The sequence below is a fragment of the Heptranchias perlo genome, chromosome 35, assembly GCF_035084215.1.
Source record: "Heptranchias perlo isolate sHepPer1 chromosome 35, sHepPer1.hap1, whole genome shotgun sequence".
NCBI lineage: Eukaryota > Metazoa > Chordata > Chondrichthyes > Hexanchiformes > Hexanchidae > Heptranchias > Heptranchias perlo.
In genome coordinates, this window is record NC_090359.1 from 12,347,756 (window position 1) to 12,401,913 (window position 54,158).

General features: G+C 45.0%; 2 protein-coding genes, 2 long non-coding RNA genes and 2 other non-coding genes across 6 annotated transcripts; 3 read left to right on the forward strand and 3 right to left on the reverse strand.

Moving 5' to 3' along the window:
• Positions 1–4,879: 4,879 nt before the first annotated feature.
• LOC137302059 (uncharacterized) lies at positions 4,880–5,258 on the reverse strand. The gene is made up of 2 exons (XR_010958410.1): positions 5,129–5,258; positions 4,880–5,041 (listed from the first exon to the last, which is right to left on the reverse strand). It is a non-coding gene; the product is annotated as an uncharacterized lncRNA (long non-coding RNA).
• Positions 5,259–5,333: 75 nt separating this feature from the next.
• LOC137302240 (zona pellucida sperm-binding protein 3-like) lies at positions 5,334–5,916 on the reverse strand (the record flags this gene model as incomplete). Its single annotated transcript, XM_067971893.1, has 4 exons — positions 5,882–5,916; positions 5,701–5,827; positions 5,540–5,619; positions 5,334–5,457 (listed from the first exon to the last, which is right to left on the reverse strand). Coding segments are annotated over exons 1-4 (366 nt in total), but the record flags the coding sequence as incomplete, so codon positions are not given.
• Positions 5,917–17,913: 11,997 nt separating this feature from the next.
• On the forward strand, positions 17,914–17,985 carry trnad-auc (transfer RNA aspartic acid (anticodon AUC)). The gene has a single exon. It is a non-coding gene; the product is annotated as a tRNA-Asp (tRNA).
• Positions 17,986–21,621: 3,636 nt separating this feature from the next.
• Positions 21,622–21,703, forward strand: trnal-uag (transfer RNA leucine (anticodon UAG)). The gene has a single exon. It is a non-coding gene; the product is annotated as a tRNA-Leu (tRNA).
• Positions 21,704–32,769: 11,066 nt separating this feature from the next.
• On the forward strand, positions 32,770–35,030 carry LOC137302061 (uncharacterized). Its single transcript, XR_010958411.1, has 2 exons — positions 32,770–32,860; positions 34,378–35,030. It is a non-coding gene; the product is annotated as an uncharacterized lncRNA (long non-coding RNA).
• LOC137302060 (probable G-protein coupled receptor 139) lies at positions 33,748–37,534 on the reverse strand. Its single transcript, XM_067971752.1, has 2 exons — positions 37,465–37,534; positions 33,748–34,655 (listed from the first exon to the last, which is right to left on the reverse strand). Exons 1-2 carry the CDS (start codon positions 37,532–37,534, stop codon positions 33,748–33,750), a joined length of 978 nt encoding a protein of 325 aa, XP_067827853.1.
• Between the last annotated feature and the right edge of the window lie 16,624 nt (positions 37,535–54,158).

The following is a 54,158-nucleotide window of genomic DNA, read 5'->3' on the forward strand; positions in this document are numbered from 1 at the left end:
ATGAAGATGATTGTCAGCAACTTCAGGAGGAGGCAGACAGGTGAGCAGTTTGGGCAGGTAGATGTCAGATGGAATTTAATGGGGAGAGATGTGAGGTGAGGAGAACAAGGAGAGGAAATAGACACTATACTGTAAAACTATAAAAGGAGTAGAGGAGCAGAGAGATTTAGGGATTCAGATACACAAATCTTTAAAAGTGGGAGGACAAGTTGATAAAGCTGTTTTACAAAAACCCCCATGGGATCCTAGGATTTATAAATAGGAGCATAGAGTATAAAAGGAAAGAGTTAATGCTACACCTGGACAAATCATGGGTTAGGCCACAGTCAGAATATTGTGTCCAGTTTTTGGTGCATTACTTCAGTAAGAATGTCGCAGCCATGGAGAGGGGCAGAAGAGATTCACTAAGATGATCCCAAGGATGAGAGTCTTCACATAACTTTTCATGACAGCAGAGAAGTTTAAATAAGATCAGAGAGAGGGGATCAAAATTATGAGGGGGTTTTGATAAAGTAAATGAGGGCAATCTATTTCCACTAGTACGGGTACGAGAGCACAGTGGTTATGTTACTGGACTAGTAATCCTAGAGGCTTGGACTAATATTCCGGAGTCATGAGATCAAATCCATAGCAGCTGGGAAATTTAAATTCAATTAATTAAATAAAATTTGGAATAGAAAAAAAACTAGTATCAGTAATGGTGGCCATGAAACTACCGGATTGTCGTAAAAACCCATCTGGTTCACTGATGTCCTTTAGGGAAGGAAACCTGCCGTCCTTACCCGGTCTGGCCTATATGTGACTCCAGACCCACAGCAATGTGGCTGATTCTTAATCGCCCTCTGAAATGGCCCAGCAAGTCACTCAATTGTTCAAGATAGGTGGCACACCACCACCTTCTCAAGGGCAACTGGGAAGGGTAATAAATGCTGGCCTTGCCAGCGACGCCCACATCCCAGTTCGTGAGTCGGTAACTGGAGGGCATCAAATTAAGAGAGGTTGGTTTTCTTTTTGATGCAGAGGGTTGTTAGGACAATGGAATGTCCGACCAGAAACAATGAGGGAAGCAGAATTTAAAAGGGAAGTGAATCAATATCTGAAGAAGAAAATCTTGAAAGATCTTGAAAGGCCTTCGATAAGGTATCGCATTGCAGACTCATGACCAAGGTCAGAGCTTGTGGAGTCAGGGGACAGGTAGCAGAATGGATAGCAAGCTGATAACAAAACAGAAAACAGAGAGCAGGGGTTAATGAGAGTCACTCAGACTGACAAAAGGTGGGAAGTGGTGTTCCACAGGGATCGGTGCTGGGAACACTGTTGTTCACCATTTGCATCAACGGTTTGGACTTGGGAATCGGAAGAATTCGTCTTTTGCACGAGCCGTTAAACCAGTCCGGCCCCTCAGGTGGATGTAAAAGATCCCGTGACACTATTCGAAGAAGAGCAGGGGAGTTCTCCCCGGTGTCCTGGCCGATATTTAATCCTCCACCAACACCTATAAACAGATTATCTGGTCATTTATCACATTGCTGTTTGTGGGATCTTGCTGTGCACAAAATGGCTGCCCACATTACAACAGTGACCTCATTTCCAAAGCCCCCCATTGGCTGCGAGGCTTTGGGTGGTCCTGAGGATGTGACAGGCGCTGGAGAAATGCAAGTTCCCCCTCCCCGGGGCCGCCCTCCGCTCTAATCCCATTGCCCGTCTCTCGGTCCTGTCCCCGGGCTCGGGGACTCTCGGCCGGTCCAGGGCCCTTTAAGAGGGACGCGCCACACTGCGCATGTGCGCCGTTTATTTAAATCAAACCGCGCGATTCAAAGGAAAAGTGACGTCAGTTTCCGTCACAATAAAAACCGCTCGTTCTCAACCGAAAAAACGGAAAGTTTGTCTCGCGACACAACAGGAAGCGGCCGCTGATCCGGCGGGTGATGTGCGCATGTGCGAACATTCTCCCAGAGTGCAGCGCGGCCTGTCTCACAGATGGGGCCTTTTCTCCGCCGCTCTGCATTGTGGGAGATTCGGCCGCCATGACGGGCCCGGGGTCACCGAGTTCATCCAATCACAGGTGAAGCTTCCCGGATTGGTGGAACCGACAGAGTGCAGGTGGTCTGTGGAGCGAGAGAATCTCTGAGAAGAGGGGCAGCCAATTGGGGAAATCACAGGAGGTGGTGACCGGTCATAAACCCAATCGGTGAATGACGGATTGAACCAAGGAAAGGAATGAAGAAACTCGACTGGGACCTGTGGGAACAGGCGGACTAATAAATTTAACCCGTGTCCAGTTCAGGTCACCACATTACAGGAAAGATGGGATTGCACCAGAGAGGGTCCAGAGGAGATTTACAAGGATGGTCCAGGACTGGAGAATTTTAGCTATGAGGAAGGATTGGATCGGCTGGAGTTGTTTTCATTGGAACAGAGGAGGCTGAGGGGGGATTTAATTGAGGTGTATAAAATTATTGGGGATCACACAGGCTGCATCACTTCAAGAAGGCAGCTCACCACCACCTTCTCAAGGGCAATTAGGGATGGGCAATAAATGCTGCCCTGGCCAGCAACGCCCACATCCCATAAACAATTTTTTTTCAAAGGTATTAAGATCCTATTTCCCTCAGCAGACAGGCCAATAACCAGGGGGCATATATTTCAAGTAATTGGTAGAAGGATTAGAGGGGAACTGGGGATAAATTTTTTCACCCAGAGGGTGGTGTGGGTATGGACCTTACTGGCTGAAAGGGTGGTAGAGGCAGAAACCCACATCGCTTTTTAAAAGTACTTGGATGTGCACTTGAAGTGCCGTCACCGACCAGGCTGCGGACCATGACCAAGAGTGCGATTAGGCTGGAGAGCTCTTTTTCAGCTGGCACAGACACAATGGGCCGAATAGCCTCCTTCTGTGCTGTAAATTTCTATGATTCTATAACTTCTAGGGTCAAATGTGACATGGCAAAAGATACATGTTTATGGTTCCAAAAAAATCTTTACAGAGAGGGAAGAAACAATGTAGAGTTCTGCCTGAAAGTGTTGTTCAGACAGACTCCATGAATTATTTTAAATGGGAGTAGGAGAAGGACCTTGGAACAGAGGAACATTAAATTGGATGAGGGGAGAGAGGAAAGTCACCTGTTTCTGTCCTGTAAGATCCAAAGCTTCATTGAAAATGAATTCTTGAAGCATTTCTACATGGTATTTTTTTGCAACATTATAAAAATATCCCAAAGTAGTTCTCCTGGTGACCTCGCCAGTGTCTGCACTTTGTAAAGTCTCCCTGAAATGTTGACATGTAAATCAAACAGTCAGAAGAGGGTAGGATGGACGGACACTACACTTGAATGTATTGTCATCTATTGGGTTTAAAGTTTCCGAACACTATTTATCAATAGTGTGAGGAAGCTGAGAGTGAAAGTGAGGAGGGGCCGTCTGACTGCAGTTTCCACTGGAAGAAAAATCACCTTCAGTGTGTACAGTGAGCAGGAATGAATTGCTATTGTTAAAAGTTCCCACTAACTTATTGTTATTCTACTTTAACAGAACGAGCCGATAGCTCAAGTAAAATATTACCATGATTTGATTTAAATGGAGGCGTAGTTTCCACCTGCCAAAGAATGTTGTCTGAAGCGAGGGTGTTTACTGCTAACAGCTCCCATCCTGTTTAATAGAACCCCTGAATGTCTGATTTACCAAAAAGAAAAACCCAGCTCAGTAAAGATAAACAAATATGCTCTTATTAAATCTGAAGAACATTTTATGAACAAATTTCAGTATTTCAAAGGCAAGGTTGTCCCAGACATGGATTGTACCCAATTCACTGTAAAGTTATAAAAACACAGCCAGTTTAACGACCAGGGAACACAAACTAAAAATTAGAATCAGGACTTTCAGGAGTGAAGTTAAGAGACACTTCTACATGCAAAGAGTGGGAGAAGTTAAGAACACTCTTCCACAAAGGGCAGTTGATGCTAGCTCAATTGTTAAATCTATTATCTCAGCTTAAAATTTTGTTGTTATGCAAAGAAGGTAAGGGATATGACTAAGGCAGGTATATGGAGTTATGTCACCGATCAGCCATGATCTCATTGAATGGTGGACCAGGCTCGAGGGGCTAAATGACCTACTCCTGTTCCTATGACCACCCCTCAAATACAGTGAATGAAACAATGCAATCTGAAAATAGGACTAACGACTTACAGTACAATCCCGAGGGCCTATCGTGAGGAGAAGCTGAACATAAAGAAACTTCAGTCTTCTCAAAAGACAGGTGAAATTCAAATCCAACAGAGTTAAATCACAACCGCTGGGCTCCCTGTCCCTCGCACTCTCTGTGCCTGTACCCACTGGGCACATCATTGGCCCGTGTACATTAACCTTAACACTGGGCGTTTGAAATCTACCTGGAGTCCCAGCCCCACTAAAGAAGAATCTTTGCACCAGCGGCAGAGATCTTCAATCTTGGAAGAGAGTTCCAAGTCCACTGACTTTTAATCCTATTGGTGTTTGGACAATTAGCTCCAAACAGGAAAGTTTAACTGGAGTTTGGACCCTGTGTGGGGATTCGAGTGATCAATGGCCACAGAGCACCAAGGGAATGATTGGGCCATCAACCAGCTGGCACCAGTCCCTCAGGCCAGTCCCACTGTCCCTTCAAAGTTCATTGACTTGTACAATGAGGGCCTGGCAAGCCTTCACCCATTGCTGCAGCCATCCCTGGACTGGGTCTGGATACACTATTACCAACCATTCTGCAACTACTAACATGGACTCATTAAAACCTATTTCACGAACAGGAGGAACTGTGGAGGAGTGCGGAGTGTTACTAACAGTATTAAGCACCCATTGCATGCTGATTGGAGCCAGATAATGAAAAATGAGCAACCAGCCATTAGAAGATACAAGTAGTCACTGCTTTATTAGTCATTTGATAACTAGTTGAACTGGGTTTGCTTGTGTTTCCTGTGCAGGAACAAGGCAATCAAAGAAGCAGAGATCAGAGAGACAGCGGTCACTGTCAGGGCCAAAATCAGGACCACCTCAGACGCCACACCTTAAAAAAAAGGAACAAAAAAAACCAATGGTCAGTGAGTGAAGGAAATACGGAGGGAAAATGGAAACTAGCAGTCGGCCAACTCACCACCCGGAGACCTCTCCTGCATCCTTTGCTCAACCTCATTAAGGGGCTCAGTTGCCAGGTCTGTCACATCAGGATCCAGAATGACCAGGGGTCCAAGTGAGGCCTCACCCTCCCACTTCAATTCAGCATCACTCCCTGCAATATCAAACATTCCAGTTAGAGAGGGTAAAGGGTGACCTCCAACAATCAAGAGGATCAATGTCCTACCAGGTCCAGATACAAGATCCCTCCTTCCTCTGGAATCAAGTCGGAATTCCCTCGTGGCACTGCACTTGCCCAGATGACAACAGGCACAAACGTCATTGGTCGATTCTTCCAATGGGGTCCAGCTAAACCAGAGAATCAGTTTATCAACCAGGTTGTCCATCATCCTTTAATACAACACATCCCTGAGTAAGAGAGGGAACTTACATATTCTGGAAAGTACAAGCTTTGTTCATGGAATCTCTCCGATCCACTGCGGCAACTTTCAGGTGACAGGTGATGAAAATCTGAGGGACACATTCAATACAAGTTATTATTTCGTGACCTCCTCCCAACATGGGGAACCCCAATGTTTGGCGTCCTCTTACCAAGGAACGGTCATCTCCAAAGAAGCGGAACGCATCCAGGTCAAACTGGAGTTTGTCCAGCTCACGTTCACCTCTTGGCAACACAAAGGTCGAAAAGGAGTCCTCAGCTTTGCTGTCCAGGAGGCAACTGAAGAAAGATTAAAAAAAGGAAAAAAGGTGAATTAAGTGAACCTATTGAGACATAACCAGCTGGAGAACACAGAGCTCCTTACCCATGGTAGTCAATGATGTTGTATCTTGGGGTGGAATCCTTGTCTGGGCGCAATGTAGCTGCACAGCTGTCAATGTAGAGCTTCAAGGGCATGTGGTTGGTCATTGAAACAGAGGCCTCAATGTGAATGAGGTCACCCAGGTAGTAGACAGTCGAGGTGCGCTCTGAAAGCCAGTCATCTGAAGTACAAGAGGAAAAGGGTTGGAGACAGTGGGTGTAACTCCCAGTGGGAGACGACAGAAAAGCACTCCCCATCCACCAATCACATACCGTTCATAAGACGCAGTGAGAATGACAGAAGCCCTTCTCCAGACTTGGTCGAGCTGAATGGGATCCAGGTGGGCTTGATAGGGTCACTGCTCACATTGCCCTTCCTGGAAGGACAGGAGTGTAATTTCAGGACAACGTCAAAGAACTGCACCTGCTGAAGACCTTATTTGCCACAGAGTAAAGATTCTTACCTAAAATAGTGGCACTCAATGGGAATGACTGCTCCATTAGTTCTCACAATGACAGATCCACGAGCATTTGGGGTGTGGTTCAGGTGGGTGGTGTCGACCAGGAAATCTCCAGCCATCTGAAAGACATCAGGTTAAGGAATGAAGAGCTGGTTTCATTGGACAAAATCTTCTTCTGGTCATTTTCCTGCCCTGTTAAGCAGCAGTTTGAGGGGTTTCAGCTGCTCCTCAATGGCACATGATTGAAGCAGCTCCACCATTGGTGGAAGTTGCCCAGAGCAGCCTCTGTTACTCTGCTCGGTCCACCTTCTATTTTCGGGGACTTCAGGCCTGCAGTCAGAAACCCTGAAATGATTGGCACTGCCAGATTTGATGAGCATTCTTTCCCATATAGAATAGAGCTTTCACCTTAAGGGGCTTCAAGTTACCCCTGATATGGAGCACAAAACACAACATCACTTTTAAACCTCATCTGTGTCCATGGAATCAAGGGGATTGGCAGGTATAATAACCAAGTGGAGTTCCCCTTTAATACATTGTATCCCAATTATTATTCCACTTGTTTCATCTTTCAAGAGAAGTCTCAACAGGAACTTCCACACTGAACATTCATTGACCACAAGTTGAAGCAGCAGGCCTGAATATCCACAGGAAGGAACGGAAAAGATAAATCAATTGAGGCACAAAAGAACAGAGTGGTTTGGAGAAATGTCGGTGAAGGCTCAAGGTCAATAGAATTGAATCTCAGAGTTAGAGAGTAGTAATGACCCATTTAAGAAAGATGCAGTCCCTCAGTGACAAGTTGAAGTTCTTTAAAAGTAAAGCTAAGATAGACATGGCAAAATAAAGAAGTAGTTTCACACAGGGTGATATTTAACAGTGGGCAAGAATTTATACACAGATTTCATTCAGGGATCTCCTCAGTGGCTGGAGTTTCCCCCGATGTTAATGAGTTCAGAGTTGGCAGTAATCTGCACAGTGAAATTGGAGCAAGAGTTGAGGAATCACATTAACTGCAATCTGCTGCCACATTCATGGAGCCCATAGTCAAAGAGGACAGTGTGGTTCTGAGAGTAGATCCCAGTTGGCCGACAACCTGCTGTCCCCAGGGTCAGGTCAGCAGCTTTAATCAGGTGCCTGGTTCTAAATAAATCCATGTCTACCCTCACCAACAGGTTCGGCTCTCCACACTGCACCATCACAGTCTGCAGTGGAGACAGACTTCTCCCCTCAGACACACTGAAATGGGAACCAAAGGGAGGCACAGAGGGAGGGACTCTCTGGGGCACAGGGGTGGGTTTTACTCTTCTCCATGGAAATCTCTGGCCTCGAAACTGTTGCCAAATATCAGAGCAACAAACCACTCCAACTAACACCAGCACTGGGAACAAACCTCTCATTACAAAATCCCCCATGATACCAAACAACTCAACTATCACTTTACCCACCAACCAGCACCTTTTATACAAAACCTGCAGTCAGCTGACTCCAATTGTCCCAGATGAGGCTAAACGAGAAAACTGGACGAAACTGGAGTGCATCCTGGATATCCACAGGTCCAGGATGCTTGCGGTCCACGGGGGCGGTCGCTCGGACTGTCTGCCTCTCTTTCGCGGAATGCTCCGCGCCCGGGTGGCCCTGGAGATGGAGCACGCGGTGTCTGCCGGTACGCTTGAGGCTTTCCGCGACCGGTGGGCACCGCAGGGGCTGGAGTGCATCCTGGACGAGGCGAATAAAGTTTTAATTTGAAAAATTGGTTTTGGTTTCTTTGGGTTTTTAGTTTGTAAGCACACCCCACACCCCCCTTCTTATAAAAGGGGGGCCTAATTTGGAAGAAAACAAAAAAAAAGGATTGACCCCGTGGTCTGGACTCTCAACAAAAAAGAAAAAAAAAAGAAAAAAAATACCTTTTTGTCTTATCTTTTCCGTGCCTTCTCGTGGATATTCACCTGTTGCCTTAACTTGCGGTAAAAAAAAGGGGAAAAAAAAGAAAAAACAAGAAAAAAAAAGAAGAAATAAAAGAAAAAAAAACAGAGCGGATTGAGTGATAGAGAGAGTCACCAGCAGAGGGAGGTAGAGAGCGGTGTAACTGAGTACAGAGATACAGAGAGACACCAGCAGAGGGAGGTAGAGAGCGGTGTAACTGAGCACAGAGATACAGAGAGACACCAGCAGAGTGTCCAGGAAACAAACCTTTTAACTGAAGTCGGAGGCGAGATCTAAACTGCACAGATGTAAGGAATCTTACAACACCAGGTTATAGTCCAACAGTTTTATTTGAAAATCACAAGCTTTCGGAGCTTACCTCCTTCGTCAGGTGAGTGAAGGTTTCTTCGTGTTTTCAGAACCCTTCACTCACCTGACGAAGGAGGTAAGCTCCGAAAGCTTGTGATTTTCAAATAAAACTGTTGGACTATAACCTGGTGTTGTAAGATTCCTTACATTTGTCCACCCCAGTCCATCACCGGCATCTCCACATCATGGCTACGATAAACTGCACAGAGTACAGGAAGCATTACTGTTTTACCTGCCCTGTGAGTAAAACAGTAATGCTGGACTATAACTTGGTGTTGTAAAATTGTTTACAAGTGTTTCATTTGACAGTGTAGAGGGAGCTTCATTCTGCATATAACCCGTGCTGTCCCTTCCCTGGAAGTGTTTGATGTCAATGTAGAGGAAGTTTTGCTCTCTATCTAACCCGTGTTGTAACTGCCCTTCTGCAACTGGAAAGTTTCTCCCTTGCTCCATCAAAACACTTCATGATTTTAAACACCTCGATCAAATCTCCCCTTTACGTTCTCTGCTCCAAGGAGAACAGCCCCAGTTTCTCCAGTTTCTCCACATAACTGAAGTCCCTCATTTCTGATACAATTTTAGTAATTCTCTTCTGCACCCTCTCTAAGGCCTTGACATCCTTTCTAAAGTTTCGTGCCCAGAATTGAACACAATACTCCAGCTGAGGCCTAACCAGTATTTTATCAAGGTTTAGTATCAATTCTTTGCTTTTGTATTCAATGCCTCCATTAATAAAGGAAGGGCCCCATTTGCTTTCTTAACAGCCTTCTCAACTTGTCCTGCCACCTTCAAAGATTTGTGCAACTACACCCCCAGGTCTCTCTATTCCTCCACTCCATTTAAAATTGTTCCATTTAGTTTATATTGCCTCTCCTCATTCTTCCTACCAAAATGTATCAATTCACAATTCTCTGCATTAAATTTCATCTGCCATGTTTCTGCTCATTTCACCAGTCTGTCTATGTCCTCCTGAAGTCTGTTACTATCCTCAACATTGTTAATTACATTTCTGAGTTTCGTGTCATCTCCAAATTTTGAAATTATACCCTGTGCACCCAAGTCGCAGTCATTAATATATATCAAAAAGAGCAGTGGTCCTAATACCGAGCCCTGGGGGACACCACTGCCTCCAGTCTGAAAAACAACCGTTCACCACTACTCTCTGTTTTCTGCCGCTTTGCCAATTTTCTATCCACGCTGCCATTGTCCGTTTAATCCCATGGGCTTCAATTTTGCCAACAAGTCTATTATGTGATACTTTATCCTCCCTTAATCTCTCCCTGCATAGAAACTCCCCGACCCATATTCATGGCCACCCCCTCGACCTTGCCATCTCACGTGGCCTCTCTACTCCCGATCGTGTCAATCATGGATAAGGCCATCTCTGATCACTTCCTTGTATCCCTCTCCACCCACATGGAATCATAGAATCACAGAAAGGTTACAGCACGGAAGGAGGCCATTCGGCCCATCGAGTCCATACCAGCTCTATGCAAGAGCAATCCATGACGTCCCCAATGCACATCACAGAATGAACTCAGGAATCCCACGCCACTTTCTATGAGCGGTAACAGGCTGCGGTTATGGTGCAGACCGGGACCCAGGGCTGAGGCTGTGGTCATCAGTTACTCTGGGAATGGCACAGTCTGGTTCATGACTAGCCGGGGGTGAGAGTAACACCAGGAAGTCAGGCTGGTGTTTAGAAGGGTGTGGGTTCCAGCTCCCGTTCCAGGACTGGGACACATGATCCAGACTGACTGTGTCGTTCTGAGAGGGAGCTGCATCGTGAGAGGTGCTGTCCTTTGAATGAGGTGATTAATGGGGGTCCCTTCTTTCTGCTCCGAGGTGTAAAAGATCCCGTGACAATTTGTGAAGAGCCGTGTCTCGTTCCTTGTCTCACTGAGACTCTCAGTTAATTGGTCTGTTCTCTCCACAGATTCGGCCTGACTCGCTGAGTTTTTCCAGAATATTCTGAGTGTTTCACTGAGACTCGTGTTTTACAGTGAATGATAAAAGGATTGTAGTCAAACACTTGGCCATGAGCTGCTGAGTGACCTGTCGGGACATTGTTGCTTTTGGTGCACTGTCCCTTTAAGAGCTGTGGTCTGCCTCATTTCTCAGTGTGATTGTGGGTCTGACACAGAAGCGAGGGAGGAAGCAGCAGCCACAGCCCGGACTGCAGGCAAATTGCGAGGCTGGGACTAAAAATCTATTATGCCCACACCGGGAGTCGAACCCGGGACGCTTGGGTAAAAGCCAGAAATCCGAACCGCTAGACCACATGAGAACTGAAGGGATGATCAGCAGGAAGGGCACTGAGACTACACCCAGAAGGTTTAATGGCGGTTCACGATTATGACAGGTTTTGATACAGGAAATAAGGAGAAACTGTTTCCAGTGATGGAAGGGTTAATAACCAGAGGACACAGATTTAAGATCAATGGGCAAAAAAGCCACGGGCGGGGGAATGAGGAGAGATTTTTTTACGCAGCGAGTTTTTATGATCGGGAATGCATTGCCTGAAAGGGCGGTGGAAGTGGGTTCAATCGTAACTTTCAAAAGGGAATTGAGTGAATAGTTGACATGAAAAAATTTGGAGAGATATGGGGAAAGAGCAGGGGAGTGGGACTAACCCACTTCCTTCTGTGTTCATCCCTGGAAAAAACTCTCCCCCAGGTCACTTACAACAGCACTTTCAAATTCCTAACTGTCTGGACTTTGGCCCTCCATTCACCACGACATTTCTGCAGCTACCCATCTGCTCGATCAGACCCTCACCTCCATCTTTGATGCCCTTCTCCCCATTAAAACCATTACTCTTCTCTCACCCTGGTCGATCCTCCCAGTACTGCCCTCATTTCCACTCCTGTGAGCCGAAGGGACACAGACTTGAACATTTATGGTGGACAACTGGTTAACCATTCATCACCAGATCTGGCTGGACCACATAAAGCACTATCGGGTCCTGCTCTCCTCTGACAAAACTGCTCACTATTCCAGGATCATCCTGGAATGTAAAGATAACCCCCGGCTTCTCTTCTCCACTACAAACCGTCTTCTGACACTCCCCTCCCCCCTATCTTCTTAAACATCTCAATTAGTTCACCCCTTAACCTCCGAAACTCAAGGGAATAAAAGTCTCGTCTGCAAGACCTGTCCTCACAATTTAACCCTTTTAGCCCCGGTATCATTCTGGTGAATCTGTTCCACACCCAGTCAAGGCCAATATGTCCCTCCTGGGGTACGGTGCCCAGAACTGAACACAGTTCTCCAGATGTGGTCTAACCAGAGCTTTATGCATCTGCATCATAACTTCCACCCTTTGTATTCCAGCCCCTTCAGATGAAGGCTCACATTCCATTAATTATTTTCTGTACCTGTCCACTAGTTTTTAGTGATTTCTGGAGATGGACCCCTGGACCTCTCTGCTCCTCCATAGCTCCTAGTTTCTCGTCATTTAGAAAATACTCTGATTTATCTTTTTAAGGTTCTAAGTGGATTATATCTCACTTCCCTACATTGAACTCCATCTGCCACAGTTTTGCCCTCTCATTTAATCATCAATGTCCCTTCGCTACTTCCTGCTCCCATCTACACTATTTACTGCGCCACCTAACTTGCTGGTTTAAGGGTGAAAACTGCCCTCCGCTTCACTGTAAGTGCAAGAGACAACTTTGTCGATGCCGTGTCGTGTTGCAGACCGGCTCGTTGGACCTGCTCGTTTCATCTCATCTCATTTTCAGCAAACCGGAATATTCCTGAAATAGAGGATGGTGAATCACAGCTCGAGAAACCGATCCCCTCGACCAATGGGGACTGCGCCTTCCAACAAATAGGCATTGATGGGGCAAAGTGAGTCTGCTGCTCAGAAATAATACAGCACAGATCATCACTCGTGCAAGCTTCACACCCTTTAGTTTGGAAAAGTAAACTGATGGGAGACAGCTGTTGTCGTGAATGGGTTTCCAAAACTCAAATCAAATGGATTTGTCCTGTGTTGTGAATTACTATTTGTCTGATTCAGGTCATCAGAGCAGTGGGGACTGCATTTTGTACATTCCGAATACCAATGCCCTGTCACGTGAGCCTGTCGTTCTATTCCCGTTCCAAGTCCTCTTTTAAATTTCGATGACTTCCCCGAAATTTGCTTGGAGGACTGTTCGAATCGCAGTCCAGCCCTTCCCACTGTCGCATCCTCTAAATCTCCACCCAGGATTTTCACTGGTGCAACTTTCATCAACTTGAGCTACTTTTTAATTTCAAAAGTAAAGTGCTGCGGATGCTGGAAATCTGAACTATAAACAGAAAATGCCGGATACACTCAGCCGGTCAGGCAGCATCTGTGGAGCGAGTTCTGATGAAAGGTCACCGACCTGAAACGTTCCCTCTGTTTCTCTCTCCACAGACGCTGTCTGACCCGCTGAGAGTTCGCAACATTTTCTGTTTCTACTTTTTAATTTGTTCTTTGTATCAACTGTGCCGATCCGTGACTCGACCCGCTGCGCGGCATCTGGTGGTTCGGATTCGGGGCTCTCATCGCCGCGGTGTGGGTTCGATTCCCGATCAGGGAAATAATTCTCACAAAACAATTATGAACTTTCATAAATGAACGCATGAAACTCTGTGAAAGTTGAATAATTGTTGTAATCGCCATTAATGAAGCGATAACTTTCTGCAGACTGACTGACGGAAATACTAACATGGTTACCGAGTGACAGTGACACGTGGGGAAGTTATTGTGTTTTCCATTTGATGAACTTTTATCCGTTCTCATTTTAAAGACTGTATTTTAAGAGTCTGGTTAAAATGTTCAGTGTTTATGACACCAGGAATGTGGTACAGCCGTTGTTAAATTCAACAGGAAAAGCCAATTATCTCCCACTTTTCACAAGAGCAAATTCCCAAATAATATTCCCGCCTGGGAACCTTTCGCGTGTGAGGAAAACGCGATAACCGCAACACGATGGAAACCGCTGCTCATGTTAATTCAATTGTGTGACTCCTCCATGAAACAACATCACTTCTGTCCCACACTAAAAGCTCTCAATCCTTCCCTTTCACAAACATTTCACTGAACTAAACTTCACAAGTCACACAGGAAAAAGTTTTCATTTCAAAATCATTAAACTCCCGAAGGAGCTGCGGGGACAGACTGAGCAAACCTGCGTTCAGTCGTCAAAGGCGGTGTGTGAAGGGTGTGGGTGTGTTGTCATCCTGAGAGACAGCGACAGGCCCGTGACACAGAGCGAAGGCAGGAACTGAGAAATGTGGCCATTCAGGTCCAAAAATAGGCAGACACTCAGTCCCAGTCATTCATTCCGACACACGGTCCGGTAGTTAGTCAGTCAGTCGGGTCGGGAGGCCTGCAGACAGCAAACAAAGAGGCAGAGAATAAAGCAGAGACTCAATCAGACGGATAAACCGGGAGACAGACAGACAGACAGTGAAGCGGGCAGGGACTCAGCCCTGTAGATAAGCAGACTGAATCCTTTGCCTTTGACCCTGATTTGTCAGTAATAATTTAAAACCGCTTCTGGTTCGGTCCCTTCCTTTAATCCTGTACAGCAGCAGTGACAAAAACTTTGTGGATTTGAGGGTTGAGCCGAATCCGAGTCAGTTCCCCGGTCCCCGGGAGAAATTCCCTAATTCCTGGGCACTTTGTATCAAGCAGCAGTTAGCAGCAAAAAGTGTTATTAATGGGAGTAGAGGGACTGAGAAATACTGAAACAGCCGACACCCTGTAAAACAGAGCTCCAAGTATCGGTTTAAATAAAGTCCTGAACTGACAGAGCGGAGGGCAGATGAGGATTGAATTAAATCCCAATTCACTGAATCGAAACAAGGTTTAAAGAAGTGAATCTGTCTGGAGTGGGATTCCTGGGCCTGTGTGTGAGCTGCACCTGGATCGGTCCCGTTCAGTAAAGAGAGACCGGCAGGCGGCTCCCAGACACGGCTCAGGCCGGGACCGGCAGCTCTCGGCCGGCAGCGGCTGGATTAGAGAGCGGGGATCCTGAGCTGTTGTTTGAGGCGGTCTGGCTGCTGCTGCTTCCGCCTTCTCGCCCTCCGAGAGTCCCGGCGGCGGTCGGTACCGATCTCCCTTCTCTGGATCCGGATCCACCTCCTGTCGCAACTGACAGCGTCTGATTCCCGATCAGAAAACTGCGAGTTCGAATCAGGTCGGGATCACAGCATTTTCACAGCGGCTCAGGGTCCTGGGACTGGTTTTATATCAGTGTTTGAGGGATGGGCTGTTCAGGTTTTATGCTATAATAATGATCAGAATTAAGTTTGCTGGATGAAAATGCTTTTTTTCTGTTACTTTCTATTGACACACTCACCAGTTTCAGACAGAAACGGGTAACAATGTCGCAGACTTGAACCTTTATGGCGGACAATTGGTTCAGCCATTCATCGCCAGATCTGGCGGGAACACTTAAAGCACCATCAGGACCTGCTCTCTGCCAAAACAGCTCATTATTCCAGGATCATCCTGGAATGTAAAGATAACCCCCGGCTTCTCTTCACTACAAACTGGTTTCTTAAACCCCTCTCCCCTGCCCCTCCCCCCTCACCTCCAACAAGTGCGAAGAGCTCATGGATTTCTTTGTCACTAAGACTGAGACCATCCGTTCAGCTGCCTCTGCCGTTTCCCTCCCTTCCCCCAGCCCACAAGCCAAACTTCCTCCATCAGTTCAGGACAAATGCATCAAATCAAATGTTCATCGGGCACCGAGAGAGACAAAAACCAGAGAGAAAGGCAAAAGGAAATAGAGAAATAAAAGCTAAATACAGACATCCTTGATGTCTCTCTATTCCATCCCCAACCGTTCAGTGTCGGTAAAAATGCCAGTGTAAATAAATGTTCGAGAATCGACCCAAAGAAGAAACAAAATAACCAAAAACCGCTGAAACCCGGGATCGAACCAGGAACCTTCAGATCTTCAGTCCAACTCTTTCGCAAACTGAGCTATTTCACCCCTACGTCAAGCTAGCCTTTGGGTCATCCTCTTGGAATAAAATATAACCCCGGGTGGAATTGCCCCTCCCGCTCATTCCTCACTTCGGGAGAATGAGACCGACCATCAAGGAGAGATTTTCTGATCCTGTCGTTGAATCTCATTTATATTAAACATTCCTTGAACTCTCTGCCGGGGGGATTCAGAGCTGGGGTTCGCCATGAACCAGCTTCCCCTCAATTCCCAGCTTTATCAGTGAATCGAACAACAAACGCTCGACAGAGCTCAGGTTATATTAATAATAAAAACAGAAAATGCGGGAAACACTCAGCAGGTCAGGCAGCATCTGTGGAGAGAGAAACATCCTTTCAGGTCGATGATATTTCATCAGAACTCTCTCCACACATGCTGCCTGACCTGCTGAGTATTTCCAGCAGTTTCTGGGTTTATTTTTGAGCTTTCACTATCGCAGTTTTCCTGACAACCTGCAACTTGCCTCAAGGGCGCAGCTTCAAGCACAACTTTCTTGTGCTCTTCTCACACACAAGATCGCACTTTACTTTCCTGCACACGCGCTTTAAAATCTGCCGTTTCTGCACACAGCGTCCTGCGCCACGAGAATTTGATAGACCTTTTGCTCATGGCCTATAATCACTATTAAGATCAAGGCGGAACACATCTGATCCAACTGCAGCGCCCCAACTTGCCAAATGTGCACCTTTCAGCCGCCAATCGCAGCTCTGTTGCGCTGCCCGTCGCTCACGCACCTCAAGTCCAGGCATGTGAGAGTGCTGGGATTTAAAGGAATGGATAGGTTTTCACCACCAACAAAAAATACTGAAGATTGATATATTGCTGCCTTTTTTTGGTATGTGTGGCAGAGGATAAAAGAGGTGAGAAAGTTATGCCGTGACTCAGATTCGAACGGAGATTGCTACGACCACAACACAGAGGACGAACCACCATACGATCACAGCACCACAGCTCAGGTGCAGTTACAACATCCGAACCACAGCAACAGGCAACGCCTGCCTGCTTTGTGACGAAGGATTTTTGGAGAAGAGGTCAAAATAAGCAGCATCACAGAAATCCCCACCATCACAGAAGCCAGTCGAACATCGAGGTGAAGAGTGACGCTGAGAGCAGGTTTTAAAACCGCTGGAATATCAGTGAAATTAAATTGAGAAACTCCGAGTCAGTTACACTGTATATTCCACATTCAATATTGTAGAAAAATGAGAGAAAAGCTTTTGAAAAAGTTAAACACCCCAGTCAGGAAATTGAACCCCGGTCTCCAGCGTAACAGGCGGGGATACTCACGAGAAACTGCTGTATTATACGTGGACTCATCCCAGATGGCGTTAGACATGCTTCAGAAATCATTGCATTTCTTTTAACTATTTATTTGATGACAGTTTGTTTCATTTTCCACGAGCCACTGTTGAAAGAACCTTTTACATTTCCATCTCTTTGTTAGACAACGACAACTGACTCTGTCTTTCTTTCGTTCTTTCTTTCTCTCTTATCGTGGTGAGTTGCCCCGCCTTCGTCCGGGGTTGAATTCCCCGACGGGGAGGAAGCATTTATAAGATGCCAACTTTTAATTTTATGTCTTCGCCGAGCTTCTTCCTAAACAAAAACTAGAGAGAAAAAAAACAGGTGATTGTCACTTTCAGAATATTATTGTACTGGATGCAGAGCAATTGTGATTTTTACTAACTGGTGGTGAAGGTGACAGATTAGAAATTCATTCATTTCCCTCGCGCAGGTTCAAATCTGACAGACTTCAGATCCCGTCATTCATCAACCTGTTTCATCTCTGCGTTTCAAAATTCAACAAGTTTCTTGTAGAATTAATAATTCTTAAGTGAATTCAAATTCCACAGCATTGAGTACCTCGAGTTTTATGCTCATTTTAATTGATCTGCAAGATTTCACGAAATCTACGACAGAAATGGAACAAAAATCAGCCAAATTATCCATATTCTGACTCTCAGTATTTCTGAGTCAATCCATGTGCATGTGTGTCTGTTTCTGTGTGTCTGTGTCTATCTGACTGTGTATGTGCCTCATATTTTCTATATTTTCCTGAGAAGATCTGTCTCTTTCTGTCTCACTCTCTCCCGCGTTACCCACATCATGATCCAACATGAGATGGAAAAGTGGTCGGTAATTCTTCTTTCAACAGTGGTCCGTGGAAAGTTAAACAAACTGTCATCAAATGAACAGTTCAAACAGATTCACTGAAACCTGAAGCATCTGTGGTGAATATACGGCAAACGTCTACACGAATTCCTCGTTAGTATAGTGGTGAGTATCCCCGCCTATCACGCGGGAGACCGGGGTTCAATTCCCCGACGAGGAGGTTATTGCTGCTTTCGAAGCTTCACTTTCATTTATGTGCAATATTGGATGTTGAAAATACAATGAAAATCTGCCTCGGCCTTTCCCACTTCCACAAATTGATTTCACAGCGATTTTAAAAATCTGCTCTCTGCCTCACGCTTCAGCTCGATGTGAGAATCACAATGATGGGCAAGAAATAAAACGCAGAATCGCGCTGTCACCAGCCCGAAACAGAGAGAGACAGGTCTCGGAACAGGCGCAGACATGAAAGATCTCACATACAGCAATGAAAATGATGCATGTTTCAGTGAATCTATTTTAACTACTTCTTTGATGACAATTTGTTTAACTTTCCACATGCCACTGTTGAAAGAAGACTTCCTTTCTGTCTCTTTGTTAGTCAAGGTCCAGAGAAAAATTATTTGGGGAGCAGGGAAAAAGTGACAGATAGAAAGAAAGAGAGAGACACTCAGAAACGCATATAACAAGTGAGACAGACATAGTCATATTCACACATACACAAACACACACATTCCTAGCTACATAAACACGTACACACACCAATAACATGAAAGTAACACGGGACTACTTGACAAACAGTGGAAGCAGCATGGTGTAGATAGAGCTGAGCGATCCCACACACAACGGATCAGATCAAAGCTCTGCAGTCCTGCCACACCCATTTGTGAATGATGGTGGATAATTAAACAACTAACGGGAAGAGGCTCGATGAACATCCCCATCCTCAATGATGGTAAAGCCCAGCGTCTGAGTGCAACGTTTTAGAAACCGTCTTCAGCCAGAAGTGCCGAGTGGATGATCCATCTCGGCCTCCTCCCGAAATCCCCACCATCACAGAAGCCAGTCGAACATCGAGGTGAAGAGTGAAGCTGAGAGCAGATTTTAAAACCGCTGAAATGTCAGTGAAATTAAATTGGGGAAAGTGGGAAACTCCGAGTCAGTTTTACACTGTATATTCCGCATCCAATATTGGAGATAAAAGCTTTTGAAAGCGGCGGAAGTTTAATCTCCCCGTCGGGGAATTGAACCCCGGTCTCCAGCTTGATAGGCGGTGACACTCACCACTATACGAACGAGGAACGGCTGTAGTGATAATGCACTCATCCCAGATGGTGTTAGACATGCTTCATGTATCAGTGCATTTCTTTTAACTATTTATTTGATGATAGTTTGTTTCATTTTCCACGGGCCACTCTTGAAAGAACCTTTTACATTTCCATCTCTTTCTTGGACAACGACAACTGACTCTGTCTTTCTTTCGTTCTTTCTTTCTCTCTTATCGTGGTGAGTTGCCCCACCTTCGTCCGGGGTTTAATTCCCCGACGGGGAGGAAGCATTTATCAGACGCCAACTTTAATTTTATGTCTTCGCCAAGCTTCTTCCTAAAAAAAACTAGAGAAAAAAAACAGGTGATTGTCACTTTCAGAATATTATTGTACGGAGTCTATTTACAAACTGGTAATGAAGGTGACAGATTAGAAATTCATTCATTTCCTCCGCGCAGGTTCGAATCTGACAGACTTCAGATCCCGTCATTTATCAACCCGTTTCATCTCTGCGTTTCAAAATTCAACAAGTATCTTGTAGAATTAATAATTCTGAAGTGAATTAAAATTCCACAGCATTGAACACCTCGAGTTTTATGCTCATTTTAATTGATCTGCAAGATTTCACGAAATCTACGACAGAAATAGAACAAAAATCAGCCAAATTATCCATATTCTGACTTTCCGTATTTCTGAGTCACCCCATGTGTTTGTGTGTCTGTTTCTGTGTGTCTGTGTCTGTCTGTCTGTCTGTGTATGTGCCTCATATTTTCTATGTTTTCCTGAGAAGGTCTCTGTCTCTTCCTCTGTCTCACTCTCTCCCGCACTCCCCACATCACGATCCAACATGAGATGGAAAAGTGGTCGGTAATTTTTCTTTCAACAGTGGTCCGTGGAAAGTTAAACAAACTGTCATCAAATGAACAGTTCAAACAGATTCACTGAAACCTGAAGCATCTGTGGTGAACGTCCATCCCCTTCCGGCACCAGTTCCTCGTTAGTATCATGGTGAGTATCAGTGTCCATCACCCTGGAGACTGGGGTCAATTCCCCGACGGGAAGGTCTGCCTTTCGAAGCTTCACTTTCATTTATCTGCAACATCAGATGAGGAAAATACAGTGAAAAACTGACTCGGACTTTTCCACTTTCCACGATTTAATTTCACTGATATTCCAGCAATTTTAAAATCTGTTCTCTGCCTCACTCTTCACCTCGATGTCAGAACCACAGTAATGAGGAAGAAATAAAATGCAGAATCGCTCTGTGAACAGACCCGGGCTAATTCACCAGCCCAAAACAGAGAGAGACAGAAAACTACTCACTATTCCAGGATCATCCTGGAATGTAAAGATACACCCGGTATCTCTTCTCGACTCCAAACCGACTTCTTGCACCCCCTGCCTCCTCCACCCTCACCACAAAAATTGCCATGAGCTCATGGACTATTTTGTCACTAAGATTGAGACCATCCGTTCAGCTGCCGCTCCAGTTGAAAACTCTCCAGTTTCTGGAGTCATACGGAGCACAAAAGAAGATGGTAGTGGTTGTTGGAGGCCAATCATCTCAGCCCCAGGACATTGCTGCAGGAGTTCCTCAAGGCAGTGTCTTTGGCCCAACCATCTTCAGCTGCTTCATCAATGACATTCCCTCCATCATAAGGTCAGAAATGGGGATGCTCGCTGACGATTGCGCAGTGTTCAGTTCCATTCGCAACCCCACAGATAAGAAGCAGTCCGTGCCCACATGCAGCACGACCTGGACAACATCCAGGCTTGGGCTGATAAGTGGCAAGTAACATTTAGGCTGTACAAGTGCCAGGCAATGACAATCTCCAACAAGAGAGAGTCCAACCACATCCCCTTGACATTCAATGGCATTACTATCGACGAGTCCCCCACTATCAACATCCTGGAGGTCACCATTGACCAGAAACATAACTGGACCAGCCACATAGATACTGTGGCTACAAGAGCAGATAGAGGCTGGGTATTCTGTGGTGAGTGACTCACCTCCTGACCCCCCCCCCCCCAAAGCCTTTCTACCATCTATAAAGTACTCTTTATAGATGGTATACTCTCCACTTGCCTGGATGAGTGCAGCTCCAACAACACTCAAGAAGCTCGACACCATCCAGGACAAAGCAGCCCACTTGATTGGCACCACATCTACCACCTTAAACATTAACTTCCTTCACCACAGGCGCACCATGGCTGCAGTGTGTACCATCCACAGGATGCACTGCAGCAACTTGCCAAGGCTTCTTCGACAGCACCTCCCAAACCCGTGACCTGTACCGCCTAAAAGGACAAGGGCAGCAGGCACATGGGAACAACACCACCTGCACGTTCCCCTCCAAGTCACTCACCATCCCGACTTGGAAATATATCACCGTTCCTTTATCGTCACTGGGTCGAAGTCCTGGAATTCCCTTCCTGACAGCACAGTCGGAGAATCGTCGCATGAACAGTGCAAAGAAAGCCCTTTTATTTTATTGTTTCAAGGCAAAAATCTTGGACTCATCGGTCAGAGTAAGAAAGCCACCTTTCAATCGCCCGTTCCCAGATCCTGAGCAGACAGTTTGTCACAAGGTAGCGTGGCCGAGCGGTCTAAGGCGCTGGATTTAGGCTCCAGTCCCTGCGGGGGCGTGGGTTCGAATCCCACCGCTACCATAATTTGAAGTGCTAATTATTTTGGCCTCACACGAAGAATCCTTCTGTTTGAAGCAGTGCCATGCGCGCCATTGCTGTTGTTTGGGCACAACTGCCACACCTGATGCACTTCGTCGTGATCGTTTTGTGGTTAATACTCTGCGTTGTGGTCGCAGTAACATCGGAGCAAATCCGAGTCTCCACAGAGTTTCATTTACCGATTTTCTCCTCTGTCACATATAATAAGAGAATGCAGCAAGAAATCAATCTTCAGCACAAGAAATAATATTATTTTGGTGAAACATTTTAATTCCGTCAAATCCCAGCACTCTCACATGCCTGTACTTGATGTTCCACAGTTCAAACCCGCCTCTTCTCCCGGCTTTTTCTTCCTTCCACAATCAATGGGCCGCCTTTACTTTCCTCCTTCCATTTTATGGACACTTTCCTGCGGCATTGCCAACTCTAACATTCACTTTCACGATCTCACGCCTTAAAGTTTGTTCTGCTCCGACCGCTGTTTCTATTGGGCACATGTCCCATTCACACCAATGTTCATTTGTGCCTTGAAACCAGTCGATACATTTCGATCTGCGTGACCGCTCGACAGACAAACACGACGAAAGCAGGGCTGGTCTCTGGAAAGACAGCCGCCCGAATGTTCACGAAATTTACTTGTGGAATCTTGTGATCCAGGGGATGGTAACTGAAGAACTGGTTTTTGTTTTGACGCTTGTTGGCTCTTTTCTCTCAGCAGTTGAGTTGCGTGAGCGACGGGCAGCGCTACAGAGCTGCGAATGGCGGTTGAAAGGTTCACATTCGGCAAGTTGCGGCGGTGCAGTAATATCCGATGAGAGATACTCGCTTTCCCGGGGCGTCATTGTGCACTTTGATTGATACTTCACGTTATTCACATCTTACACTCGCAACACCTCCGGGCGGCAATCGGGACTTTGCTGATTTGAGCAGAGTTCAGCGAGCAATGCAAAATTCATCCACCGTGGCTTCGGATTGGACTGAAACCCAAGTCTTCTGGATGAATATAATGAAGGAACCAACACATCAAACGGTAAATGCAATAATGGCGCGGATGGGATAAAAACCATGCGTGGAGAGAGAGGTCGAGAGTGAGCATGTGGCGGCTCGTGGCGTTGAGCGCGGATCTCAGGAAGCGGCGGGAGCAGTGGTTGGAGGAACGCTGAATATCATGGAGATATCTGGAATCATGGGCGGATCCGAAACATGAAGGGTGGGATTTAAGTTGGAATCCACGTGGAATAAGTCGGAGCCGGACACAGTTGCTGAGGAAGGAGATGTGTCTGTGAAAGTGAGTTTTAGTAGAAACCTGATCAAACACTCTCTCTTCAGCAGCACCGACTCTCTCTACTTCAGAGCTGTCCTGGTCCGCAGTTCCATTTCATCCTTCGCCTCATCCGGCGATTGAACAAAAAACTTTTTTTCTTCCTTTCAGGTGTCAAGGACCGCAAGTTTCAACAACTCTTAGATACCAACACCCCTCCCGATCCTTCTTCCCCTTCACTTTCCTCTGACCCCATCCCTCCCTCCAATCTCTTTGTCGTGTTTTCACCATTCCCTCTGACCATCCCCTCTCTGACCCCGAACGTCAGTCCTCAGCAAAGGACTCAGCTTCATCCCCATATGCCCCCACCTCAATGAGTTTCGAGCTGGACTCGATGCTGAGCTCTTCTTCCGTCGCCTTCACCTCCGCGCCCATTTCTTTGGCCAGGAGTCTTCCCCCCGCACAGCGGACCCTGTCTCCCATCTTCAGATTTCTCGGTCCACCTGGACCCCTCACTCTATCCTCTTACCCTCTCTTGATCTTTTCATTGTGAACTGCCAGCGTGACATCGGCCGTCTCAATTTCTCTGCTCCCGTCACTCACTCTGACCTCCCTCCCTCTGAACTCGCAGCACTCCGTTCTCTCGAGTCTGACCCTGACATTGTCATTAAACCTGCTGACAATGGCGGCTCTGTTGTTGTTGTGAGGTGAATGGACCTCGACCGAGTGGAGGCTGAACTCCAACTCTCCGACATCCTCCTACCTTCCCCAGGAGCGTGATCCCACCACCCAACATCAATCCATAGTTTCGCAGACCATCACAGATCTCATCTCCTGTGGAGAACTTCTCCCCACGGCCTCCAACCTCATAGTCCCCCAAGCCCGCTTCTACCTCCTTCCCAAGATCCAAAAACTGGACTGTCCCAGGAGATCCATCGTCTCAGCCTGATCTTGCCCCGCGGAACAAACTTCTTCCTATTTCGACTCTACTTTCTCTCCCGTTGTCCAGTTTATTCCGATCTCTATCCGCAACTCATCCGATGCCTTCCGCCACTTGAACAACTTCCAGTTCCCCGGCCCGAACCCTCTCCTTTTCACCCAGGACGTCCAGTCCGTCTACACCTCCATCACCCACCAGGACGGCCTGCGGGCCCCCTGCCTCTTCCACGAAAGATGGCCCAACCAATCCCCATCCTCCACCACCCTCCTCTGCCTGGCTGAACTTGTGGGAGAGGTGGAACATTCTTTGTTCCAGTCCTACTCAGCTCCCCTCCCTCACCTCTTTTTCCGGTACATTGATGACTGTATCGATGTCGCTTCCTGCTCTCGCCCCAGTCAAGTTTGCTTCCAATTTTCACCCTTCCCCTCACACGGTCCATCTCCGAACCTTCCCTTCCATTCCTCTTTCTCCATTTTCAGGGATAGGCTGTCAACCAAAATCTATTATAAGCCCCCCGACCCCCACAGCTACTTTGATTACATTTCCTCCCACCCCGCTTCCTGTAAGGACTCTATTCCCTTCTCCCAGTTTCTCCGTCTCCATTGTGTCTGTTCTGACGATGCCACCTTGCGCACCAGTACTTCCGATATGTCTTCCTTTTTTCTCAACAGAGGACTCCCCTCCACTGTAGTTGACTGGGCCCTCGACTGTGTCCGTCCTATTTCCTTCACTTCTGCCCTTACCCATTCCACTCCCTCCCAGAACCACGGTAGGTCCCCCTTGTCCTTGGCTTCCACCCCACCAGCATCCACATTAAAAGTATCATCCTCCGCCATTTCCACCACGTCCAAGCGCGATGCCACCACCAAAAACACCTTCCCCTCCCCTCCCCTTTCAGCCTTCCGAAGGGACCACTCCCTCCACGACACCCTGGTCCACTCTTCCATCACCCCCAACACTCGCTCTCCTCCCCACGGTACCTTCCCATTCGAGTGCAGGAGATGCAACACCTGCCCTTTCACCTCCTCCCTTCCCACCTTCCAGGGCCCCAAACATTCCTTCCAGGTGAAACAGTGATTTATTTGTAATAGCTTTGCTGAACACCTCCGCTCAGTCCACAAGCGTGACCCTGACCTACGGTCGCTTGCCGTTTTAATTCCCCGTCCCAATCCCACTCTGACCTCTCTGTCCCCTACCTCTTACACCGTTCCAATGAAGCTCAACATAAGCTCGAGAAACAGCACCTCATCTTTCGATCAGGCTCTTTACAACCATCTGAACTCAACATTGATTTCAATAACTTCAGATCATAAACACTGATCACATTTTTTCGCAGATCAAGTGCTGATTGTGGTTCTAATGTTGCCATTAACAGCTCCTCTGGACCCATCTTTTGTTTCTTTACTTGTCCCATTACCACCCTCCTTGCCTTGCACCATCATTCCTTTTGTCATTTAATCACTCCTGCCCTCCACCCTATCAGAGATCTTCCCTTTTGTTCTTTCCTCCCCTCCCCTTCCTCCCCCATCCCTTTCCCTGACTCTGTACTTGCTTAAAAACTGTTTAATCTTCAACTTTTTCCATTTCTGACGAAGGGTCATCGACCTGAAACGTTAACTCTGTTTCTCTCTCCACAGACGCTGCCTGACTTGCTGATTATTTCCAGCATTTTCTGTTTTTATTTCAGATTTCCAGCATCCGCAGTATTTTGCTTCTAATATCTCCTTCTGTTGCTCGGGGTCAAATTTTGTTTGAAAACGATCCCGTGAAGCGCCTTGGGACGTTTCGCTACGTTAAAGGCGCTATTTAAATTGTTCGGGCAACCATGTCATCAACTGACGTGAGGCGCCGTGATCGGACAGTGGTTCGTGCTCTGCGTTGTGGCCGCAGCAACCTCGGTTCGAATCCGAGTCACGGCATAGTGTGCGCTGCGTCTTTTGTTCTTGACCGCGCGAGCAAATAGACTGCAACAATGTCCCAATCTTTAATACATAACAAAAATATTTTTTGTTGGTGTCGAAAACCTATTTATTCCATCAAATTCCACCTCTCTCACATGCCTGTACTTGATGTTCCACAGTTCAAACCCGCCTCTTCTCCCAGCTTTTTCTTCCTTCCACAATCAATAGGCCGCCTTGACTTTCCTCCTTCCATTTCATGGACACTTTCCTGCTCCATTGCCGACACGAACATTCACTTTCACGATCTCACGCCTTTAAGTTTGTTCTGCTCAGACCGCTGTTTCTGTTGGGCACATGTCCCATTCACACCAATGTTCATTTGTGCCTTGAAACCAGTCGATACATTTCGATCTGCGTGACCGCTCGACAGACAAACACGACGAAAGCAGGGCTGGTCTCTGGAAAGACAGCCGCCCGATTGCTCTCGAAATTTACTTGGGGAATCTTGTGATCCAGGGGATGGTAACTGAAGAACTGGTTTTTGTTTTGTTGCTTGTTGGCTCTTTTCTCTCAGCAGTTGAGTTGCGTGAGCGATGGGCAGCGCGACAGAGCTGTGAATGGCGGTTGAAAGGTGCACAATTGGCAAGTTGGGGCGGTGCAGTAAGATCGGAAGTGTTCCGCCTTGATCTTAATAGTTCTGTTGAAACATGCGATTGAATCGAGTAGAGGATAAATGTAAAGAGCGCCTGTGGGGAAAAAGGAACGATTACAGGCCATGAGCGGAAGGTCTTTCAAATTCTCGTGGCGCAGGACGCTGTGTGTGGAAACGGCAGATTTTAAAGCGCGTGTGTCGGAAAGTAAAGTGCGATCTTGTGTGTGAGAAGAGCACAAGAAAGTTGTGCTTGAAGCCACGCCCTTGAGGCAAGTTGCAGGTTGTCAGGAAAACTGCGATAGTGAAAGCTCAAAAATAAACCCAGAAACTGCTGGCAACACTCAGCAGGTCAGGAAACATCATTACCAGGGCGTCATTGTTCACTTTTATTGATACTAAAGACCTGTACAAGATGGACGGGTTGCACCTCAACGGTGCTGGGACCAATGTCCCCTCAGGGATGTTACCCTTGTCTTATCAGCGAGCAATGCCGACCGTTACTGGGCCTCAGCTATTTACAATCTATATGAGTGTAATGTATTGAAGATCTCTGACGATGCAAAGCATCTGTGAGGAGGACACAAAGAGTCTGCAAAGTTTATAGACAGGTTAAGTGAATGGGCAAGAAGGTGGAAGATGGAGTATAATGTGGGGAAATTTGAGGTTATTCACTTTAGTAGAAAGAATAGAAAAACAGAATATTTTTTAAATGATGAGCAACTATTAAATGTTCGTGTTCAGAGAGACTTGAGTGTCCTGGTATAAGAAACACAAGAAGTTAACATGTCGGTACAGCAAGCAATTAGGAAGGCAAATGAAATGTTGGTCTTTATTTCAAGTGTTTGGAATACATGAGTAAGTATTTTGTTGCAATTGTACAGGGCTTTGGTGAGACCACAACTGGAATTGCAGTTTTGGTCTCCTTATTTAAGAAAGGGTTCTCAGGATGTTTCGCGTTCACCACGGTCTGACGGCCTTGTGTTCGAAGGGGTTACTCCTCAGGAACTTCTACACCTGGGACAGATAGTGGGGGGGGGGGGGGAGCGGTCCAGCTCGATGGGACATCCTGCACCTGCTCGGCCAGCACAGCCAGACCCAGCCTTCTAAATGTGTTGGCCAGGTAGAAACTCAGCACGTAATGACACTTGGTATCTGCGTACTGGGGCTCTACACACATCCTGAGGCAGCCACACACAAAGGTGGCTGTCAGGATCAGAGCAGCATTGTAGACGCTCTTTCCCCATTTGTCTGGAAGCTTGTACATGGTGACCCTGCGGACACATTCTACCTTGGACCTCCAGGGAAAGTGGAGGATATCTCGGGTGACTGTGACGGCGGAGTTTTGGGGAATGGGCCAGAGCTGGGTCACGGAGAGCAACACGGTGAGTACCTCACACCTTATCACCAGGTTCCTGCCGGTTATGGAGAGGGATCGCCCCACCCACATGTCAAGCTTCTGTTTGGCCTTAGCGATCCGCTCCTCCCAGTTCTTTCTGCCGGCCAGGGGCCCCTCGAACCAGATCCCCAAAACCTTCAGGTAGTCGGATCTGACAGTGAAGGGGACAAAGGACCGGGTCTCCCAACTGCCAAAGAACATGGCCTCACTCTTACTTTGGCTCACCCTGGCCCCCGAGGCCAGCTCGAAATGGATGCAGATGCCCATCAGTGTGTGGACCGACTGCTGGTCGGAGCAGTTGAAGTGAATTTAATAACGAGCGGTCAATCTGCAAGGCCAGTCATATGCCAGCTCGCCAAGCAGAAAATGTACCCAGAGAGTCTGCAATTATTCGTTCTGGGAACTGAAGTATATAGAAATTCAAGAGAATAACTTTTCTGAATTCAAACATTTCCAGTGACCAGAACCCCGACCACCTCCTGTGGAACAAACGGATTTGTGTTAACATTGCAGAATATCCATTGGAAATCCACATTTTGAATTGACACATTCAGCATTGTACAAATTACGGATTGGTGTCGGTCATTCAAACATTACCACAGACACTCGCTTTATTTCATCTTATTCATCTCTCCCCCACCGTGAGATAAATATCTAACCCTCTGACACCAAAATCAATGAGCGACATATGTTTTCATCACGTTCATCGCTAAGAACTAAGAGATCATCATTAGTACAGCTGATTCAGACACTCTGAGAGGTCTCTTTTGGGCCTCTGTGAATGATCAATAGATGGATTGAAAAGGGCAGGTCAGTTAAAATCTGATTTTTTTTCCCGTATTAACAAACAGCCAAGTGATTAGGAGATTCTAATTGCCAGTTTAGTGCAGACACCATGTGATGAGTTCAGCACTCACTCTTAAGCAAACTGAGAGCTGGTCTGCTTCTGGCTCTGTGATATTGGAAGGAGTGACTGGTTGTGTTTCAGGGGTCTGTGTTGTCCTGATGACTGGAGCAGAAAAAAACATCCTTGTGCTGAAATCTACGCCTGATTCTTTGGTGCCTCGTGCGTTTGGGCCTTTTGACCATCTGCTTTGCTCAGACAGCCTGTCATTGTTCTTCTTAGAGAAACAAATATATGGAAAATATACAATCCTAGAATCTCACAGCATGGAAGGAGGCCATTCGACCCATCGTGCCAATGCCAGCTCTTTGAAGGAGGTACCAATTACTCCCATTCCCGTGCTCTTTACCCATAAACTCTGCAATTTTTTTCCTTTTCAAGTATTTATCGAATTATCCTTTTAAAGTTACGATTGAATCTAGCTCCACCATCCTTTACGAACACACGAGTAGGCCATTCAGACCCTCGAGCCTGCTCTGCCATTTGATAAGCTCATGGCGATCTGATTGTGATCTCAACCTTACTTTCCCGTCTACCTACCAGATCCTTTGACTCCCTTGTTAAGCAGGAATCTATCTTACTCAGCCTTAAAAATATTCAATGATCCTGCCCCCACCGCTCTTTGGGGAAGGGAGTTCCACAGATTTACGATCCTGTGAGAGAAAAAAATGTGTCCTCATCTCCGTCTTAAATGGAGACCCCTTATTCTTAAACTGAGGGCCCTCGTTCTAGACTCTCCCACAAGGGGAGACATCACCTCAGCATCTACCCCTTCTAGTCCCCTGAGATCACCTCTCATTCTTCTAAGCGCCAACTCCAACAGGCCCAACTTGTCCAACCTTTCCTCATAAAATAACTCCGTCATCCCAGGAATTAATCGAGTGAACTTTCTTTGAACCGCCTCCAAAGCAATTATTGTCCTTTCTTAAATAAGGAGACCAAAATTGCATACAGCATTCCAGATGTGATCTCACCAATGCTCTGTACAACTGTCGCAAAACATCTCTATTTTTATATTCCATTCCCCTTGCAATAAATGACAACATTCCATTTACCTTCCCAATCACTTGCTATACCTGCAATCCAACTTTTTGTGATTCATGTACTAGGACACCCAGATCCCTCTGTACCTCAGAGTTCTGCAATCTCTCTCCATTTAAATGATATACTGCTTTTGAATTCCTCCTGCCAAGTGGGCAAGTTCACATTCTCCCACATTGGACTCCATCTGTCAAATTTTTGACCACTTACTTAACCTATCTGTATCCTTTTGCAGACCCCTTATGTCCTCTTCACAACTTACTTTCCTATCTGCCTTTGTGTCATCAGCAAATTTAGCAATCATACATTCGGTCCCTTCATCCAAGTCATTGATATAGATTGTAAATAGTTGAGTTCCAAGCACTTATCCCTGTGGCACTCCACTCGTTACACCTTGCCAACCTGAAAATGACCCATTTATGCCTACTCTCTGTTTCCTGTTAGCTAACCAATCCTTTATCCATACTAATATATTACCCCTACACCATGAGGTCTTATTTTGTGTGGTAGCCTTTGATGTGGCACCTTGTCAAAAGCCTTCTGGAAATCAAAGTACACCACATCCACAGGATCCCCTTTATCCACGTTGCTTGTTACTTCCTCAAAGAACTCTAATTAATTAGTCAAACACGATTTCCCTTTCACAAAGCCGTATTAACTCTGCCTGATTGCATTGAGATTGTCTAAGTGCCCTGCTACAACCTCCTTAATAACAAATTCTAACATTTTCCCTAAGATAGATGTTAAGCTAACTGGCCTGTAGTTTCCTGCTTTCTGTCGCCATTCTTTCTTGAACAGAGGAGTTACATTTGCTAATTTCCAATATGATGGGGACTGGAGAAAGGCAGATGTTACTCCTATTGTTAAAAAGGCAGCAAAATTCACCAAGGAAACTACTGACCAGTGAGTTTAACGTCCATTGTGGGTAAAGTTATGGAAATGCTTATTAAAGGTAAGTTCAAGGAGCTTGTGAATAGAAATATAACCTTAAAAGATAGACAATTTGCGTTCATGAAAGGGGAAGTCTTGCCAATCTAGCTCACTAGTTTTCTTTGAATGTGTGGCAAAGGAGTGTGATATTGGTAAGGTAGTGGATGTGGTGTACATGGATTTCAGGAAGGCCTTTGATACAGTTCCTCTCGAAAGTCTGGTACTGAAAACAAAGAATGCGGAAATGAGTGGAAATGTTTTTCAGTGGGTGTGTAATTTGTTCACCGATAGAATCCAGAGGGCAGTGGTGAGGGATTGTCATCAGCGTGCGAGAATGTTACCAGTGGGGTTCCACAGTGATCTGTTTTGGACCTCTTTTGTTTAATATCTTCATAAGTGATCTGGAACTAAGCGTAAATTTACAGATGATGCAAAGCTGATGAAGATGGTAGACTGCAAAACTGAACAGGATAAGCTACAGGAGGATTTAAATACTTGGGCATCGGACAGACAGGTAGCAGATGAAATTTAATGTAGAGGAATGCAAAGTGCTTCACACGGGGACAAAAAAAAACAGGAATGAACTATTGCAACAACAATAAAAACAACGTCCATTTATAGATCACATTTAACACAATAAAATGCTTCATGTGATGGTTATCAGACAAAATTTGACAGCAAGCTACATAATGAGATATTAGGACAGGTGACCAAAAACTTGGTCAAAGAGGTAGGTTTTACGAAGCGTGTTAGATGGGAGGAGAGAGAAGTGGAGAGGTTTAGGGAGGAAGTTCCAGAGCTTAGGGCTGAGACAACTGAAGCCACGGCCACCAATTGTGGTGCAATGGAAATCGGGCTGCACACGAGACCAGAGTTGGATGAACGCAGAGTTCTTGGTGGGCTGTAGGGCTAAAGATAGGAAGGGGCGAGGCCATGGAGGGATTTGAACATAAAGGTGAGAATTTTTAATTTGAGGTGTTGCCGGACCAGGAGCCGATGTAGGACAGCGAGCACAGGGGTGATGAGTGAATGGGAGTTGGTCGAGTAAGGATATGGGCAGCAGAGTTTTGGATGAGCTCAAAATTACGGAGGGTGGAAGCTGGAAGGACAGCAGTGATAGCATTGGAATAGTGGAGTCCAGATATAACTAAGGCATGGATGAGGATTTAATAGCAGATGAGCTGAGGCAGGGGCGGAGACGGACAATTTACAGGAGGTGGAAACAGGCGGTCTTGGTGATGGAGAAGATATGTGGTCAGAAGTTCAGCTTAGGGTCAAATAGGACGCCTGGGTTGCTAACAGTCTCGTTCATCCTCAGAGAGTGGCCACGGAGAAAGATGGATTTGGTGGGGAGGAAACGGAGTTTGTGACAGGGACTGAAGATAATGGATTCGGTCTTCCCAATAATTAATTGGAGGAAATTTCTCCTCATCCACTGCTCGATGATGGACAAGCAATATGACAACTTAGAGGCAGTGGAGGGGTGGAGAGAGGTGATGGTGAGGTAGAGCTGTGTGTCATCAGTGTACATGTAGAATCTGATGTCGTGTTTTAGGATGATGTCGGCGAAGGGCAGCATGTAAATGAAGAATAGGAGGGGGCCAAGCGTAGATCACTGGGGGAATCCATTACTTAACTGGAAAGAAAATAATGTCCATGGCAATGAAAAAGATCGGGGGGAGTAGATTGATAATAAATTGAAGCTGTCGCATCAATGCTCGGCGGCAGTGAGTAAAGCAAATCAGATGCTGAGATGCATTTAAAGGTCAATATTGAGCCGAAATAGTTTGGGAATCCTGCTACTGTAAAATTATAGGTGCAATCGCACTTACAATGCTGTGTACAGTTCTGGTCACCACAGTACAAAAAGCATAATGCAGCTATTGAAAGGATAGAGAAGAGAGCAATCAGAATGATTGAGCGGGTGGAGGGATTGAATTATGTTGAGTGATTATGTAAATTGGGCATGTTCTCACTGGAAACGGGAATGTTTAGAGGTGATACTATTGCTGTTTTTAGGTTTCTAAATCGACTGGATAATGTAGACTGTGACAAAATATTTCACCATGTCCAGAAGAGTAGAACCAGAGGAGACGGCCTGCACTTGAAGCCAGGTAAATTCAAAACTAAGCTCCATAAAGAATATTTCAGTGAGCAAGTGGTCACTCTATAGAACAGGTTCCCCAGGGAGGTGGTGAAAGCAGTTCATATTGAATCATTCAAATACAAATTAGATAGAATCTTACAGAAAATAACATTTCTCATTTCAGTATCTGAGTAATTTGAGACATGACATGTGGTAAGTGTCACATGTTTGGGAGGAACAGGTGCCTTTGGGCCTATGGTTCCCAATGCTCTCGATGACTGGGGGATTCCTGGCCTTGTGTCTGGGTCTGTTGTGGATTCATTGATAGAGATTGATCGCTATGATGAGTCAACAACCCCATTGTCGTTGTATCATGTGACTAACCGGATAGTGGAATGCGAGCTGGATGGACCTTGGTCTTTTTCCATCCAGCAATTCTTATGTTTATGGACACACGAGTGTGGCTGTGGGGCGGTGCCTAGTGAGTGGAGAACAATGGGTGGGCACAGTGTGTGTTGCCATTTCAGAGAGTATACTATCCTCAAAATCCAAACCATTCCCAGGGGGGGATATTGAAGTCCCTTCATTAAACAGTTAAACTTTATATCCAACAACAGATCAGAGCTCGGACTCTGTCTCCCACATGAATGTGGAGATACTCGAGGGCCCTCGGGGCTGGTGGGAATGCACCAGGCCTGAGTCAGCACCGACAAGAGAACTGGAAACTAACAGAACAGGAAACAACACTGAATTGTGCAATGATGTAGTTTTCCTTATACTTTCGTAAATTTACAGTGGGAAAGGATCTCAGAGTGAGTGACTGTGTATCTGAGAGGGCAGGCAGTGTGTGAGAGGAACGAGAGGTGTACAGGATGGAATATAAGGAGCAATTGAGGCTGGATTTTACTATTTTCATTATTTAAATAATTTAACAATTAGAGTCAGTGGATATTTCACCATATTCTTTAACTCGTCTCTGAATTTACTCTGGGTCCCTGCATAAATAAACGGGTTTAGGCAGGAACTCAAAAGCTGAAGCATAAATCCGCTTTCCTCCAGAATAAAATTTGAATCATCGAAATTGGAACCTGAGAAATAACTAACGTTCGCAATTCGCACATAGAGGAAAGTTATAAGAAACAACAACCATAACAGGATGAGACTGCCCGAGATACAGAAGAGCAAAACGATGGATTTCCTCCGGTTCTCCATCTCTGGGTCACTCTGATTCTCAACGTTGCTGCGGACCTGGAGTCTTCTGCGGATTCTAATGGCCGCTAAAATGTGTCTGACGGTCTGAGCATTGAGCAATAAAATCACAATGAATGGGAGACAAGGGGTTAAAATGCGGTGAATCCAGTCAAATGCAGCCCATGCGGGTGAGGTGTAAAATATTAACTTGATGTTGCAGAACCAGGGTATGTTGTTAATTGTATACAAAGGTTCATATATAAAATACCAGAATGTATTTTTTAAACAGCTCAGGACACAGACCGTTCCGATAACCACAGCCGCCGTTTTCTCGGTGCAATATTTTGTTTTCAGCTTCTGGCAGCAAATGGCTACAAATCGATCAAAGGTGAACACGACCGTTACCCAGACAGAACTGTCTCTGATTGCATAAATTAACACAAAACTGAGAGAACAGACTGGAGTGATGGACAGGAAACTGAATGGGAAATAAATACCAACAATGCGGTTTAATATCACAGCCGTGATAATGACCAGGAGATCCGTCACCGCCATGGACACCAGGTAGGAAGTGATACATCTGGAGAGACCGCACCTTCCTCGGGACAGGATCACAATCACCGCCAAGTTAGCTGTAAGAGAGAAGGAGAGAGACAGAGCATGTGTACGTGTGTGAGAGAGAACAGGAGCGTTAATGATCCGACTCCCAGCAAAATAATCCAATTGACAGGATTCTGTGTGAAACTTATAGCTTTGACACTTGATCCTGAGTTGAAAACCGATCCTTACCCTCTGGACACCTGTATCTGTGCTAAAATAATCATCCGCATTGAAATCAGACAGGCCAAAGACTTCAGAATGTAAATGAATATAATAAAACATAATGGGAACAAGAAACCCATTAAAACCAATGCGGGAACGTCAAATAGACAAGAAAAGAAACAAATCTTAAAGAATCAGTAAAATGGTTCATAATAAATGCGAAGATTAGGTGACAGGAAAATAAACGTATTACAGAAGATTTTTTAAGAGAATAAACAATAAAAGAATTGACAATGAAACTGGAAACAACCAATAAAGTACAAAAAACTTGCATTTAAAACCGACCATGTCCTGTCGGGGCCCAAATCGCTCTCATCCGATGAATTCATAGAATCATAGAAAGTTACGGCACAGAAGGAGGCCATTCGGCCCATCATGTCCGTGACGACTGAAAAAGAGCTATCCAGCTTTATCCCCCTTTCCAGCACTCGGTCTGTAGCCCTGTGGGTTACAGCACTTCAAGTACACATCCAAGGACTTTTTAAATGAGTTGAGGGTTTCTGCCTCTCCCACCCTTTCAGGCACTGAGTTCCAGACTCCCACCACCCTCTGGGTGAAAATAATTTCTCCTCAGCTCCAGTCTAGCCCTTCTACCAATTACCTACAATCCAAGCTGTCAAATTATTCACTGTTGGAAGCACAAACACAGCGCGGTCTAAGTTTGGAGCAAATCCAGATTCATTCATAAAACGGACACTTGTTACATTGTTTATATTTTTGTCAATAATTGGCTGCCCAATAATGTCCCTTCAATCAAGTCAGTTATTACATTCAGTCGGGAATTATTTAATCACTGAATAATCTCAATCGATAAAGAACTTGTTGAAATTACTCCGTGCTGTAAATAATTATCAAAACGAAGACAAGTAAATGAATCATTTAATAAACCCAGTCAGTAATGAATAAATCCAGAGATTAAATTCAACCAGTAGCTTCACGATTATACAGTTACGTCTGTAATTGGTTGAATTATTAATACATCCAATCAGTATTACATATTTTTGATTTAATTGGCTTTAATTAATGAAACCGTAACTATCAGTGAACCATCCCGTATTGGTGCCTGGAATGCTGGCATCAAACGCAGAGAATTTTCACCCTGATGTTGCTGTTTAGCGGATCGCCAGCGGTTCCACTTCTTATTCATCTGTAGAGGCTCCGATATATCTTCAGGGGCAACTTCACAATTAGAGTGGAAATGCCCTGAGTAAAAAGGAATGGTCTCGGTACCCGAGGGTTGAGAGCGTCTGTAGAACCGAACCCCACCACCAGTCAGTCTGCAGCAAGGAACAAAATAATTTCCTACATATCTTATAATAACGTGATAATACCATTCACAACACAACGGCAGCAATACAATATATTCTCTGATATAACAGAGTACACCTTTCACAGTGCAGCACCAATAAACACAACATAACTACATATACACTGGAATAACAGTGGGATAATTCACCCACAGTAATAATGTTCATAACACAATAGACCTACATCTACACGGTGAGAACAGTGTGACAATTCACTTACAATAACACAATAGACCTACATGTACACCGTGATAACAGATGAAAACATTGTCTTCCTTTCAGCCACAAACTCCATTCCCTCGCCATCGACTCCATCCCTGTTCTTGGCCATTTTCTGAGGCCGAACCAGACTGTTCACAATCTTGGCGTCCTATTTGACTCTGAGTGCAGTTTCGGACCCATATCCTCTCCACCACCAAGGTCACCTCCTTCCACCTCCGTAACTACTGGTCTCTGCCCCTGCCTCAGCTCATCTGCTGCTGAAACCCTCATCCATGCTGTTGTGACCTCTAAACTCAACTCTTCCAATGCTCTCCTGGCTGGCCTCCTGCCTTGCACCCTCCGTAAACTTGAGCGCATCCAAAATTTTGCAGCTGGTATCATAACTCGCAACAAGTCCTGTTCACCCATCACCCCTGGGCTCACTGATCTACATTGGCTCCCTTTCCGACAACACCTCAATTTTAAAATTCTTATCCTTGTACTCAAATACTCAGCCTCGCTCCTCCCAATCTCTGTAGCCTCCTCCAGCCCTACAATCCTCCGAGATCTCTGCACTCCTACAGTAACAGGGCCAATAACACATCAGGTAGTGGTACTGGTAAAGCCGAGAAGCGCACAGTTAAAGGGGAGAAACGAAACAGTTAAAGCAGAGAAATGATACCGTTTAAGGAGAGAAATTATACCATTGAAGGGGAGAAATGATACCATTAAAGGGATAAATTACACCGGTAAAGAGCAGAAATGATATCATTAAAGGTGACACATAAAAGGCAGATATTTATACTGTTGAAGGGGAGAAATTACACAGTCACAGGGGAGAAGTGATAGTAAAAGTGGCGAATTTATACATTTAAAGGGGAGAGATTGCACTATTATAGGGGAGAAATATTGGTAAAGGGGAGAAATTATACAGTTAAAGGAGAGAAATTATACTGTTAAAGAGAAGAAATTATACCGGTAAAGGGGAGAAATTATATAATTAAAGGGGAGAAACGATACAATTAAAAGGGAGAAACGATACCAGTAAACTAGAGCAGTGATACAGTTAAACAACGATTTCCATAACTAATAATTAACTACATTACTTTACCTGGAACACTGATAGCTGCAAGGATGGGATAATAAATGGCAAATAATAGTCCTTTTGGTGAACCGTGCATTTCTATAAGAAGCTCTGCTCTACATTCAAGGGTTGACACTTTTATACCTGATGTCAGCCTCCAGGGAGACAATTCGGTGCTTTGGTCTTTTATATTAATTACAGTAATTGATACAAACAGATTAGTGCAGCCGTTGCCAGGCTCGTGTTTTTGTTTTGATGAAATTGGATCTGACACAGCTCTAAAGTGAAATACCGAGAAACCACAGTATGATCCCGATTACATTTCTTCAGAAAAGATAATGAAAAGCTTGACAGGCAGCTGCCATTGGTGAGGGTGAGCCTTGTACACGAGGAAGACCCCGGGTTTAAACACCTCTTAATGCTGAATTAACAGATCTCAGCACAAGGTATAACTGATCAGAGACACTCTCCTTCTGCAACCGGAAAACGCAGCCAATTTCTCGATCCTGGCCGTACACCCACTTTAACCCACATCTCTGCGTATTATGTGGACAGGTCCAGTTCAGCACGGTTACATTCAGTGTGCAACGTGCCCAATTCAGCCCGAGCCATGTGCATTAACTCTACCTCCACTACCTGTGTGTGGTCAGGATACTTGTCCGACATCCAATCTTGGATGAGCCCCAATTTCCTCCAGTTTAACATTGCGAAGACTGAAGCCATCGTGTTCAGCCCCGCCACCAACGCGTATCCTCACCACCATTTCTATTCCCCTCCCGGCTACTTTCACAGGCTGTATGGAGCTTTGGTCAGACCCCATCTGGAGTACTGCATTCAGTTTTGGGCACCACATCCTCGGAAGGATATGTTGGCCTTGGAGGTGGTGCAATGCAGATTCACCATAATGATACCCGGGCTGAGAGGGTTAAGTTATGAGGGCAGGTTGCATAAAGTGGCTTGTATTGCGTTGGGTATAGAAGTTTGAGGGGTGATCTAATTGAGGTGTTTAAAATGTTGAAATGATTTGATAGATTAGATTGAGAACCAATTTCCTCTGATGGCGGAATGAAGAACGAGGAGACACAATTTTAAAAATTAGTGCTCAGCCATTCGAACAGATTCGGATGTGACGCCAAATGGTGATCAATGTCTCATTTTTAATAGTCAAATCAAACATGTGAAAGTATCCAATATTATAAAACAGTAATAATAGAGTGAAGTCAATTATCATACAGAGATTAAAACAATATCACACCGTTTGGTCTCTGGGCAGAGTTTGTAATTAAGTTGGCGGTGTAATCCTCTCAAGTCTTCTGACAGTTTCGAAGTCTTTTTACAGCTTGGTCGATCTCTGGACAGAGGTTGTAGTCTTCTGACAGCTGGGTGAACTTCGCTGATTGCTCTGCACCGTCCTCTACCCTGGGCTGAAAAGATGTTGGGTTTTTAAAGCTCCATGGCAGGAGCCTCACAACATATACGGCGTTCTTATTCATAAAACTCTTCTAGATTTATGAGGTTATTTGACCACAAAATATAATGTTGCCAGCTTGACCCATCCGGTCACAAAATCCTTCAGCTTAACTCATCTTGTCATAAAACCCTCTGCAAAATGGTTTGTCACAGAGGCCAAGTGACCACTGATTGCTCCTCAGACATCGAGCTGCCTGCCCGCATCGTGTTCTTCTCACCATCCCTGCTGCTTTTCCTGAGTCTTTGTCCATAGCTGTCTTGCCTTACAATGGAAATGATCAAGGTCAGTTATTATTCAATGGTCCGTGTTTACAATTCAGCAAATCAAAATAACACAACTTGCAAATTAAAGCAGCACAGTTTGCAAAGCATGACGGTTCGTAGCCTTAAGAAAAAGATGTCAATTTGTATCTATCCCCAATATTCTTGTACCATTTAGGAGGGAAATCAGGAATCACTTTTTCACAGGAAGGCTGGTATAAATCTGAAATTTTCTCCCCCAAAAGGCTGTGGATGCTGGGACAATAGGAGCTTTCACGATTGAGAGCGATAGATTTTTGTTAGGTAAGGGTACCAAGGGATAGGGAGCAAAGGTGAGTAAATAGAGTTGAGGTACAGATCAGCCATGATCTAATTGAATGGCGGAGAAGGCTCGAGGGGCTCAATGCCCTTCCACCTGTTCCGATGAACCAGGCCAAGTGCCCTAATCATCCCTCACTGAGATTCTGACCCTATATCCTCTCCATCACAAAGACCGCCTACCATCTCTGTAACATCGCTAGTCTGCACCCCTACCTCAGCCCATCTGCTGCCGAAACCCTCATCCATTCTTGTCTCACCTTCCAATATGGCTATTCCAATGCTCTCCTGGCCGACCTCCCACCCATTTCCCTCTGGGTGTTTCAGTTCATCCAAAACTCTGTTGCCTGTATTCATTCCTGCACCGTCCCGCTCGACCATCACCCCTGTCCTCGCTGACCTACTTTGCCTCCTGTTCCTCCAACACCTGAAGTGTAAAAGTCTTATTCTGGTGTCCAAATCCCTCCATGACCTCCATGAGTGCTCAGGTATTCAAAATCCAGGTAACTATATTCTGGGATATAAAAGTGCTGTGTTTAAATCTAAGAATCACCTTGGAGATTCTATGAAAGAAGGGTGAAACTCCTGAAAGAGAAAAATAAGTCAGAAATTTCCAAGGATCAGTTTTGCCCAATAACTGCTCCCACAGGGATTAGGAATTCCAAAAGAAGGAAGGAACCTGACAGGATATGAAATGTATTTAAAAAGGATTCAAGGGTCCTTAGAGTTGGGATTTTTAAAATTTTGTCCACTCGAGGAGTTGGACAACAGACTTTCTCCTGTGAATATAGAGCTGGATTATTGGGTCGTGCTGCGTTTACTTGTACGTCTTTTGCTAAATACATTTTCTGAGTGGATTTAAATTCATAACGAGGTTTGCAGACGTGATGCTCTTTTCACGTATCGACCGTGAGAGAGATGCTCTGGGACAAACTCTAAACCCATTGACTGCAAGTGATTAACAGACTGGGTTTTGTGTTTAGTGATCCCGGGCACGTTCCTGATCCCTTCCCTGGATGCCTAGACTGGGAGAGGCACTCTGGAAAGAATGGGGAGCTGGGATTTATCAACGAGCGCCGCCAAAGGTATGAGAACTGAAATAATCCAGAGTACGGAAGTAGAAAAGGTACAAAAATGGAACAGTCGGCAACAGGACATCAATTAGTCTCCTCTAATCATGGAGAAATCAAGCAGTCGACAAACTGTGTGTTTGAAACAAAGCTGATTTATTTGACATTTATACAAAATATTAAAATCCTGCTCAGTTATGAACATCAGCAAGAACAAATCCAAACTGCCAAAATAAATATGGTTCAGTCCTGGATGAAATTAATAGCAGAATCCAACGACTGTAGTCACATGTGAACTCGCTGGTGTTCCAGCAGGGTGGATGATTGAGTGAATCCCTCCTTATACACAGAGTAGGTGAACACCTCCTCCCAGTGTGAGTGCGTTGGTGGTTCAGCAAATCCTTTTTGCTTTTAAAGTTCTTCTCCCAGTCAGACTATCTAGAAGGACTCACCAGTGTGAACACGCTGTATGCAGCTTGGATGACTATGTGAATCTCTACCACACAAGGAACATGTGAACAGCCTCTCTCCAGTGTGAACTCACTGGTGTCTCAGCAAATGGTGTGACAGTGAAACCATTCGCACACACGGAGCAGGTGACCGGCCTCTCCCCGCTGTGAGTACGTGGGTGTGTCTGTCGATACTTTGTGCTTTTAAAGCTCTTCTCACAGTCAGAACATTTAAAAGGTCACTTCTCAGAGTGCACACATTGGTTGTCAATGAGGCTGGATGAACAAGTGAATGGCTTCCCACACACAGAGCAGGTGAACGGCCTGTCCCCCAAACATATGCGTCAGCAGGCTGGATGAAGCAGTGAATCCCTCCCCACACTCAGTGCAGGAGAACAGCCTCTCCCCAGTATGAATCACCTGCTGCGTCCATAGCGTGGATGACTCCATGAATCCCTTCAAACACGTGTGAACGGCCTCTCCCCAGTGTGACTGCGTCAATGAGTTTCCAGCTCAGATGGTTCATTGAATCCCTTCCCACAGTCACCACATTTACACGGTTTCTCCCTGGTGTGGGTGTCCTGGTGTCTCTCCAGATTGGATGATCCGCTGAAGCCTCGTCCACACACAGAACACGTTTACGGTTCCTCCCCACTGTGGGTGGTGCGATGTGTTTTCAGGTTGTGTAACGGGTAAAAGCTCTTTCCACAGACAGTGCACTGGAACACTCTCACTCGTGTGTGTGTGTGTCTCGGTGCTTTTCCAGTCACACTGATGTTTGAAATCTTTTCCCACAGACAGATCAGACAAATATTTATCCTTCCATATTCCAAGGACGATGATATTCAGGTCCTGATCAATCGAGTATTGAGGCACGCATTAGGGGAAGAAACAATGTGAAGACTGATCGGGTGGAACCGCCACCCAACTAAAGACACCCAACAAGGCATGTCCTTGCTAGCAATTGACTTCCCATTGTACAGATGCAAATTGGGTAGTACTCAAAGCCCAGGAAAATATACATAAGATAATTAGCTTTGAATTGGTGATTGACAAACGGAGACAGCCTATCTAGGAAACAAAGATCAGTCAAATACAGGGAAAGTACATGTCACTACACAGTGATCTGTGCAAGATCAAGTTTTGGTGGGAGAAAACTCACACCTAATTGAGGTGAATAAAGACACAAAATCTTTATAAGGAAATGGCTGTTTCAAAGCCAGTTGCCTTTAAGTGGTGTTTGAATGGCAGAGACAAATCAATCCGTGTGTATTAAATCAGTTTCGGTCGGTGTATCCAGGGTATGAGGAAAAGGTAGCATAAAGGGACCACGCTTTGGTTGTGTAAGGGGCTACTGTCTGAAGAGTTCATGCCCGTGTTTGACTGCATCCTACTTATCGCACTGTAACAATGAAATAAAGGCAAGACAAGAAACAAGGTGCCTGCCTATCATTTTACCGATGAATTTACATCATTTAACTTCAGTGCTACAGTAGTTTGAGGTACTGAATTAGTTTTAGATGCTGTATTAGTTTGTGATACTATATTATTTTGTCGTGTTGTATTAGTTTGAGGTACTTTATTAGTTTGAGACGCTGTATTAGTTTGAGGTGCTGCTTTACTTTGAGCTGCTGTCTTAGTTTGAGATGCTGTATTATTTTGAGGTACTGCATTCGTTTGAGGTGCTGTATTAATTTGAGATGTTGTATTAGTTTGAGGTGCTGTATTAGTTTGTGGTGCTGGGTTAGTTTGAGGTGTTGTATTAGTTTGAGGTGCTGTATTAGTTTGTGGTGCTGGGTTAGTTTGAGGTACTGTATTAGTTTGAGGTGTTGTATTAGTTTGAGCAGCTGCTTTACTTTGAGCTGCTGTTTTAGTTTGAGATGCTGTATTATTTTGAGGTACTGCATTCGTTTGAGGTGCTGTATTAACTTGAGGTGCTGTATTAGTTTGTGCTGCTGCGTTAGTTTGAGGTACTGCATTCGTTTGAGCTGCTGTATTAATTTGAGGTGCTGTATTAGTTTCGTGTGCTGTATGAATTTGAGGTGTTTATTGGCTTGATGTGCCTTGTTTGCAGTATTCTATTCATTTGAGGTGTAGCATTGCTTAGAAGTACTACGTTAGTTTGAGGTAATGTGTTGGTTTAAAGTGGTGTGTTTGTTTATGGTGCAATGTTAGCGTGAGCCAATTGTTTTAAGTTGACGTGCTGTATTAGTTTGATCTGCTGGGTTAGTTTAAAGTGTTTTTTTAATGCTAGGTTCGCTATAGTTGTTGCAGTTTGACGTGCTGCCTATGTCTGATCTTATGCATTAATTTGAACCCTGGCGTTAGTTTGAACAGCAGCATTGATCAGAGCTGTTGCATTAGTTTGAGGTGCTGCATTGATCTGACCTATTGTATTAGTTTGAGGTGCTGCATTGTTCTGACCTGTTGCATTAATTTGAGGCGCTGCATTCATCTGAGCTGTTGCATTAGTTTGAGGTGCTGTATTAGTTTGAGGTACTATATTAGTTTGAGGTGTTGTATTACTTTGAGGTACTGTATTAGTTTGAGGTGTTGTATTAGTTTGAGGTACTATATTAGTTTGAGACGCTGTATTAGTTTGAGGTGCTGTTTTAGATTGAGGTGCTGTATTGGTTTGAGATGCTGTATTCGTTTCAGATAGTGTACTAGTGTGTGCTGACATATTCGTTTCAGGTGCTGCATTAGTTTGAGGCGCTGCAGTAGTTTGAGGTGCTGTATTAGTTTAGGGTGCTGTGTTAGCTTGAGGTGCTGTATTAGTTTGAGATGCTGTATTAGTTTGCGATGCTGTTTTATTTTAAGGTGCTGTGTTAGTTTGTGGCACAGTATTAGTTTGAGGTGCTATATTAGTTTGAGATGCTGTATTAGTTTGCGATGCTGTTTTATTTTAAGGTGCTGTGTTAGTTTGTGGCACAGTATTAGTTTGAGGTGCTATATTAGTTTGAGATGCTCTATTAGTTTGAGGTACTGTATTAGTTTGTGATGCTGTGTTAATTTGTGTCAAATGGAGCAAGTGCCAATGGGGGAATATTTAGGGAACAGTGATCATAAGGTTTAGATCAGTTATAGAAAAGGACAAGGAGCAATCTAGAGTAAAAATACTTAATTGGAGGAGGGCTAATTTCAGTGGGTTGAGAGTGAATCTGGCCTGGGTAAATTGGAATCCAAGATTGGCAGGCAAAACTGTAATCGAACAATGGGCAGCCTCTAAAGAGGAGATGGTTCGGGTAAAGTCTAGGTACATTCCCACAAGGGGAAAAGGTAGGACAACCAAAGCCAGAGCTCCCTGGATGACGAAAGAGATAGAGAGTAAGATGAAGCAGAAAAATAGTGCGTATGACAGATATGACGTTGATAATACAAGTGAGAACTAGGTTGAATATTGAAAGTGTAGAGAAGTGAAAAAGGAAATAAGAGGGGCGAAGAGAGAATATGAGAATAGACTGGTGGCCAACATAAAAGGAAATCCAAAAATCATCTATTGGCATAAAAATTGTAAACGGGTAGTAAGAGGAGGAGTGGGGCCGATTATGGACGAAATGCATGGAGGCAGAGGGTATAGCTGAGGTACTAAAGGAGGACTTTGCATCTTTCTTTACCAAGGGAGAAGATGCTGCCAAAGTCACAGTAAAAGGGGAGGGAGTTGAGATACTGGATGGGGTGAAAATTGATAAAGAGGAGGTACTAGAAAGGCTGGGTATGCTTAAAGTAGATAACTCACCCGGTCCGAATGGGATGCATCCTAGTTTGCTGAGTGAAGTAAGGGTGGAAATTGCAGAGATGCTGGCCATAATCTTCCAATCCTCCTTAAATATGGGGGTGGTGCCAGAGTCCTGGAGAATTGCAAATGTTACACGCTTGTTCAATTAAGGGTGTAAGGATAAACCCGGCAACTACAGGCAAGTCAGTTTACCCTCGGTGTGGGAAGCTTTTAGCAACGATAATCTGGGACAAAATTCATAGTCACTTGGACAAGTGTGAATTAATAATGGAAAGTCAGCACGGATTTGTTCAAGGCAAATCGTGTTTAACTAACTTGATTGAGATTTTTGATGAGGTAACAGAAAGGATTGACGAGGGGAATGCGGTTGATGTGGTGTATATGGATTTTCAAAAGTCGTTTTATAAAGTGCCACATAATAGGATTGTCAGCAAAATTGAAGCCCGTGGAATAAAAGGAACAGTGGCAGCATGGATACAAAATTGGCTAAGTGACAGGAAATAGAGAGTAGTCGTGAACGGTGTTTCTTTGGACTGGAGGAAGGTATACAGTGGTGTTCTCCAGGAGTCGGTACTAGGACCACTGATTTTTTGATATTTATTAATGACTTAGACTTGGGTGTACAGGGCACTATTTCAAAATTTGTAGATGACACAAAACTTGGAAGTGTAGTAAACAGTGAGGAGGATAGTGATAGACTTCAAGAGGATTTAGGCAGGCTGGTGGAAAGGGCGGACACATGGCAGATGAAATTTAATGAAGAGAAGTGCGAAGTGATACATTTTGGCAGGAAGAACGAGGAGAGGCAATATAAACCAAATGGTACAATTCTAAAGGGGGTGCAGGAACATAGAGACCTGGGGGTATATGTGCACAAATCTTTGAAGGTGGCAGAACAGGTTGAGAAAGCATACGGCATCCTGGGCTTTATAAATAGAGGCATAGATTACATAAACAAGGAAGTTATGTTGAATCTTCTGGGTGCCGCACTTTGGGGAGGATGTGAAGGCCATAGAGAGGGTGCAGAATAGATTTGCTAGAATGGTTCCAGGGATGAGGGACTTCAGTTACGTGGATAGACCAGGTCGAGAAGCAGACCACACAGATTTAAGGTGATTGGCAAAAGAACCAAAGTCGACGTGATGAAAAACTTTTTTACACATCAAGTATTTATGATCTGGAAAGCATTGCCTGAAAGGGTGGTCGATGCAGACTGTGGGAGAACCTTCACCATACGGACTTGAGCGGTTAAAAAAGGCGGCTCACCACCACCTTCTCAAGGGCAATAAGGAATGGACAATAAATGCTGGCCTTACCAGTGACGGACATTTCCCATGAACGAATAAAAACTAAGTTTCAATCATGGCTTCCGAAACAGAATTGGATAAATACTTGAAAGGAAAAAAATTGCAGGGCTACGAGGAAAGAGCAGGGAATGCGACTAACTGGTTTGCTCTTACAAAGAGCCAGCACGGGATCGATGGTCCGAATGGCTTCCTTCTGTGCTGTAACGATTCTATGATTCTATGATTCTAATTTGAGATGATATATTCGTTTCAGATATTGTATTAGTTTGAGATGCTGTATTTGTTTGAGATGCTGATATTAGTTTGAAGTCCTGTATCAGTTTGCAATGCTGTATTAGTTTGCGATGCTGTATTTGTTTGAGATGCTGATATTAGTTTGAGGTACTGTATCAGTTTGAGGTACTGTATCAGTTTGAGGTGCTGTATTAGTTTGAGCTACTGTATTAATTTGAGGTGCTGTAGTAGTTTGTGATGATATATTAGTTTGAGATGCTGTATTAGACTGATGTACTGTATTAATGTGAGATGCTGTGTTAGATTGAGGTACTGTATTAGTGTGAGATGCTGTGTTAGATTGAGGTACTGTATCAGTTTGAGGTGCTGTATTAGATTGAGGTATTGTATTAGTTTGAGATGCTGTATTAGATTGAGGTATTGTATTAGTTTGAGATGCTGTATTAGATTGACGTATTGTATTAGTTGGAGTACTGTATTAATGTGAGGTGCAGTATTAGTTTGATGTGCTGTATTAGGTTGAGGTGCTGTACTAGTTTATACTGATATATTAGTTTGAGGAGCTGGATTTAGGTGAGGCACTGCATTAGTTTGAGGTACTGTATAAGTTTAAAGCACTGCATTAATTTGAAATGCTGCATTGGTTGATAATTGCGCAGTAGTTTGAGGAGCTGTATTAGTTTGAGATTCTATCTTAGTATGAGATTCTATTTTATTTTGTGCTGCTCTATTAGTTTGAGATGCTGTATTTGTCGGTGGTGCTGCATTCGTTTGAGGTGCTGTTTTAGTTTTTGGTGCTATATTAGTTTGATGTGCTGATTTAGTTTGATGTGCTGTATGAGTTTGAGCTGTTCATTAGCTTTATGTGTTTTGTTTGCAGAACTCTATTAGTTTGAGCTGTAGCATTGCATTGAAGTAATGCGTTAGTTTGGGGTATTGTGCTGGTTTAAAGTGGTGCGTTTGTTTATTGTACAGTGTTAGAGTGGGCCAATTTTTAAATTTTATGTGCTGTAATAGTTTAATCTGCCGGGTTAGTTCGAAGTGCTCTTTTCTTTGAATTGCTGGTTTAGCTGTAGTCGTTGAAGCAGTTTGAGGCGCTGCATGTTCTGTTACTTTGAGGCGCAGGATTATTTTGTGCTGTTGCCTCACTGTGAAATGCTGAGTTATTTTAAATTGTCATTTTTTAAAACTGGGGAGGTGGTTTGAATTGGGAGTTTGCTTTGAGTTGATGAGTTGGTTTGATTTGGGCGTTAGTTTGAGTCGGAGTCGGTTTGAATTGCAGGTTGGGTGAGTTGGGAGTTGGTTTAAATTGTGGTTTGGTTTATTTGTGGTGTTGGTTTGAGTTGGAGGTTTGCTCTCAATGGGGGGTTGGTTTGAGTAGAGGGTTGTTCAAATTGGTGTGTTGAGTTGATTTGACGGATTGATTCGAATTAGGGGAGTGGTTGAGTTGGGGGTTGGTTCACACTGTGGGTTGGTTTGAGTTGGGGGTTGGTTCACACTGTGGGTTGGTTTGAGTTGGGGTTGGTTCACACTGTGGGTTGGTTTGAGTTGGGGTTGGTTCAGACTGTGAGTTGGTTTGAGTTGGGGGTTGGTTCACACTGTGGGTTGGTTTGAGTTGGGGGTTGGTTCACACTGTGGGTTGGTTTGAGTTGGGGGCTGGTTCACACTGTGGGTTGGTTTGAATTGGGGTTGGTTCACACTGTGGGTTGGTTTGAGTTGGGGTTGGTTCACACTGTGGGTTGGTTTGAGTTGGGGGTTGGTTCACACTGTGGGTTGGTTTGAGTTGGGGTTGGTTCACACTGTGGGTTGGTTTGAGTTGGGGTTGGTTCACACTGTGGGTTGGTTTGAGTTGGGGTTGGTTCACACTGTGGGTTGGTTTGAGTTGGGGGTTGGTTCACACTGTGGGTTGGTTTGAGTTGGGGTTGGTTCACACTGTGGGTTGGTTTGAGTTGGGGGTTGGTTCACACTGTGGGTTGGTTTGAGTTGGGGTTGGTTCACACTGTGGGTTGGTTTGAGTTGGGGTTGGTTCACACTGTGGGTTGGTTTGAGTTGGGGGCTGGTTCACACTGTGGGTTGGTTTGAGTTGGGGTTGGTTCACACTGTGGGTTGGTTTGATTTGGGGGCTGGTTCACACTGTGGGTTGGTTTGAGTTGGGGGCTGGTTCACACTGTGGGTTGGTTTGAGTTGGGGTTGGTTCACACTGTGGGTTGGTTTGAGTTGGGGTTGGTTCACACTGTGGGTTGGTTTGAGTTGGGGGCTGGTTCACACTGTGGGTTGGTTTGAATTGGGGTTGGTTCACACTGTGGGTTGGTTTGAGTTGGGGTTGGTTCACACTGTGGGTTGGTTTGAGTTGGGGGTTGGTTCACACTGTGGGTTGGTTTGAGTTGGGGTTGGTTCACACTGTGGGTTGGTTTGAGTTGGGGTTGGTTCACACTGTGGGTTGGTTTGAGTTGGGGTTGGTTCACACTGTGGGTTGGTTTGAGTTGGGGGTTGGTTCACACTGTGGGTTGGTTTGAGTTGGGGTTGGTTCACACTGTGGGTTGGTTTGAGTTGGGGGTTGGTTCACACTGTGGGTTGGTTTGAGTTGGGGTTGGTTCACACTGTGGGTTGGTTTGAGTTGGGGTTGGTTCACACTGTGGGTTGGTTTGAGTTGGGGGCTGGTTCACACTGTGGGTTGGTTTGAGTTGGGGTTGGTTCACACTGTGGGTTGGTTTGATTTGGGGGCTGGTTCACACTGTGGGTTGGTTTGAGTTGGGGGCTGGTTCACACTGTGGGTTGGTTTGAGTTGGGGTTGGTTCACACTGTGGGTTGGTTTGAGTTGGGGTTGGTTCACACTGTGGGTTGGTTTGAGTTGGGGTTGGTTCACACTGTGGGTTGGTTTGAGTTGGGGTTGGTTCACACTGTGGGTTGGTTTGAGTTGGGGGTTGGTTCACACTGTGGGTTGGTTTGAGTTGGGGCTGGTTGACACTGTGGGTTGGTTCGAGTTGGGGTTGGTTCACACTGTGGGTTGGTTTGAGTTGGGGGTTGGTTCACACTGTGGGTTGGTTTGAGTTGGGGTTGGTTCACATTGTGAGTTGGTTTGAGTTGGGGGCTGGTTCGAACTGTGGGTTGGTTCACACTGTGAGTTGGTTTGACTTGGGATTGGTTCACACTGTGGGCTGATTTGAGTTGGGGGTTGGTTCACACTGTGGGCTGATTTGAGTTGGGGGTTGGTTCACACTGTAGGTTGGTTTGATTTGGTAGCTGGTTCACACTGTGGGTTGGTTTGAGTTGGGGGTTGGTTCACACTGTGGTTTGGTTTGATTTGGGGGCTGGTTCACACTGTGGGTTGGTTTGAGTTGTGGGTTGGTTCACACTGTAGGTTGGTTTGATTTGGTAGCTGGTTCACACTGTGGTTTGGTTTGATTTGGGGGCTGGTTCACACTGTGGGTTGGTTTGAGTTGTGGGTTGGTTCACACTGTGGGTTGGTTTGATTTGGGAGCTGGTTCACACTGTGGGTTGGGTTGAGTTGGGGGTTGGTTTGCACTGTAGGTTGTTTTGAGTTGGGGGTTGATACACACTGTGGGTTGTTTTGAGTCAGTGTGCTAGTTTGGATTAGGCGATTGATTTGAGTTGTTATTTTTTTGTATTTATGTATTCGTGGTTGGTTTGAATTGAGGGGTTCGATTGAATTAGGGGATTAGTTGCCTGGGTGTGTTACGTTGAATTGTGGCGTTAGTTTTTACACAGAATTACATTTAATTTGCAGCACAGAAACAGGCCATTCGGTCCAACTGGTCTGTGCTGGTGTTTATGCTCAACATGACCGGACAGATGGTCTGAGAAAGCAGGGCAAAGACCAAGGGAAGTCTAGATTAAACTGCATTTATTTCAATGCAAGAAGTCTGATGGGCAAGGTAGATGAACTCAGGGCATGGATGGGTACATGGGACTGGGATGTTATAGCTATTACTGAAACATGGCTAAGGGAGGGGCAGGACTGGCAGCTCAATGTTCCAGGGTACAGATGCTATAGGAAAGATAGAGCAGGAGGTAAGGGAGGAGGGGGAATTGCGTTCTTGATTAGGGAGAACATCACGGCAGTAGTGAGAGGGGATATATCCGAGGGTTCGCCCACTGAGTCTATATGGGTAGAACTGAAGACTAAGAAGGGAGAGATCACTTTGATAGGATTGTACGACAGGCCCCCAAATAGTCAACGGGAAATTGAGGAGCAAATATGTAAGGAGATTACAGACAGCTGCAAGAAAAATAGGGTGGGAATAGTAGTGGACTTTAACTTTCCCAACATTGACTGGGACAGCCATAGCATTAGGGGCTTGGATGGAGAGAAATTTGTTGAGTGTATTCAGGAGGAATTTCTCATTCAGTATGTGGATGGCCCGACGAGAGAGGGGGCAAAACTGGACCTCCTCTTGGGAAATAAGGAAGGCAGGTGACAGAAGTGTTAGTGAGGGATCACTTTGGGACCAGTGATCATAATTCCATTAGTTTTAAGATAGCTATGGAGAATGATAGGTCTGGCCCAAAAGTTAAAATTCTAAATTGGGGAAAGGCCAATTTTGATGGCATTAGACAGGAACTTTCAGAAGTTGATTGGGAGAGTCTGTTGGCAGGCAAAGGGACGTTTGGTAAGTGGGAGGCTTTCAAAAGTGTGTTAACCAGGGTTCAGTGTAAGCACAATCCTTATAAAGTGAAGGGCAAGGCTGGTAGAAGTAGGGAACCTTGGATGACTCGGGGGATTGAGGCCCTAGTCAAAAAGAAGAAGGAGGCATATGACATGCATAGGCAGCTGGGATCAAGTGGATCCCTTGAAGAGTATAGAGATTGTCGGAGTAGAGTTAAGAGAGAAATCAGGAGGGCAAAAAGGGGACATGAGATTGCTTTGGCAGATAAGGCAAAGGAGAATCCAAAGAGCTTCTACAAATACATAAAGGGTAAAAGAGTAACTAGGGAGAGAGTAGGGCCTCTTAAGGAGCAACAAGGTCATCTATGTGTGGAACCACAAGAGATGGGTGAGATCCTAAATGAATATTTCACATCGGTATTTACGGTTGAGAAAGGCATGGATGTTAGGGAACTTGGGGAAATAAATAGTAATGTCTTGAGGAGTGCACATATTACAGAGAGGGAGGTGCTGGAAGTCTTAACGCGCATCAAGGTAGATAAATCTCCGGGACCTGATGAAATGTATCCCAGGACGTTATGGGAGGTTAGGGAGGAAATTGCGGGTCCCCTGGCAGAGATATTTGAATCATCCACCGCTACAGGTGAGGTGCCTGAAGATTGGAGGGTAGCAAATGTTGTGCCTTTGTTTAAGAAGCGTGGTAGGGAAATGCCTGGGAACTACAGACCGGTGAGCCTGACATCTGCAGTGGGTAAGTTGTTAGAGGGCATTCTGAGAGACAGGATCTACAGGCATTTGGAGAGGCAGGGACTGATTCGGAACAGTCAGCATGGTTTTGTGAGTGGAAAATCATGTCTCACGAATTTGATTGAGTTTTTTCAAGGGGTAACCAAGAAGATAGATGAGGGCTGTGCAGTCGACGTGGTCTACATGGACTTTAGCAAAGCCTTTGACAAGGTACCACATGGTAGGTTGTTACATAAGGTTAAATCTCACGGGATCCAAGGTGAGGTAGCCAATTGGATACAAAATTGGATTGACGACAGAAGACAGAGGGTGGTTGTAGAGGGTTGTTTTTCGAAGTGGAGGCCTGTGACCAGCGGTGTGCCTCAGGGATCGGTGCTGGGTCCGCTGTTATTTGTTATTTATATTAATGATTTGGATGAGAATTTAGGAGGCATGGTTCGTAAGTTTGCAGATGACACCAAGATTGGTTGCATTGTGGACAGTGAATAAGGTTATCTGGGATTGCAACGGGATCTTGATAAATTGGGCCAGTGGGCCGATGAATGGCAGATGGAGTTTAATTTAGATAAATGTGAGGTGATGCATTTTGGTGGATCGAATCGGGCCAGGACCTACTGCATTAATGGTAGGGCGTTGGGGAGAGTTATAGAACAAAGAGATCTAGGAGTACAGGTTCATAGCTCCTTGAAAGTGGAGTCACAGGTGGATAGGGTGGTGATGAAGGCATTCGGCATGCTTGGTTTCATTGGTCAGAACATTGAATACAGGAGTTGGGATGTCTTGTTGAAGTTGTACAAGACATTAGTAAGGCCACACTTGGAATACTGTGTACAGTTCTGGTCACCCTATTATAGAAAGGATATTATTAAACTAGAAAGAGTGCAGAAAAGATTTACTAGGATGCTACCGGGACTTGATGGTTTGACTTATAGGGAGAGGTTGGATGGACTGAGACTTTTTTCCCTGGAGAGTAGGAGGTTCCGGGGTGATCTTATAGAAGTCTATAAAATAATGAGGGGCATAGATAAGGTCGATAGTCAAAATCTTTTCCCAAAGGTAGGGGAGTCCAAAACGAGGGGGCATAGATTTAAGGTGAGAGGGGAGAGATACAAAAGGGTCCAGAGGGGCAATTTTTTCACTCAAAGGGTGGTGAGTGTCTGGAACGAGCTGCCAGAGGCAGTAGTAGAGGCGGGTACAATTTTGTCTTTTAAAACGCATTTGGACAGTTACATGGGTAAGATGGGTATAGAGGGATATGGGCCAAGTGCAGGCAATTGGGACTAGCTTAGTGGTATCAACTGGGCGACATGGACATGTTGGGCCGAAGGGCCTGTTTCCATGTTGTAAACTTCGATGATTCTATGATTCTATGACCCTCCTCCCACACTACTTCATCTAACCCTATCTGCATACCCTTTTATTCCTTTCATCCTCATGTTAAGGTTCTCGTTAAAGGCATCTATGCTATTCGCCTCAACTACTCCACGTGGTAGCAAGTTTCACATTCTAACCACTCACTGGGTAAAGAAGTTTGTCCTGAATCCTTTATTGGATTTATTATTGACTATCCCATCTTATATTTATGGCCTCTAGTTTTGAACCTCACACAAGAAGAAACATCTTCTCTGCATCTACCCTATCAATCCCCTTCATAAATTTAAAGAGCTCTATTAGGTCACCCCTCAGCCTTCTCTTTTCTGGAGAAAAGAGGCCCAGCTTATTCAGTCTTTCCTGACAGTTATAACTTCTCAGCTCTGGTATCATTTTTTAATTGGTTTTTGCACCTTTCCCAGTGCCTCTATTTGCTTTTTGTAATATGAAGGCCAGAACTGTTCACATTACTCGAAGTGTGTTGCAACCAACGCTCTATACAAGTTTAACATAACTTCCCTGCTTTTCAGTTCTATTCCTTTACAAATGAACCCCAGTGCTTTGTTTGCACTTGTTATGGCCTGTTAATTTGCGTTGCTACTTTTAATGATTTCTGAATGTGTACCCCTAGATCTCCTTGCTCCTCTAACCTATTTAGAGTATGTGGCCTCATTATTCCTCGGAACAAAATGCACCACTTCACATTTATCTATATTAAAACTAATTTGGACGCCCATTCTACAAGTTTATTAAAGTCTTCTTGTAATTTGAATTGAAAGATTGTTTTGTCTTGGGTGGTTCGTTCGATCTGGGGGTTGATTTGAGTTCATAGAATCACAGGATCTAACAGCACAGGAGGAGGCCATTTGGCCCATCGTGCCTGTGCCGGCTCATTGAAAGACCTGTCCAATTTAGTCCCACACCCTACCTTTGGTGTGTTAGTTTGCATTAAGGGGTTGGTTTGAGCTGGGGTTGGTTTGAATTGGGGTGTTGGTTTGATTTTGGGGGTTGGTTTGATTTGGGGGTTGGGTTGAGTTGCTGTATTACCTTGAATTAACACAGAAGAGTACAGGACATCACTGTAACAATATGAGATCTATAGATGAGCATGAAAGGAACTACACCATT

Excerpts from the sequence above, each read along its gene's own strand:
- LOC137302060 (XM_067971752.1), bottom strand. The coding sequence starts at position 37,534 with ATGCACGGTTCACCAAAAGGACTATTATTTGCCATTTATTATCCCATC. Across the intron at positions 34,656-37,464 it reads TGCAGCTATCAGTGTTCCAG|CTAACTTGGCGGTGATTGTG; the intron begins GTAAAGTAATGT and ends TCTCTCTTACAG.